This window comes from Indicator indicator, chromosome 5 (genome assembly GCF_027791375.1).
Source record: "Indicator indicator isolate 239-I01 chromosome 5, UM_Iind_1.1, whole genome shotgun sequence".
NCBI classification, from domain to species: domain Eukaryota; kingdom Metazoa; phylum Chordata; class Aves; order Piciformes; family Indicatoridae; genus Indicator; species Indicator indicator.
The window spans coordinates 24,577,359-24,649,447 of NC_072014.1; the positions used below are offsets into that span (position 1 = coordinate 24,577,359).

Genomic DNA, 72,089 nt, shown 5'->3' on the forward strand with positions numbered 1-72,089 from the left:
ATTAGAAACCACATTCATGACAAGTTCTAATATTTAAAATGAAAACTTGTGTTCACTCTGCACAGAACAGTACCTGAAACGCATACTTTCATGCAACATTCTTTTTTCAGCTTCTCCCAATACACACACATTCTTTCTTTTATATATCACAGTGATTTTTAAATGGTCTTATGTAATTTAAAGATTTCCAAAAACAGTAACCTTTTACAAGGATAAATCAGAGCATTTCCAGATGACAAAGTAATTTGCAAGGGACATACAAAGCACCTGAAAACACAGACTGAAGAAAATAATTTTAACTACAGCAACAGCACTCACTGCATAATGTTATAAAGAAAATTATGCAATTAGCTCTCTTATCAGACTTATGAAAATTCAGATTTATGCCAGTTGGGAGGGGGGAAAAAAAAATCATTGTTCACCACGTCTCCCTTGAACACTACCTAGGGGAGGAGAGTGATGACCAGACAGTGAAAATTAAGAAGAACGTGTCCCACCTTACGCCTATTCTGCCAATCTGTCGTGGTTGTTCTTCTAGCTCCATAGGTTTACATGATTTTTTTCCTAATTTTTTTTTTTTTTGCTGACAAGTAATACAAGACAGATTCTTGCCTTCTTAGGATCTTGCAATCTAGTTTAGACATAGCACGTCAAGTGGTGATGAAAGAAGGTTAGGGTGGGTTTGAAAAGATGAGGATTCCAACAGTAAACGATGCAGAGACATCAGTTTTGTAATGTACACATATTTTGCATGATTCATTGGACCAAAATGGCCAAAGGAACTTAAAAAGCTGTCAAAGGCATCTTTACCTCTGACCTACCTAGTCATCCATCTGCTTCCTCATACTGTCAATCAAAACCCTCCCATGCTTATCACTATTCTATTACACGTATTTTCCACAATCATTTCTCCTCCAGCTCTTAAAAAATATCTTAGCGAACATTTCAATCAGTCATTAAAAATCTTGTTAAAATATGCAATGTGTCATCAAATATGCATAGCGTACTTGTGCAAAATCTGCAGCACGTAAATCACAGTATTACATTTGATATAGCATTAACGTAAAACATTGTAGAAAGTATTACCAGCAAGACCTTTGAATTAGTTTCTATGGATTGGAGCTTGACTTTGTACTATATCAAATAAAGCAAAGAAAGTGCAACTGAGTAGACTATTTTGCACAATAAATAAATTAATTAAAAGCCCAGTCAGCACACCTAGAATAGAAATACACATTATGCTTCATGTAAAATTCATGCAATTAGTTGCTGGTCAAACAAATTAATATACTGGTTTTGCTTCGACTAAAACAAGCACAGGTACACCTCTGATAATAATAACCTAAAAAATTATAATAAAGTGACCTACCCACAGGAGTAGCCTTTTTTTAACTTCTGCCGCCCTTAACTCTTCAAATCTCTCGCAGAAATAATTATGGAATTATCCTGTCGAAATAGTTATGGAATAACATTAACCACTCACGCACAGGGAAGGATTTTCTCCAGACCTGTCACACATTACGTATTTATTCCAGACCCGCTGGATAATCACCATTAAATACAACCTAGCACAGTAACTTTTAACAAGCGGTCTGCCTGCAGTGACTGCCCACATGCTGAGCCGGCAGGAGCCCCCCGCGTCCCGCCGCTGCAGCGGGCTCCCCTCGGGCTCCCCGTCTGGGAACGCCGCTGTCTCGGTCAGCAACCTTAGACGTCTTGGGGGGGACAACGCGGCGGCTTTTGGGGCCGAGAGCAGGGAACAAGGGCCAAACCATTAACTTTTGCAGAGCCTTGCACCACCTGGTGCGGGAAACACCCAGGGGGGCGTCAGGACAGCCCCTCACCGTGCCGTTGAGGAGGCTCTCGGACAGCGCAGAAGGCAGTTTGGCACTGAGAGGTGGGGGGGGTCGCCTGGGGGGGTCGCGAGCGGCGCCACGGCCTCCGCTGCCCAGTGCGAGGCGACCGGGAAAGAGCGCGCGTCTCTCGCCGCACCGGCTGCCTGTCCTTCTCCAAGGGACCTTCTCCCTCCTAGCTGTCCGGGCTCCGAGGGGTACGGCCCCCCACGGCCCCTCTGTGGGCGGGCGCCCAGCGGCCGCGTAGCCCCCATCTCCGTTCTGGATACAACACGGTGAGTCCGACGGCAGGCGCGGGGCGAGCGCTGCGTCCCGCTGCCCTGCGAGTTCGCCGCCGTAGGCCTGCGGACCCTGCTCCCCCCAAGCCCCCTTTCCTCTACGGCGCGCACCCGGCGGAGGCGTTAGGGATGCAGAGGCCCCACCTGAGGTAAAGCCGCCCCGCACTTCGCCGTGATGCGAGGGGGAAGAACTGCAGTTAAGCTGCTCAAGTCCTCCCGCGTCAGTACCGTGACAGGACAGAATCCCCGTAGCAACTCCGCAGCCGCGCTTCCCCACCCCGCCTCGCCCCACCAGAGAAATCAGAATTAAACTGACCTTTTACCCCAAAGACCCTGCGCACCCTAACCCACGCAGGTGCCTGGGATGGCGCCTTTCCTAACGCCTATAGATAGCTGTTTTTCAAAGGGGGCTGCAGCCCTAGAAGGTCGGCAGAGAGGTCGTGCTGCGGGAATGGGAGTTCCGCCGCCGCTCCGTTCCCGCGGCAGCCCGCGCAGCGGGGAAGGCTGCTCCCCCGAAAGGACACCCGCCCCGGGAGGCCTGGCCAGGCACCTTGCTGAGCGCTGCCAGCGCAACTCGTGTCCCGGCCAGACGAGAGGAGGCTGCGGGCGGGCAACGCTGTGCCCCTCGCCTCTGCTCTGCGAGCAGACCCCCGCCACGGACCTTTCCTGCCTGCAAAATGCCGTCAGGGAATTTAAGTGTGAAAGACAGGGATAATTATAAAATTCTAAAACACGACAGGGTTTCATCTCCCTCTTTTTCTCTGTGCAAACCTCCAGGCTCAGCAGTACGGTGTACGCCCTCACCCCCCACAAAACGCCGAGGGCAGGCGGTAGGACTTCCGCCCGCGAGCCGAGCCCGGAGCGGGGCGAGCTCACGCCCGCCTCTTCCCCTTGGCCTCCCCTAAATTCGTACTTGCAAAACGGCAAAGTGCTTCTCAACACGCCATTAACGTTTTGCCAGGTTTATTTTACTTGGTATACACAGACGATACAAACGGGCAAAAACCGAAACATTCTCAATGGAGCATGTACTGGTATAAATTATTCAGTTCCACAGACGTAACATAACAAATATAAAAATCACAACATTCGATTTACATAAGAGTCAAAAATATACACACGTTTATGACCCTGAATTTCTATTAGGAAATTTCCCCATCGAGTGTAATCTAGACTGAATATTTAGCCTGATGCATATTTCAGTTTATGATTGGTTTCTTCCATATAAAAATGCGTTAATTGTATAGATTTGCTACTCAAAATTTGAAGACTTACTATTCTGCTTCGCCGGGGAGGAGACCTGGAGGGATATTAGTTCTCCTTCATTAATGTAAGAGGTTTACAGGAAAGATCGCTCTTTCGATGTGCATTTGATTCCCCAGGAAGTCAGATCTCAGTTAGCTACTTTATGAAAAAGTCAATTCCAAAACTAAATGCAGTAAAATATACAACTCACAATTCATCTTCACTGGACTACACTATGGTTACCAACAATTCAGTCGTCTATATCTTTTTTTTTCTTTTTTCTTTCTTTTTTTTTTTTAAGATTATTCATTACAAAGATTTACAGCAATATAAAGAAGGAGGGGAAAACTGCAAAGAAATTTGAGAATAGTTTGTCAGCATATCTGGCACCTGCAGGGACCAGTAATGGATTTGGTACTTGGGGGCGGGGGGGAGGTGTTGGGGGAAATACCATAAAAATAATACTGCTGATGTCGAGCTAGTCCGTTTAAAGAAAAATAGAGTAAGTCAATTTTGCTTTTGGAAGGCGTCATGCTACTTTAATCGACTTTCCTACAAGATGTATTTCTGTTCTTTTGAAGGGAAAGCTGAGCTTTTCCTTTGCTGTGTTAGCCTAGGGCATGGCATAATTATTTCATGCCAGGAATTGCAGAGAAAGTGAGAAACCCATTACTCGCTGCTAGAGCTATGGACCACTCTACATCTCCAGAGGCATTTATTAAGAGTGTTTACCTGGGGAGGGGCAGGGAAAATAAGGAGCGAGGGTGATGTAGGGAAGGGCATAAAGAAATTTAAACAGGATTTAAGTTTTGTGACTTAACAATTAAACAAAACCCAAAAAAAATCCAAACAAATAATAAATAAACAGAACCAAAGAAAAGTAACCGGTTACAATAAATTAAACACTATGTACAGGCATTTCACAGGCTCTTTTTCCCCCACTGTTATCCCCTAGTAACCATCCGTAATAAAAGAAAGGAAGCGCTGTACGGTTTAATAGTCTAAGCATCCTACTTATCAGTGGGTTTGGGAGCGGCCGTGCACCCCGCGACCCCGGCGCGCCCGCGGGGAGCGGAACGGGGGCCGGTGGCGGCAGCCGCGGCTCTGGCTCCCTCCCTGCCTGCCCGCCGGGCCCCACGGGGCCGGAGCCGGGGCCGGGGCCGGGGCCGGGGCTACGGATGGGGCAGCTAGGGGCGGGGGTCAGTGCGCTAACGCGGAGGAGTTATTGTGCAAAAGGACGGCAGTGCCGGACGGGCCGCGCCTAGCTGTGCGAATAGAAGCCGTAGTAGCCGATGTCCTTGGCGCAAGTCTTTTCGCAGTCCCGCTGAGTGAGCACCTCGCTCTTAAGGGGCGAGGAGCTCTCGGACACCGGGGTGTCCGAGGGAGAGATCCGCCTCCTTTTAGCCTGCTCGTAAATCCCAGAATCGGTGGAGTCGATGGACTTAATGGACGACGGCGTCTCGATCCAGCTGGAATCGGACAAATCTTTGGGCTTGGAGTCCTCGGCGCCCGGCAAGGGGGACCGCTCGGGGGCCAGGCTCTCCGCCTCCTCCCCCAGGTAGGGGTTGCCAGCGGCCATGCGCGCCGCCGCCGCGCTGTTAGGCCAGCAAGAGAGCACGGAGCCCGATTTGCTGCAGTACTGCGGAGGGCTGCGGGCCCCCCAGCCCGAGGGGTCAGCGTAGTAGCCCAGCGGCCGCCCGGCGCAGCCTGCCGCCTGCAGTGGCAACGCCTTGACGCCGGCGGCCGCGTAGGAAAGCAGCGTGGCAGCGTTGCCGGCGAAGTCGGTAGCCGTGTCGTAGGCGGAAGCGGCGAAATCGAGGCGGTTGTTGGCGGGGGCGACGAACCAGCGTTGCGGCGAGGGGGCCCCCGGGTCCTCGGCTTGCTGTGGGGAGAGCAGCCCGTTGGTGTGGGGCACGCTGCGGTCGGCGCCGGGCCCCGGGCCGGCTCCTGCCCCGGGGTGGAAGCGGGACTTGGCGTAGTTACTCACAAACTGGTCTTGAAGGAAGGAGCCGGCCATGGCGTAGCGGGCCCCGGGCACGATCTGCGAGCGGGGCGAGTCGTTGGGGGAAGGCGTCAGCCGATCCATGTCGCAACCCGTGTAGATCCTGCCCAAGAGAAGGGAAGAGAGCTGGGTGTCCGCCACTGCCCGGCGCCCTTCTTGGCGCAGAACGCGGCCGGCCGCAGCCCTCAGAGGGACGGCACCGTCGCCTCCCTACCGCTCTCCTGCCCTGCCTGCAGCCTGCGCTCCCCTCTGGGCTCGGCCTCCTCCGGCGCCAGGAGCGCCGAGGGCCTTAACCGGGAAGGCAGAGGATGGGGAGAAGCATGGAGAACAAATACGGAGCAACGGTTGGCCCTTCATTGACGGGGCAGGGATCTCTTGCTCCGGTTCGAGCCCAGCATCCCACCGGCGTCAAATCTCGCGCGGTGACACATTGACCAGTCCCGCCGTATGAGCAACAGGCAACCCCTTCATTTTGCGCTAACAGCATGAATGGCAGACTAAGGAATTATATCGGCTGTTTAACACTTATTATTGGGAGTCATAGACGAACCATCAACATTTTACCGACTGTAAATTAAGCTAATCTTTAAACACCTACTGTAGAAAATATAAAGACAGACACATCCAGCGTTCCCTGCATGGCCTATATATAATTCTCCCATGCTGGGCTGCAATTTGCGATTATAAAAACTTTAATGGATGAATAACTACTATCTGTATTTAATTCAGGCTAAAACTGTGCTTTAATTAACCCTCCACGCCTCCTGGAATTTCTTATCCAAAATAAACTTGGCCCTTAAACAAATTCAACGTGCTAGACAACATTGAAGCATCCCCCTCCCCCTGTCTCCTTTCAAGTGACGCCCTATAAAAGTTTTTTTCCTATTAAAAAGAGAAAAGCAGTTGTGGCTGGGGGCGAAGGCCACGCAACCTTTCCAAAAGCTGCTCATCTTCCTCGCAGGGCGCCCAGAAGCGCAGGCAGCCACGGCTGCCCCCCTCTCTGGCATCAAGGACTTAAGTTCACCTTCCCGCCGGTGTCTTGGCTCTTCCGCCACAGCCACCGCGACCCCAGCCCTTGAGGGAGAGCCTGTAATCGGCCCCGAACCCCTCTCACACTAGTTCAGGCCTAGGCGTCGTTTCCACCCTGGGAAACTGCTACTGGAGGATGCGGGTCCGCTGTCAGAGCTGAGGGAAGCTTAAGCAGACGCTGAAGACACGTGCGGGCTTAGGCGCTCCGCGCTCCACAAGGTAGGCCGCTCCCCGACGCAGTTTAGAGTGAAAAAATGAGGTTTCACCTCTTAAAGTCGGAGTCACGTACCGCAGACCCATGGCTTGCAGCGGGAAAGGTGAACTCCAAAGCCGCCCACCCTTCAGACGTGTGGGCCGCCTTGTGCTCGCCACCCGGGCTGGCCCGGCCTGGGCCGGGCAGAGGGGTCATCGCTTGCTGGGATGTCCCTGTTCCGCTCCCGAGTGCCGAGAAAAGCGGTGGCACCGGCGGCAGCTCCCGCGGGGGCACGGCCTGATGAATCAAACGGCCATGCCTAGGAACGGGCCGAAGCAGACGGGCAGAGGGGACAAACCGCGGTTCAACTTGGGAGGCTTTATCTCCATCCAGAAGGTAGAGGGTAAAAAAAAAAAAAAAAAAAAAAAAATCCATGCCCGTAGAAGAACAAAACGAGGCAAAGAAACCACTCTCTGAACACCGGCTGTCTGGACCTCGGGACTGTGCAAACCCGGCGGGTCGTGCGGGTGCGTCTGCCGGCGCCCATGCGCGGAAACTTGGAACGGGGCGCACAGAAGCGTGCCCGGAAACCCGCCGCGAGTGCTGGAGCAAGGTGCGGGCTCAGGCGTGGGTAGCGCGGCCCCGGGCGCGGAAGTGGCCGCGGGCTACGCAGGGCTGCGCTGAGTCCAGCCGCAAGGTCGGCCGTTCCGACGCCTCACCGGGAGAGCTTATGCGTACCTCCCTCCCGGAGGGCTCTGGAAAAGCCTGACGTGACACATTTCAATGTGAAATGAAGCCAACTCGCATCCTAAAGCGTCCCTCTTTGACATGTATGTGCAGCCGGCAGAAGGGTAGTAAAAACCGCTTTACTTACGTGTCATAATTGTCGCGGAAGCCTTTTGCGAAAGGGTTGTGATCTATTTTCAGCTGTGTGATCTAGAGAAGGAGAGGAGCAGAGCGCACGTTGTGAAAGCCTGAAAAATATATCCTGCTGAGCCAACACATTTAAAAAAGAATCAAGCTTTACTCGGTCAAATTGCCTTCAAAACATGAAAAATAAAGATTTGGCGTGTGTATAGATAACACAGTCTAATTTTAAGATTTAGTTCATTGTAAAAAGTACGATAAAATTTAGTGTTTGGCCCCTGTTTTGAGACCCATATTGCTACTGCATAGGTATTAATATATTAAAATCCAGAAATTCGACAAAACGTACCGCAGAACAGTAGCTGAGAGTTTACATTTGCATCGAGCAAAATAATGAAAGCAAGGATGTGGACTGAACATATGTCATTTGAAAAGGGGGCACCAGGCTATAGTAAAGCCAGACCACTCCTAAACGTAGCCAAGCATTAACGAGCTTTTAATTTGAGGAAGTTGCTCCGTCACCCCCGGCGCAATCAATGAGGTTGTTAACTGATCTTTACAGATTTGCAGCTCAAGATGACAGTTTAACAGCTAACTGAGCTGCTTGCGAATGAAAGACAAACGCGTTTCCTGAACGCCCAGCTCCAGGCGTAGCGGCACCGCCACCGGCACGATTGCTGCGTGACCGGGTCCGGCGCTCTGGGGCAAACGCAGGGTGGCGCGGGTGGCTCTATGCGCGATCGGGGTTCGTCAGGCTCGGCCAGAACAGAAGGGCATGGAGCGGGAGATAGGGAGCCTTATCGCCCGGGGGTGGGGGAGTGCAGCATCCGGGCCGCACCGGCCTTTGTGGGGGGCACTGCGGAGAACGCGAGGGACCGTAAGCGCAATAGACCAGGGAGCTCTTTACATCAGTGTTTTGGTAGGCGGTGACTGCTATGAACTGGGTCTCGGGAAAGGTGAAGGTCTGCACTCTGCCCGGCTGGTTGGTATCCTCTGTGCCGTCTTCGTTCACCTCCACCACATGCAAGCGGGGCTGGTACTTGTGGAGGGACTGCAAAACCACCATCTGTCAAGCAGAGGAAGAAGAGGAAGGGGGCCGCGGAAAAAGGAGGAAATTAGAGCGACAAGAACTGGGAGAGCGATGCCTGCGGGCGGCAGGACCCCGGCCTCCTCTCCGGGACTGTCGCGGGCTTCCGCGGCCACGTTGGGCAGAGATGTCAGTCTAGGCAACGCGCTTTGGGTCGAGGAGGCCCATCACAAACGGGAGGGCTTTCCTCCACCACCACTACTAACCTTTTTTTTTTTTTCACCTAACGCGACGATTAAAAAAGAAAAAAATAACAGCAACCAAAAAAATCACACGTCCTTTCGGAAGCGGCAGGATTTTGCCTGAAGCAATTAAAATTAAGTCCGGCAGAGTGTCTGCATTTCCCCCACTGACCTGCCCGTTGTTGTTCGATGCTCCTTTATTGTTTGTAAGTTTTAGTTTCCCAAAGGAGATTTCCTGGCGCATCCAATGGGCTCCCGTGTTGGGAGAGTCGGGGTGCATGTACACCCGGTTTCCTAAGCAAAACGACAAAAGCCACAATCACATCACGGTTCCCACGTATACCCCGGTTCTGCCTCTGTGCAGCAGCACACGAGACAGAAGGACCCCGTTCAAGTTAGCAGTATTTTACTGCCGAAATTGCTTCATTTTAGTCGAAAAGGATTAAAACAATGTTTTCTGAATACGTCTTACTTTCTCCTCCACCCTCCTTTTTTTTTTTAAAAAAGCATCATTGGACCATTCTCCTTTAAAAAGTTGCCAGAGCCAGTCCACAAAGGCTTTAATTAATCATTCTCACCTACATATGTGTCGGGAAAAGTGTTAATTGCAGGAACTTGCCTTGTACATTGGTGTCCGCCTTGCCGCAAGGAACCCATTTGCCTCCCTGAAATCTCCAGTGGTTGGGATCCGCCAAAATTACATCCACAAAAATATTGTAGTGAGCCGTGGGGTCGAGACCAGAAATATTAAAACTTAGGAAAGGGAACATGCGCCTATAAAAAAGGAAAGGGAAAAAAAAAAAAGAAAAAAAAGAGAAAAAGGAAGGCAAGCCACCGGCAGCGACAGGCAGACGCTGAGAAACCATCCCGTTGTGCTTTATCCTTACGGCTCCCGGTAGCGACCGGGAAATAAAAATCAAAAGAAACTCCCTCCCCGAAACGTCGAGCTTTCCGCAGGGACGGGATGAGGGCAGCAGGCACAGGGACCTGTGGGGAGGCAGGGAGGGCTGCCCCGGTAGGGACTGGCACTGACGCTCCCGGCGCCCAGCGCAGGGGCCCCGGCAGCGGACGGCTCCCCCGGGGCGGCGGAGGCTCCAGGCGGCTCCTCCGGCGGTGCCCGGCGGCTCAGCCCCAACACCCGGCGAGGGTTCGCGCTTTGGCTTACCTCCCCTGCTTCGTGATGATCATCTCCGTCTGGTGCCGGTGAAATTTCAGCCAGAGTGGCCTGTTGCACAGGTAGACCTGAGCCTTGCCGGGAACTAGCCCCGGCTGGGTGGAGGAGAACTGGTAGAAAGGTGCCCCTTGGTAGGAATGGCCATACTGCTGGGGGTAAGGGTAGCCCGCCGCGGGGTAGCCTTGTGGAGAAGAGTTGGACAGAAGGCTGTTATAAGCTCCGTTGGTGATCACAGGATGGTGAGCCATGTAGCGGCTGGGGCTGGCGATGGAGAAAGCTGGGTGAGCAGGTCCATGCTGGCTGGGGTAAGGGAACATGGTACTAGGAGCAGAGGCAGCAGACTGGGGCTGGCTGGACTGAGAGAGCAGATAGCGATCTGCAGCAGATCCATCGAAACTGTGACGAAGCTCAGAGACCCCGTCCAAGACGGGAGAGAGTTTATTTCTCTGGACGTCCCCTGGTGTGTCCTTGGAGTCAGGAAAATTGTCTGTATCTGACTGATTCGTCATCCCCCTGGTAATTTTTTTCAAAGGTGAACTTCTCTCCAGGTTGTCAGTGGTCGAGATAATGGGATGATCATGCAAGGCAAGCTCAGATCCGCCTGCATGTGGGTAACTGCTGCTCACATTGAGAAATTTCTTGGAGAGCATGATAGAGGGAGAAAGACAATGCTCCAGCTGCATAGCTCTAGCACCACAGTAATAACCCTTCAGTCCCTGGATCTGAAAGGGCTCCTTAGTATCAGAAGCTAGACATTCTGGGACCCTCACTAGACAGAAAGCACTTCATCCGCCAAATGCTTCCCAAACGTTTGGTTTACTTTTTTTTTTTTTTTTTTTTTTTTTTTTTTTTTTTTCCTTGGGAGAAGAGATTGGCCAATTGACACTATGCAGCAATCAGGAAAGACTCACTTTTGATCTTGCTGCTTGTGGAGAGGATGAAACGGCTGCTGCCATTGGTTAACCGCTGACAGTAATTTAATTAGATAGACATTAATTAGGATAATCACCTGGCTTCTGGTCGCGACGATCATGGCAAATTGAAGGAGATGATTTTATTGTGAGATAGAAGGAAGGGGAAGGGGGAAGGGAAGAATGTGTTTGCTATAAGAACTCATTATTATGTGACCTTTCTAGCATTTTTTTTTCTTTTACTACGGATGGAAAAAAATAAATCAAAACCCCCTGCGCTTCCCCAAATATTGTACGCGTGTACCCCGCCTTTGTGTGTCAGCGAGGAGACCGGCTGCTGGGGCCTTCGAGGGCCGGCTGGGAGGGGAACGCTGGGCTGGGCGGCCGCTGCCCTCGGCTCGCCCCCACGATTTGCCTTCTTTCGGGGCGCACAGCCCCTCTCTCCCCAGCAGCTCCTGCGAGCGACCCCCTACACACTGCCCCCCGCACAACGCCCCCACCCCTTCCCACCCGTGCCTGCTTCGCGGGGGAGAATACACCCTCCGTCTCTCCTGACAGCGGCCGCGTATCATCTCTTTTAAGTTCTGAAATAATCATAAGCTCCGCAAGCCGAAGTGCCCTAATGTGTTTGCTGCGATGTTTACGAGTTCTTTAGTAAATAAATATTTCATCTGGGAGCCGTAATGTCGGAGATTATCAGCAAACCAGCGTGGAAGGCATCCATCCATCCATCCCTCCGGCTCCAGATTTCTTTCCCCTCGATGCCTGCCATCCCTCCGTGCCTCGGTCCCACCGACAGCGCTAGGAGTGGAGAGAGGTTTTTTTACAAGGTTGGTCAGGAGCAGCTGCCTCTCTTGGCGGCGGCGCGGCCCGAACGATAGGCTCAGGAGCGGAGAGCAACTCCGAGGGCGGCTCCGCAACGTCCGCGGGCCTGGACAACCTATAGCCCCGATCCCGGGCGGAGAGCGGCGGCCGCGGAGTGCCCACCCGCGGGGGCTGAGTGCGGCCAGGCGAGGGCGAAGCCCGCGCACCTTCGGGAAAGTGGCTGCGGCCACCCGCCGAGATACCCTGTTAACAGGAGGGATTGGCCGGCAGATCCCCCAGTGTGTCCCCCTTTGAGCCTTGGGCTAACTGAAAACAGGATGCTCCAAGACGAGAAGATGCGCCTGAATAGTTCAGGGCACTCTCCTACCATCCAGCCTCTGCCAAGCATCAATCTCCTTTCTTAAACAAGCTTCTAAGGTCTTAAAAGCACCGTTTTGTTGTTGTTGGGGGTTTTGTTTGTTTATTTGGTTTCTGCCCACGGAGGACCTCACTCTTCCATTAGCAGTTTGGACTTCAGGTATTTTACAGACTATATCCCTTCCTAGGTGACAGCACCAGCTGGCTTAAAATTGGCATAATAAACCCAAGACCATCAAATAATGAGCTGAAGCCAGGCTGAAACTTTGCAAACTCATAGCCAGAGAAGACTGGAACGATGATGTTTTGTCAGAACATGTATTTCAATGCTCTCAAATCCTAGGGCCATTGATTTTTCTGTTGCTTAACTGAGCTAGTTCAGTTATTTGGAATTTCATAGAAGCCAACATTCTCTGCAAGGAAATTATTCTAATAAAATAACTTCTGAGCAAAAAAGCAACCAGTTTATGGTTTTACTCACAGTTGGGTAGTATATCACCTGCAACTTTCCATACTCCACTTTCTCTTTTCCATACTAAGAAAATAGTTTTATGAGTACCAGTTCTAACTTTCTGACAAGTTTCACCAGTGTGCTCAGCCCCTTCCCTTTCACTGCCTGAAACCAACGGAAAGGTAATAGACTTCACAGGCAGGAGATGGGTCAAAATGCAGATAAGCCCTGCGAAACGTTGCCCTGAATTACAGAGCTACACCCATATAGATGCAGAGCTGCAATGAATTCCGTGGTATACTGCCAATCACATGGAAGTGCTAATATATGCCAAAAACCTTCAGTGCACCACTCCTAAACTGGTATAATAGGGGGATATGAAATGGCAGGTGGTGTTACAGAATCGTCATAGAAAGAAAGAGAGGTTTGCTAATACAATATGTCTATCCTTCATGGTGACAAGTGACGAGGGGTCAAGCTGCTAATGAAGGTCTGCTCCATTGTGGCTGGAGGCTCAGAAGGTGGCAGCTTCAAAACCTCTTTCTTCCTCCAAGATGGTATATGGACTGCTGCTTTTCAGGTTACTGCATGCACACATTCTTCCAAATCCTCTGTGTAACTCCTAAAGCACTAGACAAAAATGAGGCAAGATGCCCCAAAAACCAGCCATTTGTTTATTCATGAAACATCTTAGTAAAAGGAAAATTGTGCCTCCAAGTCACACTAAGTGGATAGAACACAGGGTACCACAGCACAAGTTCATGCTACAGGAGATCTGCATCTCTAGCTGATTCCCTTCAGCTACCCTCTGCAAGATGTACATTTGTCAAAATTAATTTAGAATATGCAAAACTTGCTGGTTTACCTCCCTGCTTACACCGGCCTTTCACACATGTATACACTGCAGCACTGCGATAGCTCCTCTCCTGTTCTGCAGTGCCATGTTACCCACGACCTGCCAAACTATGTCTCCCTCGTGGCATTACACGTGCGTGTGGGAGTAGGTAGCGGCAGGGATGTAGAGCCCGGTTGGAAGATGAGCACCAGGGCAGGTGCCCCAATCAGCTCCTGCCCCATCTCACCCTGGGGCAAGGCCCAAAATACAGCCTTTCTTGATGACATGCAGGTTTTTAGTGCGAATCAACAGAAAGCACTTCCACCTAACTATATGCAGGCAAATGTGGTTTGGTACATCTCCATTTTTCCTGTCTGATATTCTACTGCCTACTGTGGGGGCAGAGGGAGGGCCATAAGGAGGGCAGCTGCAAAAATCTGCATGTTTCCCTCTGAAGTAAGTGCATGCTAAATATATTTTGAGAGAGAGTTATTTTAAAATAGTAAATTAAAAGGCCTAAATAAATTCCAAACAAAAGAAAAACCTTCAAATGGCAATGAATAAGTAAACAGAAAATTACTGGGCACAAAGTGGAATTTCAGACAATTTTATGGGCTATTTCTTTCCTACACAAGTAAGATATCATATATTTTAAAAATAATCTTCAACACAAAAGAATATATCTAGTTTTAAAATACTTGCCTGGCACAATTTTATTCTTAAAAAAAAAAAATCCAGTAAACAAAATATTGTGAATGACACAGAAAGAAATCATTTCTGTCCAGATAAAAAGAATCAAATCAGCCTCAGTGTCATCCAATACTTAAAAACCTCAACCAGCCCTCTGCCCCAAACCCAAAGTGTCAATCAGCAAACCCAGTTATTTGACTTTGCTTAAAACCAAGCAGACAAACCACCTGTGTTCCTGCAAGTTTTCCTCCCTAGCCATTGGAAATGGTTTTTAAGTGTCATAATCCAGGTGAGACTCCTTCCATATATTTATATGCATGGATGTCTTAAGTACCTTCTCCTTCACAGGAGGGAGGGTTCATATAACCTAGAACAGCCTCTATCACTTTAGTGTTTATTCTCAGAATACTGCTATTTATGACACCACTTGTGAGAGTTGTATGATTCAGTTACCAGCATAAATGAATTAATTTTCTTAAGGTCAGCTGTTTCTGTGGATATTGGGATTTCAGTAATTCTGAAAGGGAGCTAGCAGGAGAATTTTCAGCATTTTCATTTATGTATGTCCTCAGAATTCAGCACTACCACAATTAGTTGCTTTTTTTTAATCTTACTGAAACTATCTGGTGATCAGTGAGAGCCAAATTTTTGCTGTCCTCGCAATCAGTATCTCAGTAGTTTTACAGTGGGTAGAAGTAAACCTTTACCAACACTTACCTACACTGTTGATTCCCACCATCCTTTTTCAAAAAAGGCCTTCCAGAAATGAAGACAGGTTTGTAAATGTATTTATTATGTTGCAACAATCAATATATATATGTACTACTGATTCCCCCACCCCCAATATTAAATGAAAATGTAATACATTTTTGCCCCACATTGTGTTCTTGAATGATTTGGAATCTGTAAAGACTCTGACATAGAAACTGAAGTAACTCACAATTAAGAGACTGAAAGGTGTTTTAGTGCTGCACTTACACCGTGAATTAAGTCAGATGTCTCAGTTTAATCAAATACAGCCTCAACAGTCCCTGGTTTGTGAGTATAAAAAAAAATAAACAAATATACATAGCATCACAAACAGTAAAATGGGTTATTTAAATACAACTGTATCCAACATAGCAGCTAAACACTGGACAATATTTGAGGTCATCAGCACATCCACATGCTCTTCTAAATGACGTTTGGGGTCCTGAAATACAAAGGATGCCATGAGAGAAAGGACTGAAACATCTCTGAATGATTTCATTTTCTTCAGGTCTATTTAAGATGATTGTGAGTTAAGGAACATAGGTCAGTTATGTTCCTAAACTTTCCACTCTACCAAGACCTAGTAAGTGACTGAATTTCCATGGGTATGATTTTATTAGCCCATACTATCACTCAAGTAAGTTGAGGATAGATTTAGGAAGTAAATTTCCTCCCAGCATCTGAAAAAGAACCATGACAGTTGCGAGTTTTGAAAGACATCACACAACGTGTATGGAATTTACTATACATCTCACTAAGGCAAATATTTTAATCTTAGTTCTGGTACACTGCAGTTTGTTTTCAGACCTTTGTACAAATGTGTGTTCTAATCCTTTAGAGATTCAAGCATGATCTAACACAGTCTTTGAATGGTTGTGTTGACTGCAAGAAAATTAGTGTATTTTTTACCCATTGAAAAAATAGAAAAATGCACAATGCTATGTTCAAACGTTCTGAAAAATGGAACATTAGGCTAAGCCTAAGTAGTATTTTGAAAATACACATCCCCACACACTCTTACTCAATCAATGTAGGCATTTTTGTGGGCATCTGAATAGAACAGTAAGATTATGTCTGTTTGAAAACTATACTCACGTACTTCTTCGGTTTCAGAATTAAGTAATTCACCTCCAAATAGTACAAAATTACCAGGCACATTTAAAAAACATCTCTAAACTTCACTGTAGTATTATTGTAGCATTTTTGTGTGTAAAGGAATCGAAATATGGAAGACAATAGTGTGGGAATTTTAGCTTTTTTTAAAAAATGGATTACTGTCAAAATCTAGTGAACCCATCTAAATTTAAATAAAAGTATACCAGACAATCTGTGTGAGATGTCCTTCTTAACTCATTTTCAGAGATCATACAGTTCTCCAATATTCTCTCTGTTCCTAGCAAATTGTGAAACCTAATAAAATAATATCCCTATTGTGTGCAGCTTGTTGTTTACAAAGCTTTTCATAAAAATTGCATTAAAAAAACAACACATGGAAATTACTTAACTGAACCATTTTGTAATTTAAAGAAAACAATAGTTTTATCAGGAAAAAATATTTTCTTTTTAAAGAACTGTATCAAAATATTTCTTTTTTCTGTATGCATAACGATTTAAACAACTAGTGAAGCTCAGGTTCTCTTTGAGATGACATCATAGCTCTTAAAATACAGCCCTTCTTACATGCTTTATTTTGTATATATATTTATCTATGTGTAGGTGTGCACAAACACCATTGTTCTAAATGCCTCAGAAATACACGAGTGACTGAAGAACACTGCAGATGTGTTATGACACAGCTGCTAGCTGACATGTAAGAGCAATCCAGAATCCTTTAAATTCTTCTATTACTACCAGCAATACAACAAATACTGGTTCTTTAAGGACATACTGGATATTTTTAAAGCTATTTCTTGTTTCCATTGCCCCTTGTGAATTTGAACAGAACTTCATACAAACTTGTTTTGCTCTCCTCTCCCTCACCAAGGCACATTTCCTCAACCTTTATGTTGAAATCAACTGTAGAAATAGTTTTCTGTTGTCTTCTGTAACATTCTACCTTGATATTGCCAAGTGATGGAATTAATTGATGGGTGTTTTCAGTTTCAGCTATGGTTCTAAACTGTTCTCCTTCACAAGAAATAGGAAGCAAAGCAGCTTACCTGCATACATACATATTTAAGCTCAGCACTGACAGTGCTCATGAACTGAGGGCAGGGGTGAGCTCATTAGCCATAATAATATATAAACAACACTCCCACTATTTTTCAGTTATTACTATTTTTTAAAAGTCTCCACAATTTTGGCCTCTCTGACACAGACTTGGGTATTTTTATACCTCTTCTTGGAAAGAAGTTTACAGAAAAAAAGAAAAAAGAAAAGAACCTACCAAATCTCAGCACTGCTCCTCTGCATGGAACAGAAATGCATATAGAACACAACTTGCAGATATTCTGCTGATTACTCTAGTCACAAGCTGTGATCCTTACACAACAATCTTCAACAAAACTAAATTCATTGCTTGGGAGTGTGGAGAATATCTTGCATGTAGAACTAAAGTCACCTATGCACATGTAAAAAAATTAATATTTAGAATGAACGAAGCATATCATTCCACCTCACTCTAATTCATCACACCTCACCTGCTTGCCAACATTTTTTATTGCCAGCTGTTCAGGTGTCATCTTATCTTCTTCTTCAACAGCCTGTGAAAGAAACACAGAAAAGGTCACCGTTTCAGATTTCATTTACTTTTTCCCCAAGCCACAAGATCCTCAAAATATAATTTGCTTTATTAAAAAAAAAAAAAAAGGTGTGGGGTGGGTGGTAAAAAAAGCAAATAGCCATGGTTCTAATTGCTAAGTGTTAGTGCAAAAGATCAAGGCAAATACTCATGAGTGGTATCAATAGTTAAAGATAGCTGGAGATAGTTAAACTACTAAAGCAGAACAAAAAATAATGTTACTTATATAAAACTTACTTTCAACTGCTGAAGGTTTGATCTCAATAAATTTTTTACAGTTTATAGTCACATATTTTCATACATTTGTATAATATTCTGTTGCCTCCAAACTGTAGCTGTATAAAGTAAATCCACTAACTTAACTAGTGAATGTAATAGTGAATTTTGGTTTTAAGGACTTCTAAGCAGTTAAAAGAATAGCCCTCATCAGGAATGACTGACATGCTTACTACTCAGAGTGCTTGTTGAGATCTAGTATTTATAAAACATATTTCTAAGTGTAAGTGGCAGTATTAAAACAGCACAAATAACTGTGATTCCTCTTTCTTACACCACTAATTTTTTTTAAATCTAAAAAGAACATTGAATTGGGCTTTAGACCACGTTCTAAATACTTACCATATATCTACTGGAATGATACAAATAAATAATTTTTATTCTGCTCTAGTGGTCAAGTAGTCCTTGACTGAAGGCATGAAGAACACAATCAACTGCTTATTTTGTCTACAGGAATCTTATATTCTCTTCACTAAGCAAGAATACAAAATTGATGTCATTACTCACATTTCAAAGCAAAATTTGAAATGCTTTGCTAGTTTAGGGGAAAAAGTCAGGCGGCAAAGCCTGAAGAGCTAATAGGCAACTGCCTGTAGAAACGACACATAGATGGTTAGTAAGAAATATTCTCCACAAGGCTATTAAAAACACATTTGTGCCTAAATTATCAAATCCTACAAGACTCTTTGCCAAAAACAGATTATAGAAATCAAGTAACCACCAAGATCCAAGAGTTCCTGCAATATTTGCTTTGTTCTTATAGCTTAGTCCTTTACAAGTCTTTCTGAATAAAACCTGTGATATTCAACTTATGTCTGAAATTAAGCAATTAATTTCTTCACTTCATAAACACAGCCACAGTTATACTATCATATGATATGAATACCTTGTTATAATTCTTAGCTAATTCTAACATCTCCTTCACCACTGTTTCATTGAGTTTACAATGTTCGCTGTAGTCCTGAAGTGTCAAGCCTTCCATCCAACTCTTCTTATGCAAATTCAGCAACATCTGCAAAACAAAACCTCTTTAGAGCATTCATTGTAAAATAAATCCACAATACTATGAAGATCTCTTTGACAGAAAATCATCTTATAATACTAAGAATGTAATAAAAATTTGGTGATCTTACAACGTTTAAATCCAGGAAATATAATAATCAACTATTCTGCTACAGCAGACGACAGATTTTGCATAAGCTTTTGAAGATCAAACATCTTGAACCTTAAATATGAAAAGCAGGCATGGAAATCAGGGTCAGATTTAATTGGACAGGAATACTTAGCTTTTGTTTTTGTAATTTTTAATTTGTTCCTGTAGACTGAGACCATACAACTGCATTGTAGAAAAGCTAACAGAAAGGTGAATATTTTAGCTGCCAAATAAGGAATGGTTCAAGCTTCTGGCCTCAGAAGTTGAAAAATATTTTAATGCTTGGATTAAATACATTAAGTAGTTATTTGGGCTTCACTTATTATCCTGAACTTTATGCAAGCCATTCCACAGTTGCAAAGAAGTGAACCTCTAAAACAACCAAAGCATGACTTGTGTGTGTTTGTCCTCCTACAAGGAGCCCTAAAAACAACTTGATAAAGTCATGCAGAGCTTTGATGAGAGTAAGTGTAGTAACTATTAGAAATACCTGTTATGTTTAATTTGACACTCTAATATAATTCTTGAAAGAGTGAAGGAATAGCTACAAAGACAATTTCCTGATTTTGATGACTATTGAAAGCATATCTTATGGATCTTCTGCACACTTAAGGTCTGTAGGGAGGACCCTTTCAGCAAACAGTTTTCAGCTTGCCTTCAATTTGCAAACAGTGCATCTTTGAGAACCCACAAGTCCTGTAATTGCTACAACTTGAATAAAAAGTGCCTGTTTCATCCTGTGTACAGCTTCAAAGGAAATCTAGCTTTGGAACATACAGAGTTGAAGCCTTGTGTCCTAATTTGTATGACCAAGGCCTTCGTTACTGACAGAAGGAGGTACTCCGCATATGGATAGTTGAAAAAGGCTATCCGGAATGTAAAAGTATGGTTTGGTGTGACGGGCTCCTCATCTAATACATGAAGCATGTATTCTTGCATATACTCTTCTTACTACAGATGGACATAACACCATGGGGGGAACTTGAAATACATATGAACCTGTGTTATGAACAATGTGTGGAGATAGAGTTACTCTATGAAGCAGCAGCTAACTCGCTCAAGAGTAGGCTCCTACTAGTAAAGGTACCTAGTATGTAATGCCATTAAAGAAAATAGACAATTTGAACTTCAGAAAAGACTGTATTGGCCACTGTTGCGTTTTAGTGGAAACAGTGACCTCTCAAAGTTTCATTAACATTACCTGAGAGAGCTGGTTTTGTTGGATCAGTTACTTTTCAGTAACAATGAGGTCCTGAAAGTAATACCAGCCTAAAAAGGGATTATGCATTTCACAAATCCTTTTAAGAATGCATAGTCTTCCATTATTAAAAATTGGTGGGGTTTTTATTACTTCAAGTCCTCTAAAAGTCAAATTGAGTGAGAAAAATATTCTGACCAGTTAATTGTAAACTCCCAACTCCTTGAGATCAATTTATAACCCCAACAAAGCAATGAACATACAGAGGTATAACTCAGGAAAGAACCTGGATTTTCAAGAATTAACTTCTACAGATGATAAATAAGCTATTTTATTCTTTCTGCTGTTTTTCCTGATTGAGGCTGTCAACCTAGATCTTATTTGTAACTGAGTTGATACAGAAGTAACTCAGAACATTTGTAAATGAACACTAAATGAACAGTATTTTTTTGTGTAAATGCAGGACATCGCTACTTCCTTGTATTCAGTGAAACCTCAGCAGCTTCATACCAACTGGAAGCACTTTCTATTAAAGTGATTACAGTAAAAACCTAAGACAACTTGGCTATACAATTCTATTTTGGAAAATATGGTCTTCTAGCTTTAGGAATTCTAGCCTGTGAAAACCTAAGGCAGCTAGCATGTCTTTCAGTTTCATCACTGAAAATTTATGTTTTGTGTGAAGTTTCAAGTTAGAAAATAGCATGAGGACATTCCATAAAAGAATTGGACAAAAATGTTGTCAAAGTATTTATATGAATATTAGAATGTGGTTTTGGAAGGTTTCATCATCACGACTACACATCTAAGTGCTTTCTGAAAGGGAAGCCATCTACCCCAGGAGAGTTAAAACAAGTGCTGAAAGTATCAGCAGTCAAAATCTGAGTATTTCCACAAACCTTAAATAGTTTGTACAGAGTTCTTTGTCTTCTGAATAAAAACTAAACCAATTACCTTCTGTTCTAGTTCATTCTTCCTGTAGTTGATGGTGATGGAATAGTAATGTCTGTTTAGTCCATGAATTAGTGCCTGTAAAATTCAGGGGAAAGTTTGCATAAAAATTGCCCAGCATTGAAATGAAGAAATATTAGAAGGGAAGTATCCATTTAAATATGGCCATCTTCAAGCAGCACTTAAACAAAAGAAAAAACACCAAGAAACATACAGAGAGACCTTAAACAGGTATCAATATACCTGTTCCCATTTCTCTCTTTCAGTGAGTTTTTTCTCTTTAACTGACAGTTACACTTTATTTCTAAACCAGATTTTTTCACACAGTAACAACTACTATAGGAGAAAGTGGTAACTGCCTGCAAACATTTGACCGATACATATGCACAAACATATTTCTCTCAAATTTTTCCTCTCTCAATAAATTTGGTAATCACTTCTATTAAAATATGTCTGTTTCTCTTACGAATTGGGCTATTTTGGCTATCTAATAATTTATAAACACTGCCAGCATTTCCAAATTTGTCCTCTAAGGTACAATACAAAGAAACAGTAGCTGAAGCGATGATTAAACATGTCTGATATGGGCATCAAATTAACCTTCAATATTAAAGCTCATTTTCTTTTTTTTTTTTTTAAACTTTAAAAGAAAAGTACCCTTGTTCATTATTATTATGCACCTTGCAATTTATCCTTAAACTTGTATGTCACAATCTGATTGATGGAGATTAAGTTAAGTAACAGATATACATATATCTTCTGTTTTGCTCATGTGCATAACCTTTTCTTTCTTTTTTTCTCCCCCTTTTTTCCTTTTTTTACCTTTATGATTTAAATGTGAGTTGGATTAATATTTTGAGAGGAGTTTAAAAAATTCTACGACAAATCTTCATCACAACTAAATTACTAATTTTTTCAAATAAAATTTTACATACGTATTTAAATTATCAGTTTGAAAGCTGAAAATGTTCTCCTCCACACATTTTAAACAGATTCCTTCTGCAAACATATATACAAAGACACAAAACTACTGGAAAGGCTACATGTACAAGAACCAGCAGTTACAGATAACCACTATTCGTGCCACTTACTATAATTAAAATTGTAAAATACAGGTTTTGTCATCAATGAAGTAATTTATGCTTGAAACTATTAGCAATAAATCATTTCACAGAATCAGAATACCAGGTTGGAAGGGTCCCCAAGGTGACAGTGTAGTTTAAATGAGATGGCCCAGCACCTTGTCAAGCTGAGTCTTAAAACTGACCAATGCAGGGGAATCCACTAGTTCTCTTGGGAGATTACTCCAATGTCTAACTGTGCTCATTGTGAACAGCCATGATTTCCAGGGCCATTTTCTTATCTCACTCAACATGATTGCATATGAGGTTTTGGGGTTTGCGTTGAAACTCACTTGTAGATATTTAGGGTGTTTTCTAAACCTCCTAAAACTTGACAAACATCTTTGCTTTTCCCCATTATTCTCTCTTTCCTTTCCTCTTCCAAAATCACTCTTTGAAAGAGCAGACAAATGTAAAAGAAACAACTGTTCTACTTCAAACTTGAACAGTACTTTCATTTAGCCACTGCAAACAGTTAAATCAAAACCCATAAAACACTTTAAAACAAAGCTTGTCTTCCTGTGTTCTGTCTCAAATGGAAGTCATCATTTCAACAAGGATTACAAATTAGATGCACAAAGAGAAAGTAAAAGCTGTAATAGAACACAGGAAAAAAACACCAAAAAAGGAATGAAATGAGGCCATACACTATTACTATTGCTAAGATTTTAAGGATGTCTTAAAATCCCTGCTTCTAGCCCAGCAGAAATCAATATTGATTGCTGCTGACCTCAAATAGGTCAGAATTTTATTCACAACTGTAGAATAAAAGCACAAAAAACTGCAGGGGCTCTTGCAGTTTTGAAGAACAGGGTATAATTTTAAACTATGATTTTTATCTTAAGGGTGATATTTACAACAGCTCACTGCCAACTTGCAAAAAATAACATTAAAAACAAACCCCACTAACAACAGAAACCTGAAACTCCCATGGCCAAATAAGCCATGATGTAGTGACAGTGATCTTAAAATAATGAACTTGAACAATACTGCAGGGGTTTACAAGGGAGGTTCATTACACATGGTCCAGGAAAGCCCTGCTAGAAGAGCCCTGAAAGATGCACGCACAGGCTTGCCTATATCTAATCAAGAGTATTAGCTGCTTATTTCATACTCATTACAGTTCACAGATTTTACCAATTCAAAAATCAAAAGTAAATCACAACAACCTCCTAAAGCAGATGCTCTTTAATGGTCTGTGGGGTTTGTTGGCTGGCATTTTTCGTAAACAGTAAATGGTTTCAATACGTTAGTGATAAAAACTCTGATCTTTTGAAAGATAAGGGTGTGGTGACAGAGCAACTCCCAAAGGGCAGTTCTTGTACAGCAGTTTAGCCCTTATTTCCATTCTGCTATGAATAATGAATGGTCTTTTTCTTGGATTTTTAGCTAGAAAGTATTCTTTTTATTAAGTAACAGATTAAAAGAGCAGGAATTTGGCTTCATGGCTGCAAGCACCCAAGCCTTTCAAAATGCATACTAAAGGGAAAAAAAGTTTTCTGGAAGGCAAAAAAAGGAAAAAAAAAATTAAGGCAGAAGGATGACATACAAAAAAGTATTAATCACTCCAGGGGATACTTGTTTCAGTACATAAGCTATTTCTCAAAATAAAGGTTTGCTTCGTTGAAGTCCAACACTTTTGTCTTATTAGTAAAAGTCAACTTCAGAAATAAAACTCCTAATAGTTAAGTTTCACAAATGTTTGCAAAGAAATACAGAACAACCTACTCCAAATAAACACTACAACTGAAGCTGATCAAACATCTTGCATTACTGCATTGTATAAAAATCAATTATTTAAGACAAATCTAGATTTCGTATTCAGTAACACCCTGTATAAGCATACTGTAGAAAGAGGAGATTATTAATGAAGAAGGAACTTTTTCTATGATTTACTTCAGAATAATTTACCTTTAGAAAACTGAGATGTTAATAAGCAGTAGTTTTCAACTTGTAGCACTGAAAATAGTTACTACCAAGCATCACACAGTATGATAGCAACTTGCATTTCCATAAATCTGTACTTTAACCTTTGCAGTAGATACTTACACATGCATTCATGCTCAGGTAGCTAATTTAGGGCTCAATTTTAAACCCTTCATATATTAACTCCACTGACAAATCAAATCAGTTATAAACACATGCCAAAAAATGCTATAGAGATAAGAAGAAACAATTTATAGCTTACTGGTTTTAGGTACATTTTGCCAAAAGTGCTGAATAAATCTTCCAATTTACGTGACTATCAGCACTGTATTTACCTGGATAGATGGCTTGTTTAAGTGACCCAGATTTGAAGTTGTTTGTCTTGGTTCATGTCCTAAGACCATCATATTAGCATTGATCAATCTGAAGGCATCAATAACAACCTGTAAAAACAAGATGTCAAGTCAATTCTTTTTAGAAAATGCAACTAATAGTGCCAAGCAACAGTGGACAAGGCACAATCAACTCTCATCTGTTTTTGGCCTTTATCCAGAAAATCATTTAATTATAATATTAATAAAAAAGAGCCTCCTGCTGACTATGCTATCAGCACACTACACTAACTTGTATCGTAAGGTGACACCAGTTATTACCTTTTCAATGGAGCTCTAAGTTTTATATCCATGATATCACCATATAACATTGAATTTTTATGTACACTTACTCTAAGCTTCAAAGGTATGCATATGTTTGTCACCTAAATCTTATCCAATCAAAGTGAATGACAGAGAGAGACTAAAACTGAAAGTGAGCACAAGCTAAGGGACCAAGTCTAAAGCCCAGTCCTGTCACATCAATTATACTACCACAATACTTGAAATGACAACAAAATTATAGCCAGCAAGGAACTTGCCCCATGTATTCCCTTCTAGTCAGATGCTTTTTGCTTCTTGTGACTATGAAAGGGTCTATAAACTGTCTGATGGATTAAAAAGTCCTTGTCAGTGTCATGCTCAGGAGTAAAAAAATAGAGTAAAAGAAAACCAAGGTCATTTATGATTTAAAGGTACACGGTAGGTAATATTCAGTGCCGTTTCCTTGCAAATAAAGTAAAACCTTCACTGACTTTTATTCAGTCCTGAGCTGAATTTGTCTATGAAAAGCTTGAGATAGGATTTCCTAGCCCCATACAATAAAATCCACATCCCTATCCAATGCCTATGTGAAGTGAAACAGAACAGAAAATAACAATCCATTCAAACCCACCCTTACTGGGTACTCGCCACCACAGACTTGTAATTGCAGGACCAGACTTCTCTCTTAGACACCAGTCTTTTAACGGGGCCAGTGGAGGTACAGCCTTGTACATCCACAGAAACACAGCCAGGCAAAACTTGCAGCTATCTTGCCTGCATGTGCTTGAAGGTTTATTCTGGTTCACTAAACTAGATAGTTCAAATCTTCTTTTAACAGCTTCTCTGTAACTTTTTATTTTCTTGCTCTCCATACTACAGCAAACAAACCCATTTATGTGGCTGCTTTGATATTTTTAGAAATTAGACCTGAGCCACATCTTTTATGAAATCAACCACTGCTACTGAAAGTTTGCAGAGAAAGCAATACTGAGCCTCCCACCTTGTTCTAGAATTTTCCTATCCGTTTACACAAATATTAATAAATAAATACTTACCAATTTATTAGGAGTACAATATAGAAAGTGAGGTTATTCATATGGAAATAAAATTAACTGTCAAGTAATTGTAACAAAAAAGCAAAAAAACCAAAAATGTAAACTGAAAAGTCTAATTAGTTATTACCTGTTGTGTTTACTTTTGAGAGCCAACTATATCAGTCATGTTGAGTGACTCAGTGCCATTAATAGTTATTGCCTAGACTCCCAGATGACTGGCCAGATTCATCTGCATGTCAAGACTTCAAATTACATGCAGAAAACATACCAAAAAATCTTCCTTATTAAAAATGCTAGCTTGTGACAATTTTTTTTTCTGAACAATAATAAACCCATAACACAATTCAGATTGAATATGCAGCAGACATCTGACACTAATGCTACCAAACAAAAAAAAAAATCTCAAAGATAATCTGGAAGAGTTTCAGTGTATCTATACATTCTTGTAGTAACATACAAAGTAATTCTACTTTGCTTTGATTATCACCATCAGACTTTATCTCAAGCTTTTGTATATATCTCTCTGTGTTCCATTTTAACAAGATGCTCTAATTACAAACATCTGGAAATGCCCAACCATAACAAACAGGCAGTAAAATAGTCAAGCAAAACAGAACAAAAAAAATTCCACTCCACAAGTCCTCCAGAGACTAGCTAGGTAAGGGAAGAAAAAAACTTGTGAGCAAAAATTTGCTCTACAAAGCAAGAAAGAGGATCTTGGCAATATACTATAATCATAAGGAGCTGCTTTATAATGGCCATGATCCTAGATTTGAGTTTAACTGAGACGTTCACTAGACAATGTTGAGTTTATCCAAGAACAAATAGCACTGTTTGGCATGGAGTCATGTAAAATTAAAAGAAAATGCAAACCAAAATCTGATTAAACTTGGTTTCAATAATAAATTCAACATTTTAGTTGGTGTTCTCAAGGTTAGGAGTGGATAAATTTCATCTTAAAATATGAGAACTAGCTGCTAAAATATTTCTGAGTGATATTGAATTATTCTAGCATCTTAATGCTGACCAGAAGTAATTTTTCTAATGTTTCAAATACTACCTGTGTGGGAAAGTCTGCTCTCTTTACCTGTCCTCCTGAAGCAATTAAATAAAAGTATCTCCTAAGTAGGACAAATATCAACCTAACAGAAAGTGGTATGAAATCATAAAATCACAATATTAAGCTTTGAAAAGGGATAAAAATACAATTTCTACAATCCCAGAGGGGTACAAAAAGTACACGTGTGAATATTTCTCATCTCAGTTACACTGTGACGACCAATGGTAACTAAATACTTTAACTACACTAAGATTAAAGGAATTTGCTGCTATCGCTATAGCAACCATCTTAAAGAAACTAACATGCTCAACAACCTGGAGGCTAAATTTAGACCTAATATGCAATAGAAACATAAATACAACAATAAATCTTAAATTTTTATTTCTCTGAAATGCAATTGTTGTTTTGTTTTGGTTTTGTTTTTTTCCACAGTGAGCAGAAACCAGTCCCTCCTTTAAAGGATTATATAAAAATAAATAGACTCATTAATGTCCAATGTATTAATGAGCAGAGGGTGAAGTAGGTGTTAATTATGCCACAGTAAGAATCAAGAAAAAAGCCATGGTAAGCACTTGGAGGTGTGTACATGCTGAAGCCTCCTCTATGTTTGTGTATTTTGAAGTACAGTATGATGCAATCAGATGACAGCAACATGGTCAACTCCATAGTCTACAACAAAAACTAGAGACTTTGAACAAAGAACTTCTAAGGATTAATTAAAAGCTGCATAAAACCCTATTCAGTTACTTAGTGATTTTTTGTTGTAAGAAGCCTGTACTTCTCACACAAAAATTGTAAGCTCCCACTGTATTTGAATTACCTAATGCAGCCTGCAGAGTTTTTAGTAAAAACTACTGCTTCCAAGCTTCATGCTAAATTCCCTTTCTGTAAAGTTAAACAGAAGTCTATGCCATTGGGTTATTTTCCAGAAATACGAAGGTAGATTTTTTTTTTTCTAATGCACTTTCATAGTTTGACTCTTTCACCACTCTGACCATTTAATTTCTCCTAGAGTAAGTGTCTTCAGACTTTTCAGAGGTCATTTCAACAGCAGACAGCTTATAACAAAACCATTAGCAGTTTGGCTAGCTTAAGGAAACCTCTTACTTTCCTTTTTTGTTTATTATCACTGCATGAATCTGCAGCATATGAGAGTTTATAATTTCTCAGGCTTGTTAAATTCATGTTAAAGGTCTGTTTTCTTGTTGAATAAATTTTGTTCATATAATGCTGCCTATTTCATATACTGAGTCTTTAATAGCACCTTTGGTCTATGCGCAACTCACAGATCAAAACAGAGGACTAAAATAGGGGTTGATGATGCTATTTACATGTGTGATTCCTGCTGTCTTCTTGTTAGTAGCTTTAATATAATAGAAGACCTTGTCTGTTTTGTAATTAACACATCTTTACTGGAGAGATATTTGGAAGTGATTGCTGTGAATATACTGGTTAGTAAAATAAACACAATCACACACCACTTTCTGTTATCAGACAAATTTGTGAATTGTACACATTATACTCCAGATCAACAAACTGTGATATAACAGCCAAGTAGAAGACACATTTATATAACCCTTTATTTTTCTGAAAATATGTATTCAATCTGACCTTGCAAATATAATTAGCTTGTGGGATGTGTGGATTTCAGTACCATGGATGCTTTACTAATTGCAGCTCTTGGAAATAGATACTAAATATTTGGAAGCTGCCAATACAAAATAAAAACTGCATATTTTTGTACATCTGTCTTAGCTTCAAAAAGCGTAATAATCTAAAAAAACAATAACTATACAGCATTTTTTTAACATTTCCCGGGGGTCAACATCCCCCAGTAGAGCCCACATAAAGTATTTTTAGAAATAAAATTCACAATTATCTTCAGCATACTTAATAAATTTGAGGATAGCTATAAATAATATGACTCACAGCTATTCACAATCTACAAGAAGTGCTGGACTCCTCATTTGCTAACTAGATAAAAATCTGGCCTTTTATATTCTGTGCATATTGAAAATAATAGCTAGATTAAAATTTAGGATGCTTAGTAGCCAGACCTATTTTAGCTTCTTATGACAGTGTGAGTGTCATACATATATATTACCCCTTTTTCTAAAACAGTCTTCATAACTTTCTGAGGTATTAAAAAAAAAAAAAAAAAGACATTTCAAGAGTACTCCACATACTTAATTGTTAAATCCCTCCAATTAAAAAAAAATCTATCAAAAATACCAAAAGAAACAGTTCTGTTTTGCCACACCCACTATAATTTAATGGTAGACTTCAGTTAGAAATAATTCATCCTCTTTTGTTTAAGTTAAAATAATATCTGAGACCAATATTATTTTCCAGTGAGGCATCTACAACATATGGTGACTATCTAAAAATGTATTGTGCCCTTAGAATTAAAAAATGTTTAAGAACAAACACACCAGTGCTTAAAGACAACTCTGCAAAGGATATAATGTGGTTATGCCAGGTGTGGAAAAAGAAGTAATGTCCCATCTAAAATCTCTTTTATCACCTGCAACTGACCTGTTATCAACTGCTTAGTTTATTTCTAGATTCTTTAAAAATGAAATGAAACATGTGACCTGAGAAGTGCAGCTTGGGTTTATGACCATTTCGTTATTTATGCTGCCATGCACTGTTAGACAACTACAAGTGAAGAACATCTTCTGTCCCCTGTAAGCCCACAACATAAAAAATTCAAAGAAATCTTACTTTTTATGCCATTTCCAATGGAAAGCACTAAGAACTGAAACTGACTCATGCCAAATGCATATCACTGAACTGCTGTGATTGTGAGTTTGAAGTTTGCAACATGGAAATTATTTATAAAATGTCAATTTTAGCTCTGGAAAATATATTCCTAGGAGTATGTGCATTTTCCTTCTCTATCCTTAGAGAATTGTTTACTTGTGGTCAAATCTACAGTACAACTTGAATATCCATACTGGGGGGGAGAGAACTACAGTATAACACATTTATCTTGACAAGTGAGGGCATGCATCCATAACTCCCAAGCAGCAATGCCACAAGTTTTAAAGCTATATGCTTTAATGAAGATAAATGGACTATTCTACATTCACCATGTCAGAAGAAAATTAAACATTTAATACTTTAAAAAAAAAAAAAAGTCTTCTTGGAACTTCTTTTTTTGTCTTAAGGAAGTGCATGAACTGAAGTAACCTGCAAATGGTTTAGTAGGTAAACATACACTGCTTAATTGAATCACAGCAAGTCCAAAGTTGCATAAAAATTTTTAAAACGTCACATTGATAGGAACAGTTTTGGTATCTCATCAAAAAAAAAGAAAGGAAATTAAATATACAAAATGTTATTCTGAATATGTGCAATTACTAAAAAGAATGTTTGCTTTCAAACAAAACTATTAGAAAACAGTGGTATACTGGTAGTAATAAACCAGTTCAACACTTTGTGGCTTATGCTTCTGTTTAGTGAAACACATCCTGAACAGAGAACATTGAGTGGCCTGCACTGTAGCACAGATGTCATTCACCTCTTACAAATGTGATCTTTCAGGGAAAAAGAGCATCAGTCTTTATTGAATTGATAACAATCAGACCCAGCACGAATTTATCTACTTCCTTATTCTCTAAATCAGGCTCCTACTGAAGCTCTATTCTTGCCTACATCAAATTAGGATGCTTTCATCTCTGATATGCAAGTTACTGCACCAAATACTCTGTTCAGACAAAAACCACACTGCTGTACAAGTATCCAAATGTTCTAGACATTGTACAAAATACACAGAAATGTACATTTGACATTTCAGAAGTTACATATTGTAAAGTTATCTTCTCTATTTTAGATTTTTCCCCTTAGAGTAGAAAAGTGCTAGCAAGTTCAGTTCTAATAATGAAATTTTTTCCAGGTATAAAAGATTGACATAAAATTACAGATATCGCATGGTTTTAAAATATATTTTCTTGGAAAATATTATCTCCATAACAATTCACAATAAAAAGACATGTCTGCAAAGCAGTAATGACAATATAGTTAATTTACAGGTTTGTTTAGTTGTTTTTAATGAATACTTTCAAGCTGTACCCTAATGACTGTTGAATTCACATGTGTCTAGGGAAGGATTTAAGGTAAAGATTATTAAGACAAATGCATGAAGTGGGAAGGGAAATTTTGGTGTATACAGAAAATCTTGTTAAGTGATTGTTAAGAACTCCAAAGCTCTCAGAAACTTAATTTTTAATGTACTATTTTAAATTTCAAATTCCAGGCATTCCACTAGTGTCTCCTCTACGCATCTCATTTTAAGAATTGAGTTCTTTCTGCCTTCTGCCTTGTTCTGCAATCTCCTCCAGTCCTGTGCTTAACTCAAACAAACAAGAGAAAAGGACAGGTTCAAGGGAATAACAGCATTCTGATAAGAGCATGGAGGTCTGAAGGCATGCAATCTTCAGAAAACTATCGTAGACATGTTCAGATGAAGAAAATTTTTGAGGCTAGATAGATTTGGTAGTACCAGTGGGCAAAAAATAGGAATGGGAATGTTTTGTAGAAGAGGTTGCCAGAGCAGGTCATCCTGCAAACAGAAAACAAAGCTCTGTTCAACCATGTGATCTATGGGTTCTGTGGTAGCACTTTATCCCATGCCTACAAGAAATTCTGTCCATTTTGAAAAATGGATACAATCTCATTGGCACAGTAAGAACTGAAAACATGCTGGAATACTACAAAATTTCAAAGCATAGTATTTGAGCCATCACACTTTTCTGATAGATTCAGAATTCTTTATCATTCTAAACAGAAATCTGAATATTTAAAGATACTATTTTTCTTTGTTAATAGCTCAAAAGGACTTTGAGACCTTCACCTTGCTCAAGATGACCTTGGCTATGGATCTCCAGCAGCAACTCAGCTAAGCTCTGTTCTCAGTTCATTTGTACAAGCAGGGTAGAACCAGTATCTTTTTTCTCTCTCTCTCCAGATAATAACTATTCTAGGACTAATAATACTTAAAACCCAAAACCCGATACACTACACAATAAGCAAACCCATACAGTATAACTGTCCCTCTTTGGGACTTCTAGAAGCATAGTAAGAATATTTTTTTTTACACTTTAAAAACTAATAAAAGAACAAACGGTAAAGTTCATCGGATTTGTTGCTCCTTTTAGAATAAATTAAAAAAAACAAACCAAAACAAACAAACCACTGAAAAGAAGTTCTTTGAACAAAATGGTTTTAGACTACAGTCCACGTTCTGACTACACTTCCAGAAGAGGTTACCTGGATCACAGAACAAGGTTCTTCAATGATGTAGGTGAGAGGTAACAGTAGTAATAAACAGAAATGAGGAGTTGCTCACTGTACACAGTGAAAACCAAACCAAACCAAACCCAAACCAAAACCCAAACCAAACCAAACAACTACAAGAACAATAACGAATTTGAACAGGTATTCTCATAAAGCTATCGCATTTTAAGACTCAAGTGAATAAAAGCCTAAGTGAGCTGGTCTGAACTAAATGTTGAAACTGCTCTGCACAAAGTTGGATCGGGTATCTCCTGAGATATTTGCAACTGCAATTATTTCGATTTACCTGGCTACCCAAATCACAGAATGTTAGGGGTTGGAACAGACCTTGAAATCATCTATTCCAATCCCCTGCCAGCACAGGATCACCTAGAGTAAGTCACACAGGAACGCTTCCAAGCAGCTTTCGAATGTCTCTAGAGGAGACTCCACAACCTCTCTGGGCACTTTGTTCCAGTGTTCTGTCACCCTAAATGTACATGTCTTTTTCTTCTTGTACCCTCTAAATGAGATGAAGATAATCATAAAATGCCATAGCAAAAATCTCTTTTATGAAAGTGTCAAGTACACAATTAAGTACACAATTAAGTGTCAAGTACACAATGGTTTAAGTACACAATTAAGATGCATACCATATTTCTTTTTATCTGTCAGGAAGTGATGAACATGCAAAGTAGAAATTATAAAATGTTGTTGCAAAGACAGGTCTTTTCCTCAGCAAACAATTAAAAATAAAACAGGAAAGATTTTTGCCATAAGCCAAGAGATCTTAGAATGGCTTAGGCTGGAAAGGACCTTAGAGATCACCTATTCCAACCTTTCTGCCATGGGCAGGGATTCTTCTCAGCTAGACTTGGGCACCTCTCCACTAGACTCAAATACTCAAATACGGTGCATTGCTAGGAAAACTCTGGTGTAACAGACATGAAATTTTGCTGTATGAATAGGAGATTTTTGCTACACATCCCATTATACACCACATGCACCAACCAGCTTCTCAGATGTACAAAACAGAATTCTGACAATTTTGGATATTTTACCCATCGTCAGCAATTATTCATCAAGGGAAACCAATTAACTGCCTCAGAAAAACCAAACCATTTTAAATGGTGATTTTTTTTTAATAGTAAAGATTTAAAATTTAGAACAGCTTAGAAAACACTTTTTTTTAATTTTAACATCTATGAGCACAATACAGTTAAGTTAATACTTGTAGAGTTAAAGATACTATATTATAGCAGGTTTAGTATAGTTATTTTTCTTTAAGAGGTGAGGAACAGCTCCTAAGTTAAGGCCCCAAAAAAATTTATTTTTAACATTTGGCAAAGGTATGTAGTTTTCTGTAGAGACTTTTCAAAATATATGTAGGAAGTAAATATGAAGCATCAATATTTAGCTTCATTGCAGATCATTAATAAAATTGCTGCTTCTGTGGAATATTCTAAATATGTATTACAACTTCCATTGCACAGACTGGAAAACTGGAGGGGGTAAAAAAAAAAAAAAAGGTTTATTATTAAGCACAAGAAGAAGCAATAGCTAGCAAGATTGCCCCACTGGCCATATTTCAGCATGTTTACTTTGACTTCATTCATAGAAATCAATTAAAAAAAAAAAAAAAAAAGCTTTTTCGTTCTGGTAACATTGCCCTTCAGTTACAATTCACTGACCTGTTATAAGTTTATTTTACAGACAGTTAGAACGTTATTAGCCTAAAAAATGCTCAATATATGCTTCACAGAGTCATGAAAAATCATGCTGTGTATGCAAGAATGTGTATGTAAAGTACTAAGATCAGGATTTAGAATTAGATGCCCTTCATGTTTCCTATCATAGTTGTACAGTAAGATACCAGTTCTAAAATGGTCATTAAAGCAGTTGGCATTTGACCCACAGATCTGTATGAGGGTTTCTATATATGAGGATTCTTTCTATATAAGGATTTTACATGACTTTTAAATTTTGCTCATTGGCTTCAGGAACACATAAAACAACTATTTTTCTTTTAAACCAACAAGATTTATATATGTGTTCTTCTAGTTAAGTTGCAATAATGTACCTCCTCCTACCAGGTTTTTGGAACACATGTATCCAGATGAGGACAGCTAAGAAGTTAACAAGTTTTCACTTTCTACCAGTGACAGGGCAAACTGCTTTTTTATTGCTTTAGCTAGTCAGGGTGAACCTGAGGCTCCCCATCAGAATTCATTTCAAGTTCCTGACACCTGAAAATAACCCTTGCCCCAGTTATTCCTCACTAGCACAACTATGACTACTTCACTGACTATAGGCCACAGCAACTTACGTGGGCAAGGACCTGCCCTGAGGCGGGTGTAAAATTAGCTACCTTGTTATTTTGGACTTTGTTTTGAAATACATCTAATCTCAGCCAAAACACATCGTATTAAAATCTTCAATGCCACATGTTCACTATAGTTTTTTGCCAGATAGTTAGGCTAGTAAAAGGTACAATGAATAATGATCCATGGACTACATGAGCAAAAAGCCCACCAGTATAGTGGCTACTACACCAGCAAAACCACCTCTGCAAGCAGTTCTTCTTTTGCTGGCACTGAGAAAAAGCAGGTACTTCCCTGAAATACGTTTAACTCAAGTTTGCTAACACATGAAGAGGCACTGGACACCATACTAAGGCAGCTATGCACATGAAGCAGTTAAACCTGACCTAAGAAATCAAGTTCTAATGTATCTTCTTATCTCAGTTCATCTAAAAACCAAAATACATTTCAATAAAAGTGATCTTGCCAGCTAGGTTCATAAAAGTCACACATATTCCATAGTCCAATCTCACACCCAAAATCAATAGATTAATTAAAAGGGGGATTCTTTCTGTTTCTAAGCTTTTAAGGATACACTTGCCAGACGCATGACAGATGTAAAGTTTTTTAATGTGAAACCTGAAAATGTAATTTTGTCCAATGGTAGCAGCTAGACATGTACAAAAAACAAACATTACAAGACTATTAGTGATCTCAAGTACTGGCAGCAATGACAGAAGAAGAGCTGTAATTGAGAAATGTTTAGATGGACAAAGCCTTATTCACATTCAAAATAAATATGCCAAAGATTATTTTCCTGAAGAGAACAAAGACCCTCAAAGATGACATCTGTGTCAAACAACAGTGGCAAAAAAATATTTAAAAAACCACAACACCCCAGCACTTAGCAAGCAAGTGTGGTATAACAGTAGTGTGACTTAATGGCAGGCTTTTCTTCGTAATGAATTTAATAGCTAGTAAATCTAAATTAATTATTAGCATAATCCCAAAAATTGTATGTTCATAAAATAAAAAGAATCCACTTTCAACAGTTCCACTGGAGTGAGAAAATTAAGAAAAAGCAAAAGGAAAAACTTTTATTAAAAACAGGTCAGGAGTAATTCAATATTCTATGCTATCTTCCCCTCTCCCTCAAATAAAACCTACCCAAATTTTCTTCTACTCTTAAAATAATTTAAAAGGCAGAAAAATTAATTCAGATGTCCAAGAGGTTCCAAATAAACATCAGAAGCTACTGATTTTTCAATTGCCTATTACACAAACAAATTTGCTATGGAAATCAGAATTAAAAAGAACCCAAACAACTGAAATTGCAACTGTAGCTTTAGAGTGTTGCATTACGAAATTAAGGAAACCCTTACTGGAATTGTTTGGTAGCTTTAATACGCCCTGCCTCACAGGAAATACAATACTACAGCTTTACAGAATATGAACACCTACTTTTTAAAATATTTAAAAATTTACATTAATATCATCCATATATACCACAAGGCATTTCAATAATTATTCTACAATACAATGGGAGTGCATGCTCAAACAAAACACCTCAGCAGTATTTTAAAGCAGTAAACCACCTAGCCAATTTCTGTACGTTCTGTAGTTTTTCTAATCCACTCTCCCTGTGGTTGAGCAAAATCGAATTGCCTCTCACATTTGCAGACAGCTCTGTGAAGGTGATAATAGAGCTGCTCCCTGCTGTCATGAGGCAGGAAATAGGAAAATGGCATATGGGGCTAGAAAGAAATAAAAAGAGAACTAAACAAGAACAAAAGAGATTTCAACAAAGGACAACTATAACCCAATATGCTTCCCAAGTTAATCTCTCTTCATAATAGTTTAACATACTTAATCACTTATCTGCACAAATCTCAAAAGCTCAAGTGCTTTAATAGCAAGTCTTCTGTAAAGTTTTATTGCTCAAAACATTTGCAATAGAAATGATACTAAAAGCCATCACATGCAACGCCTATAAATCAATGCTGCCTTAGTACCCAAGTTAAGGAGCTGAACATATTACAATCTGTTAGTAATTGATCTTGATTTTGTGGCTAAAATGTAGTATCTGAAACAATGTATACTTGGACCTTTAGTTGCAATGCAAACATGTTGAGTAACATCTGAATAGCTGAAGATGAAGGGATGATTATGATTGGCTATGTGTACTGACAGTATCAAAACACTTCCAGTCTGTTTAAGGACTACTGACGTAAGACGCAGAAAAAATTATATTAACAGTGACAATTTATTTTTATTTTTAAGCACAGAATGAGCCTCCAAAACCACACCTTTACAGTGTTTCAGTACAAAAATCTTATTGAAGTACCTTAAAAGAAAAGGAAGCCTACTATACCTTTCCTTTTACACTCTGAATGGGATCCACCACCACAGCAACAGCTCTTTCTGATAAGGCTTCAAAGCTCTGCTGAGTATTGATATCTACACCAGACAACCAGCAGCCAAAGCCAGGGTGACTATGATACCAACCAACTACCATCTCAGGTCTGAAACAAAGAGGATGTTGAGATTCTTAAAAATAAAAACATGTAATACAAGAATAAATACTAATGCACCAGGGCATAAATTAGGATGAGCTGTGGGGAAAAAAAACAACAACAACAAAATAAACAAAAAACACCCTATATAAAAAATATTTAAATTACTCATTATACTATGGTGAAAACATACATGAATAAATGCAACAAAAGAGAGCTATCATTAAGGGATGAACATTAGCAGTGGTAGATCGTGCTTTCAGTTTTTCACCCTGCTACCACACCTACCCTGAACCAGTTTTTACCCTTTCAGCACTCAAGTAAATATCTGCTCTTTAACTCCTTGGCGTCAAGGGTTGAATTTGCACGGCAAAAAGTCCATTTCAGACACGGACAACGGGAACCAACAGTGGGAAAGGATTAAATATCAATTAAACCAGCAGTAGAAGTAGGAACTCAGTCAAAAAGCAATTTGCACTGTTCTGTTCAGCTGCTGAGCCTTTTGCTAACATTAATTTTGAAGTTTTTCCCACAGTAAAAGAATTTGAGCAAGGAGACGACAACTGTTGAGAGGAAGGAGTGAAAAAAAATGTGTTTAAATATTAGGATCTTTTACAAAATTACTTCCCCTTTCTTTAAAGCTGCTCATAAACAAGATGCAACTTTCTAATTTTTTTAATCTTAATTAAAAGACAACTTTTTAAAAAAATCAGTCTTTTAAGCAGGTGCTGTGTAGTAACTACCTATACTGAACTGAGAAGCTTTCTAATCTTCATGTACAATAATCAAAGCTGTAGGTTTAACATGACAACTGTCAATCTCCTAACAACTGAACCTACTTACACGTTACACTACTCACCTGATTTCTGGGTCAATTATTTATTTTTAAACATTATTAATAGCCCCTAGATCACTAGTTTTGCAGGGAGCATGCAGAGAGTACTTCTTACTGTCAGCCCTTTTTAGGGTGACTTACCTTCCTGTTTGTTTCAGCATATCCAACATTTTTGCTTGAAATACAGGATCAACAGCCTCCACACTGACACCCTGGTGTAGAAGATACACAGAAATCATAGCAGTTGTACACAAAGCAGTATTATCTTTTAATTTGTTACTTTCAACAAACAAAAATGTAAAGCCCGTTCATAAGCATCTGATTAAAAGGACAACCTCACTACTTTAGAACTACTTGAAAGAACACCTTCAAACATAAACCATAATTTTTATAAATGTATTTCAATGTTATTTTTACAATATTGTAAGAAGATTTTGAACTGCTATTTAAGTCATCTCTACTATGAGTAAACATGATTAATTAGACATAGGAATTGATTCTTTTTTTGTTCTGCAAACTCTCGCCTGTTGCCTCTCACAGGTTCGGTTCTACAGGTTTTATTCAATATAAATATTACATACTGGCTTTTTGCACATCCTGCTTACACCATACACATCCATTGAGTAAACTCAGGACGAGAGAACTGGAAAATTTCATTTATGTGCAGCTCTGAGGTACAAAGGAATCTGTGCTGCTTTTAAGAACAAATTTTTCATTCAATTTACACCAAGGAAAAAAGTGTCATAAATTACAGTTATTCCCACTAGCTCATCATCTCTTTAAACTACCTCTTCATAATGTGAATATTTTTACTCAAAATGAAAATACATCTGTTTTTCACACCACACAAATATCACTTAAGAGATATGCCACTGTAAGATCTGTCAAATAGAGCAAGTTTGAAGTGTATCCGTAGCACCATCACAATTAAGGGCACAATACCCTTCTAGCCAAACCTTTTATATTTTGGATCCCTCTAGTTTCAATTATTTTTTGAACTAAAACCCTTAAATCTATTAGATATGTACAATTACACCCTGTAGGTTATACCTTAAGATTGCATAAATGAAGCAAAGCAAGAAAAGCTATTTAAAAAAAAATTACCACCAGGAAAAAAAATCCAAACAAGTAAACAAAATTAGGAAGGTCGAACTGCAAAGAACTCACCGTTCCTGACTGTGGCATTGCAAAAACATCAATCACTCTCACGGTGTAATCATCAACAAACTCCCCAAGCATCAGACCCATAACTTCCATAGGGACGCCAGCACGACCATGCTTCAACATCTGGAATTAAGACCAAATGACACTGTATGTTTAACAGGAGGCTCAAGTTTGACTTGGGATACTTCTTTCAGCCTTTACAGATCCATAGGTAACTTGCAACTTGTAGCACTTTTGGAAACTGTAAGGAAATTTAAGCTAGTAACACCAAAGCCAACAATAAGAGAAATCATTAAAATAAGTTTCTAACTCTCAGCGTTCCAAACGATATTAATTTATTTTTAAAATCAGTCTGGCCAGCACATAAGGAGCACAAATCCATAAGCATTGGATAGGTGCCAAGTGCTCTATCTCCAGCACTATACATAGCTCAGTACACACACAGAACACTTACTTTCAGCAGTGCAAGGGAAGAGATATAAACCTGTTCCGCTGTATCGACCGCAGGAGCATCTGTTGGTGGTCCCTATAAAAAGAATAAATAATTATTTTCTCAAATCATTGTTATTCTGCTGTTTCTAAACATTTTCTTTTGTTCTCTATATTATGAACCTTACAGAAAAACGCATGCATAATTGCGACTTTGTGTCAGGTGCAATTCCTAAAATTAACAAAAAAAAAAAAAAAAAAAAAAAAAAGGCACACCCAAACCCTGAACACTTCTTTACAGCACCTTCCCTTACTAATGTATTTCATATTACGAGTCACCTAGCTAACATCCTCTGTCTGCTCTCATCCCAAAATAATACCAGTCTAAAGAGCAATCTTATCAGAATCAGTCGAATAAAAACCTGGCAAGCATTGCACTGGGTACAAACCTGTTATAAGACATACAGCCTAAGAGTCAGCTAAGTTTCCATTAGTCAGCCCTGCTGCAATGCTAACCTTCATCAACTGTAAAATATGGCCAGTTCTCCAATTAACTATGTGTTTCTTACAGTGGTGTGAATGTAAATGCTGCTGGGCTTGCATGATTAACTGGCACCAACACAAACAGCAATTTCCCTTTGCTTCATCAGCTTTCAGATAAAGCGGACTTGCAGCTAAAGGCTAAGGGAGTACTTTGCAGATACAGTGGTACAGTGAGAGAAAAAACGGACCTCCGATCCCTAAGTGGAAAAGCTGTGAACAAAATACTTTGCTCTTTGCCTTATGAGTAGTTATTCAAAAATTAGCACAACTGTCCCAGGTGTGAATGATTGGTTGAAACAGGTTCTGTGTACTGTTGAAAATGAAAAACACAGGAGGCAGCAGTTTAAATGTCCCTTCCTCGAGGAACAAGAGACATATTGCTCTTCTATACAGAACTCCGTATCACTGTACCTCATTACAGCCAATTAACAGTACATTCATTACTTTATTACCTAATTGCGTACAACAAATTTCCACTAAAAAGACAAAAGGTTACCCCTGCACTAAGTGATGTAAACCTAGAAGGGCAAGAAAGCAACTATGGAGTATGGTAACAAAACCAAACACTCCACAGTAAGCTAAATTTTAAAAAATTATGCCTGTACACAAATACATTGTAGATTTAGAATTTTAATTTCACATTTATAACCAAAATTGGGGAAAAAGAAATATTTGAGCAAATTCTTCATTTTTCACTTAAAGTGGAAAAATTCAGTACAACATGCCTCTCTATATGGCATCAAACAGAAGACAGTTACCAACAAAAGCCATCACCTCTTGCAGATCATACCAGGAACTTAAATAATTAGCATATTAAATTTGTGCAGTAATTGCCCTTTCTGCATACTTTTACACACTCAGAAAAATATCATCTAGTCTTCAGAACACTTTAAAGAAAAAAGTTTTCAGATTTCTTTCCTCAAAGTCAATGAACTCCTTCTCTATTAAATGTAGATCTAGTAATTGTATTTCGAATCTAATCTGTATTTTAAAACTTGCATACATACATGGATCTGTGTCACTGACACCTGCTTTCTAACATCCTCAAACTTTATTTCCAACTTTGATACTGCTATCACCTCTTGATACTGGCTCTCTCTCACTTCTTAATACTCATTGCTAATTCTTCTGTCACATTGGCCTTCCTATCAGCAATCTTCCAGCAGGTTTAACTGTTCACCTTCTACAATGTTCTCACCAAAAGCCCATTTTTAACCAATTTCACCTCTTCATCAGGTATTTCCCTGTCTAGCCGTAGTCCAATAGTGAGATGCTCCAGTGGAGAGGTGTTCCTTTAACACGTATGATGAAAAACTCTATGAACAGCTCTTCAGAACATTTCACAGAACCAAAGGCACAGGTAACCTGAATCATGTAATTTACTACAACTAAATTTTTTAACTGATGAAGTTTCAAATATACAATTTTCTGATACTGTTACTATATTCTTTTCTTTATTAACACGTAAGTTTACTTTCTTATCTCTCCTTATTAAGTCTATTCTAAATTACCTTTTCACTTAGATGTCTTAATACTTTGGAAAGCACATAGACACATATTTCCACTTAACCATTGCCAAGAATAAAGCATAAATGAGTTGGGTTTTAATTAAAAAACCAAAATTAGTTTGATAACATGACATAAAGCTCTCCTCCAATTCTTTACCAGTTCTAGATCAGAGAGGATCTGAAAACAGGGCAAAAAGTACAAACACAGTAATCTTCTGCTTTAAGACAGTAACATCCATATTGTGATCACCATACATATGGAATATTTGTCCCAGATTTTGATTAACAATTCACTGTAAGCAAGTGTCCCATAAAACCATTCAGTACTTTTAAAAAGAAAGAATAACATTAAAAAAAAAAAAAGTCTTCCTCAAACTCACATATGTAGTTCCGAGATTTTTGGAAGGCTAATGTTCATGTTTGATTGAGCCTAGGTTCTCAAAAATCAGGAGCCTGAACTGACTCTGTAATTAAAGTTCTTGAAGAGGCTTTTCTATATGGAATCTCTTATGTCTGTTAAGATGGCAGATCACGCTGACACCCTTCCTGCAGCTGAGGCATTAATCACGTCTGTCCCCTATGCAGACACCTATGTTCATGTTCACAACTTACGAGTTTAATTATTCTTCATAATTTTTCCCATTTTAAAACAGTGAGTAGATTCAAGACATACAGGGAGGAAATAAAGACAAGTATTTTTACATTTTGTTTATGTGAAAAGGCAACTAAATTACCCTTAGTTTAAGCAAAGATAGGAACTAAATCAGGGTAATGCTTTCATCTTTCCTTCTTAATTTTTTTTATTAACTTCTTGGTAGTTTTCAAATGCTTGTTTACCTTGGTGATGGTCTAAAGGAGGGTATAGTTCATATTATACATTATCAATCCCATAGGCACTCTATGAGATGAAGTAGTTGCCATTTTCAAAACTGATGTTAAAGTTCTCATGCCAGCAGGCAGCAATTCTTTTTTGGCACAAGAAACATTGCTAATTCATGAAAGAATGTTTCATTAATGGAAATCAACTTGCTTAGTAATTTTTTTAAAGCCACAGTATTCACTGTGAGGGATTTTGCACACTAAATACGAGTTCAGATATCTATATATATCTATCTATCTATCTATATAGATATAGATAGATAGATAGATATAGAGATATATACACACACACACATACATTCTTCATACTAGTATTTTTCAGTCTGCTACACTTCCCTTAAAATTATTAGCTAAATTATGTGAAAAGGAAGGAACCCATTGCACTATAAACAATTATGTGTTATCATGTTAATATTCCTTTATTTTGAATATAGATTAGAATGAACTGCTCAAGAGTTCTGTAATGATTCCAATGTACCAGTTCAAGAATTCTGAGAAGGAAAGAATCCGTAAGTCAAGAATCTACCTTCAAAACAGATTTAGTTTCGTAGAATTTTTCCATCAAATTGGTAGACAGAACAATATACCTTACCTTTTTACAGAAAATTATAAATACAAAGCTCAAATGCTTAACCTAAAACTTTTAAATATTTAACTGGAAACTAACAGAATACCTCTTGGGTCTTTCAGGTAGTTTACTTAGCTGCAGACAATGCCATTTGAAAGAACAGACATTTGAAAACTGAAAGCCACTCACTTTCATCTCTCACTACTTCCTTCTCCACAAATGGCTGATAATCTAACAGTCTGAGGGTGATTTCTATCTGAACACTAGTTACAGAATCTGTGGAAGCTAAGCACAGGTGCTACATCTTGACATTTCTTTGGCCTGTTTGTGTAAGTCTTCCACAAAAAGTTACACCTTTCATAAAGCAAAGAGAAAGAAAAACTTTATTAGTTAATATTTTACATAGAGGCAAAGACCCTCCACAGCATGTGCTATTGTCACTGTTCATAAACTTCACTTTAAGAAAGGAGCATCATCCTTAAAAAGCAGAGTACCAAATTAATTAACTGGTATCAAAAAGTAAACAATGGACTTGATTCTGGGTATTTTTTATTGCACACTGGTATTCAGAGAAGGTCAGACAGTTCACCCGCTACACAGAGTTTTGTAAGACTATCTCCTTTCAAATCAGTGTGCTTTCATTCTGCATCCCCACAGCTTTATTGGGTAATTTCTTGGGGAACTGGAGAAAAATGGGACTTGGAACATGCATTGAATATCAAACATTCCGTTTTCCAAGAATTCCTGCATAAGTTAAATACAGTAATTATTAAAATAGAAGAACTATTTAAAAAAAAACCACAACTGTTATTGTGCTACTTATTGGAAACTAATGTTTCTTCTGAATGAACTATAAATGCCATCAGTCAGTAAATTGAGCTGCCTGACAGCCAGCCGTCTCTTAAAACCCAACCAAACTCTGGTTTTGTTTTTGTTTACAATGGCAGAATTCCAATTTTAATAATTGAAACGAATAAACTTATCACTATTAAAATAGGTTGGTTGGGGATTTTTTGCTTTATTTTCTTCAGTAAGACTTATAAGGGAAAAAGAAATCACATCCAAGTTATGAATAGAAGATTATATTGCAATATTAAATTATGTATGGTACTATTTTTGCTTCAAATAAAGAGATGATCCAATATTAAAACCAGCCCTTTATTTGGGCAGCCCTTGTTGATGAAGTGTTAAAGGCATCTGCCATTCTAACAGGATAAAAAACTAACGCCTTGAAGTGATACCTACTCAGGCCTTTTAGCAAATTTGTTAACGCTTTTAGGTATATTACTCCACCTTTCTCTTAGTGTGAACTGGTATCAATTATTTAGCCAATTTTATTATGTTATTAAAATACCTGCTGATTAAATGTGAACTTAAGTGTCATTTTAGAGCATTGCTCTTTATTTGTACTATTTTACATTTATTCAAATAGGTATAGAAAGTGGACTGGAGTAATTACATTGTCATGTCAGAAATATTCCACAACTGGAGGCACTTTCTATCATTTAAATGGATCTTAAACACTGCTCCAGTGTCACAATAATAGCACAAAAGATGACTGTAAAATATATAACTGTTTCAAAGAAAACTCACTTTTGCAGGGGCAACTATAATAAAAACAAAACAAAACAAAACAAAACCCCATGAGCTAAGTGCTGTAGAGCAAATTTTAGCTTTATTGCACCAAACAACATACTGTATAAAACATAAGAGCTGTTATAATCATTCCTATTTTTTTTATTTTTGCAACTGGAATAATTTAAATGTGAACAAAGGACCACAAGCAAACACTGACCGCTATAGTGTTTCTTCTTTCCCAGTAAGGTAAGACAGAACCTTTTAATAGTTTAATTTTGTGAGTATTAAACAACTAGTGTGAAAAACAAGCTGCATGTAAACTATTTCTACTGCCTCTGCTTCAATGACTAGCACAGGCAACCTGTTATAGGAGGTGTTAATTGGCAATAGGAGTACAAGTCAGAAGCATGTTCCCCATCGTCCTAACCCAGCAAGGCTAGGTCATTAAAGTGGAAATGAATTCTTTCATGCTGGCTTAACCCTTTCAGTACATATTTTCAGCTGTTACATCTAAATACAACTGAAGAAGATAACAAAAAAAACCCTCCTAGAAAACAAAATCACCAAGACAGAAATACTTAAACTATACTTTTAAATTTAAAAAAAAAAAAAGCATTCACCCATCCCATGTTTTCTTCACTTCCCTTCTCTATCTCCTCCAAAACACGTGTTTCAGAAAATCATGACATTTATTATGCAGAAAGAGAGAGAGAAGGGCACTAGGGTATAAATGCAATGACAATCATTGTAAAATAATTTATCACATCAAAGGATGCACAAAAAGATCAGGCAGTTAAAGTGAACTTAAAACTACCGTTTTGTGGAGGTAAATCCAGTGGTCAGCATATAGCTCAGTAAGAGGGGGGAAAAAATATTACAGAATATTACCTGCAGAGGGGACACAAACATGAGCAAGCTTGCAGGGCAGGCAGAGATATTGGTGATAATGAAAAGACCTTAAGAGTTCACCAGAGTACCACTGCTCTTCTCTACCTACCCTTTGCCAGTAAGTGGTATAACCTGATGATATACTGACATAAAGAATAGAAGATTTTTAGATCAGCGTAGTGCTTTTTACAAATTGCTAAGCCTGAAAGTCTAAACAAAACTGTGATTGTGGAACAATTTTTCATTTACTGAGACAATACGCTTACTGAAAATGCCAGCTCATATTCCTTTAATAGAAGTGGAAGTGGTAAAGTGAGCAAGCCATATTTCCAGATTTCAATGGTTCTAGCAACACTGTCATGACAAACACCAGAAGCCATGTATTGCATTTTCTGCAGCTAACCTTATCAGTCATGACTGAGAAAATGATCCAGTTCACAAAAAAAATGAAAATCACAGTTCATAAAAAGGGAAAAATAGATTACTTTGCATTGTGAATCGCCACACTAATTAGTAGCATTTTGAAATTTCATTGCAACTTTCAAGCTAGTACACACAGGATTTTTCAGTTAGTTCCACATCAACAGAATTATATTTTGAAGCTAGCATTATGTCTAAACACTTTTTATGTTTACGCCCATTTTTATACCAATTATAATCAAGCATACATAACAGACCACAAAATACCATAAGTCTTAAACAGCCTAGATTTCTGAAAGGACCACATTGTCTTGTTACACCATATGTCAGCATAAAAATTGTAGTAACATGCTTAGTCTCAGAGAGTCTCACAGACTCCAAAATGGAGTAGGGGGTACTATGGAAATATTATGACATTAATCTCATTAAAAATACCTGCAAAAAAACCTTAATGGGCTATATTTAAAAAATTCTCTCCTGAAGTTTATCCAGGTTCACATTTACAAACTGAACTCCATAAAGAGCAATACAGATAAACTTGAAATATGTAACATTTCGTCTCTTCAAAAATCAAAATTAAACAACACAGTATTTTGTAGGCTTTGAACAGTTGGTTTAATGGGTTGGGACAGCCAGTTTGCAAGCATGTCTTCAGCACAGAACCCAAACATTACTACTTACCCTTTCTGTTTGTTAGAGGGGTTTGTTTCTGTTTCGTTTATTTTTTTTTAATTAAAAAAAGAAAGGAAGGCACTAAAGTTTAGCTTATCCTACCCATCTATCACTAATCTCTCTTCCACTACCAGCAGTTTCATGAAAGAGGTACAGTAATCCACAACCACACACAGGACTTCCCATATATTCCCTCTAGAACATAATGCGTTTTGCTCATCTGGTTGTCCCAAATTGTTAGAAATTTAAAGGGTCTTTTACACTCCTGTTTTTTAATACTACCATTGAAAATATTGAAAATCCTCAAAGATTGAGGATTAAAGCTTGCTAAAAAAAATTTTACATAAAAAAAAAAAACCTACCAAATTTTGTCATAAAATTATGCTAGTTGAATTGACAGGTAATCTTAATTTTACTCTAGTGTACTTTGTAATCATTCTATTTAATTTTTATTAGAAATAAGTTACTTATTTTACAATCTTAACATGTGTCTATGATTACATATATTGCTTTAATATAATTTTCAATAGACTTTCTGCAATGTTCCCAACACTACTGTTGCATGAAACAGTTGCTTACGTGTAATTTTTCCTTATTCTAGCATTTTCTTCCTCTTTACCCCATACAATCTACAAGTTCAATGATACATAAAAAAGCTAAGGAAGGTTTGCTGCATCACTGCAGTTAATATTCCTTATCAAGCATAAGCACGATTTTGACTAGATGATCTTCAAAATGTCTCTTCCAACCCAAGCCATTCTGTAAATAACAACATGGTTAGCAAAAAACTGTAAGATGAAAGACACAAACCAAATCATAAGCGGCACTGCACATGTTTCTGAAAACAGCTACTATTTTTCACAATCTCAAGCTACTAGGAAAATAGAAATTCCAGAAAATAAAGAAGTCAGTTTCACTCCAGAATAAAACCAGGACTCTAGTGCCATTACAGAAGGTATCAGGATTTAGAAATGAGAGCCTGAAGGCAGATAATGGGTCAGCATTTGTAGATTGCCTGCCTCCAGCAGTTTTGCTCTAATGCAGATTTTTAATTAACTTATTCTAGACATAGTTCTGCCAAGAAGCCAAGGTAGCCTTCAGCAAGTGCTCTCTAGGCACAAGGTGAACTGGGAGAGTCAGTGACAGTATGTATGTAAGAGGGTTATTTGTTTTGTTTTGAAAAACAACTTTTGCTTACAAACAACCCCACACCACTACTAATATACTTCAAACTTCCAGGAAAAACCTGAAGATGAATCTTCTACACCACAAGAAGAAAACAGAACTCCTTCTTCAAAGGTGCTGCATAGCAGCATCACAACTTCATAGTCAAGAGCATAGGATTTCAAAAGGAAGAAAATTAAAACAATCACTGTAAGGGGGTTGCTTCCTGCCTACAGTATGGAACTTTACAAGTGAACAGATGTAATGCAAAAGGCACAAAGATGGCTGCTCTTGTTTAGTCTTTTCCCCCTCCCTGTTCTTTCTCATTATGGCAACACTAATTTCCTTGTCCAAGCCCCTTTGTCTCATCTGAGGAAAGTCGACTGGACTACACCGGCAATTAAATTGAAGAGAGAGAGAAGCTAATTGCCTAATTATTAGAAATAAGGAAGTTTAAGATCTGAGGCCAAGAGGATACAGCTAAAAACGGTTTCCAGAGTTTGTAGGAAAATAACACATCAGAGGAAACTAAAAATGTACTAGCTTTGCTAGTTTTAGTTATATGTTTGTTTGTGATTAATATCTAAGGTATCACTGCAGTGTACTTTAAGGCAGCTTTTATAATAAAATTCACAGTGTTGAAAAAGTACAATCATATGACTGTTCCTAAAACAATTCTAGCATGTTTCTCCCTCTCCCATTAGCATTTTGAGATATAAATCACTTTACAAATACTCAACTGTGTTTTGAATGTAGAAAAACTATACCCAGCCTTTTGCAGTCCCCAATAACTTTCAAATAAACACACACTCCCAATCATCTCCAGTGTAAGCAAACCCAGGCTACACCAGTACCTTAAATTTGATAAGAAGCTTTCAGTTGAACAGCTCTGTATTAAAGTACTAACTGATACAGTAAAATACTTGTCTCATTCAATTAAACAGCACAATTCAATACCTAATGTATCACAGTATCACAGTAATATTAGACGTTGGAAGGGACCTCAAGAGATCATTGTGGGGTTTTGAAAGACTCCAGAGAAGGAGACATTTTTTTCCCTCTTAAAACAAAACAAACAAACAAAAAAAAAAAACCACATATTTTGGATATTAAAAACTGATGCTGATACTTTCTACAGGAAATAAAATAATCGCTTAAGACTTACGAACTTTTTATCAAGAGTTGATATCAGGTGTTTAACGGATGAAAAAGGTAACTGAGAAAGTTCTAGTCTTTAAATAGCTTGATGGCTTCTGGGGAAGAAAAAAGTAGAACTGGAATAACTGGAATAAATTATATGCCATCTCATCTACTGGGAGTTATATTGGAATTCTAGAAATACTACATTTCTTAGTGCCTGAGAACTTTGCTGGAAAATATCTCAGAAGAATAGCACAGAAACGATGCGTGATTTTTAAGAGCTATAATTTAGATTTATTCCCCTGGCAGAGTATTCTCAAAAGAAGTATCTGAAGCTTCAAATATATGTGAGAAGCAGACAATAGCATATCACAATTCAAACCACATAAAGAATATACATCCAGGAGACACAGGAAAGAAAAGTCATGCAGGTGCAACAGACACTGAGCACCTGAACACCAAAGGAAAAAGCACTTCATTACCTTAAAGAGAACACATTTGCACCCATTGAACTAAGCAGCAACCTGTTTAAAGAATCAATTAACAGAAATAATTTTCAATAAGACGAAGTGTTGAGTTTCCTGGTTAAGGTTTGAGTTTGTTTTGGTTTTGAGCTTTTTCATTGTTAAAAGTTTTGTTTGTGCCTTTTCTGTTGCTGTTGTTGTTTTGCCGTGGATTTTTTCACACAGGGAGTCTTAGGATGCAGATAGTTAGCTAGAATATAACATTTATTTCAAGAGACACATCTTAATGAAGTAAATCAAGGAAATTTGCATTTAATTGTTAATTGGAAATGACCTACACTAAGCCTGACCCTCACCTCTGCCAGCCAGATCACCAACTCTTATTCTGAAGCCCTGCAGAATACTGTGCTCTTTTCTAATAATCATCCTGGCTAGATCAGCAGATGAAACAGAACTTTAGATCAGTGGCAGGTCTCCCAAGTTCCCACGATGCCATAGATTTACTAAATGGGATCAGCATGTTCTAAAAAAACATGATAATACGAGGCAAAAAGGTTCCACAGCATCAAGCAGTGCAATGCTTTAAATCTCATAATCAAAGTGACAGTTTTCAAGTGCCATTTACAATGCCCTAATCTGGAAACATCCCAGCTAACCCATCTGATCAACTATTTCACAGATGGAAGCACTTGATGGCTAATTGGCAAGTCCATTATTCAAATAAAATAGCTCTCTACACTTCTATTTTCTATACTCCAAGTCAAGGTGTAAACATTCCTTACAAGACACAGGTCACTTGTTTCTCCTTCCCTTCCCATTTGGATTTTTTCCCTTCCACTCTGCCATCAAGTATGTTAATTTAGAAACAGAGAAACAGTTTTATTTTCTATTTATTGCACTAGAACAGTTGTCTGCATCAACAGAGCAATGAAAATTGATACTCTCAAAAATCCATCAAGTAATAAATTATTTCAACAGCATTTTTAAAAGTGCCATTATTTCACTGCTTTCTATCACATCTGGATTCAGAAAAATAGACTAGACACATCAGCATGAACAAGAACTTGTATAGCCTGGATTACTGTTCTAGAAGTGTTGGGGAGAGAGAGTTCTGCTAAAAATGCACTTAATTTTCTCACACTCTCAAATGGTATCCAGCAGGACTGCCTAATAGAGGCATATGTGGAACTGATTTCCCTAGGAAACAATAGTTCAGCATTCAAAATGAAGGGAGTGTTGATCTAAATTCCTGCCTGCTGCATAAGTAAAATGCTTTTACTTACTCCACAAAGGCTGTTAATTTGCCTACAGCAAATGTACAATGCAAAGTGAAGTATTAAATCGCTAATGAAATTTTGGGGTAGGCAGTATTCCAGGGGAATGGAAACAGAAGATGGGAAAGAATGAACCAGGAAAATCACTTAAAAAACCCACAACAAGGGACAGGAGGAAAAAAAGAGAATACCTTACATGAGAAGGAAATTGTCAAAATCTGAACTCCCATGAACTACAAAAGGATACTTAAGAACTAAGCATTTTGTCTGGGACATCACATTTTCAAACTTTAACAGTTCCCCTACTTTTTTTTTTAATAAGCTTGCATCACTCATTCCTAGCTGAGTATCATGAGAACAGAATTTCAAATGCCTACAATGTGAGCCATGCAAGACAATTTCTGCATGAAGTACTGTTGCAAAGGTGGCCTTATCTATTGTAGCAAGTTCAAAGCTAATCACAGGTACCTTCTCATGCAAAGAAGACAAAGTTAACGATCCAAGTTCACTCTCAGGAAAATAGTGTAGATGACTTGTACAATGCCAAGAACTTTCAGATCCTCATTCTTCCTCTCTTGTCCACTTGCTGCCCCATGAAGACAATCCCTTATACATCTAAGACTACAAGAAGGGAAATGGCTCAAAATTTCTAAGGCATAAGTCATGCGAGGGAAAATCTGCTGTTGAAATATCACTTTCAGATTGCCTCCTTAAAGACTTGTTTTATTAGTCATACAAAGACAAGCTTAAGATCAATGGAATTTAGCACCAAGTACTTCTGGCCAATTCAACACTGAAGGCCAATCACTCACTCAACAGCATGCTGAAGGAAAAAATATTAAGAGAAGAACAAGAATTCACCAAAAGTAGTTTTCAAGTTGTGAAAAATATCCAAAGAATACTTAGGACAACATATTTGAGTTTGAAAATTAAGAGAAAAAGCAAAACCAAAAAATCCACCAAGATACAATCAAAAGAGGTGGATTTACCAAGGTGAAAGAGCCAAGTAACTGCACTTGAAGAAGCGAAGTCAAATCAATGAGAAATAATTCCTTGGCAGAGATCAAATAGAAACTGTGCTGACCAAGCATTTGCTGTTACTTGAACATGTTGTAAATCAAACATGCTGTTAGCAGAAATCATATGATGCAGTCCCCTAAGAAAACCCCTAACTCAAAAACAACCCAAAACAAAGCAATCTTCCAATTTTTGTAACTACTTTGTAACTACATTTTCAAAGTAGTTTTTTCTACAAGACTACACACACAGATGATCCTTATGTTGTTAGCAAGAATGATTCACTCAGATGTTTTTGCTACGTTCAACCTTAAAAGTGAAACCTCTAAAAAAAAAAAAAAAACAAACCAACAAAAACTGTCACACAACAGCAAGAAAACCTCAAAGCTTTGTACAGTTGTTTAAAACACTCTAGTGCAAATGAATTGTAATAAACTTGTTTACTTCCTAGCAGGAGAAAGTATGTCCATGAAATACTTGACCTCACTTCCACCTAAAACCCATTTGATTCACTTTGGATTATCTCTTAATCTCTATTATCAATCAATCAATATTCAGAACAGAAGTAACCTTTGAAGGTCCACTGAAACACTGTATTTTAAGGACATAAAATTATTTCTGAAGAGCCTTCCTGATGATTCAATACACAAGAAGGCTACAAAAGTACTCAAGATAAGCACTACAAGCAGAAACATGCATAAAGAGCAAATCGGCTTTCTGCCTTTTTCTTTTTTTTAATCCAACACATATTCATCAATTCATTTAAGACACAATTCCATATTTAAACAAACACAGAGCAGCTTTGCAGGATAAAGCTGCCAGAGGAGTTAAGTGAGCCTCTTCTCAATGTTCTGTTCTATTGTCTGCCACAATTTTCCAGCAAGCTTTAAGTTAAAGCTGAGAAATTCAGAAAGCAGCAGAGTTAACTGTTAGTTTGAAAAACAGCTTTGATATGCATCAAGTTCATAGAGGACTAAGAAGTGAAAGCTTGAGTGATTAGACTGCGCAGATGTTAAAAAAATGAAGAGTCATGAAGCAGGCTGGCAGCTCAGAAGAATAAGAGAAGTAACTGTTTAAGAAAGTGAAACTAAAAATAACTGAGGGCTGTTTGAAGATTAACTAAGAGAGCGTGAATAGAATTTTAGCTATAAAAAGGAAAAAATATGCACCAAAAGTTATGGCTTATTTGGCAAAACACCTAGAAGCTGCAAATCAGCCTAGAATATTTCATCAAATGCTCCAGTATTAAACCACTCCTTTCCTAGTTATACTGGATACAAAGACACTGTACACAACCAAAAGAAGCTGTGGGCTTAGCAACTGTAGTCATCCCAGAAGCAAACTCACGCACACACACATCATGACATCTAACACAAAGAGAACTGCTATCTCCAGAGTAGGAGTCTGGATTCTCATTTCAGAACAGAGCCCCAGAGGCAGATGAGGAAAGCCAAGAAAGACCACATACTGTGGCCAGCCAAGACTATAAAGGAAACTACATGGGATCGCTTTACTTAAGGAAGTAAGTCTTCCTACAAGACTCAGATGAAGAAGTTCCCAACTACTTATCTCACCCCATATCTGCAGTAGTCACCATGATGTAATAAAATGAAGCTGGTTTTATTTTTGAAGACTGCTGGCCACACCACTTGGCTGAGGATAAAAGCACTAGGACTTGCTCTATATGTAGAAGCCATACAATGTGTGCATATCTCCCAGAGGAACAGGACAGCTGCCAGGGAGGCTCTTTTGCTGTGACTAGAGTCATAGAAATGACGACAAAAGTGAACAAAACAAGACACAATAAAACACATATATGTGGCTACAACTACCTGCAAGTGCTAAATTTAACTGAAATTACATCTCAAAATTTACATATACTTCAGTATCTTATAACACCCATCACAATGTGATCCAAGGACTAGGATATATAGTTTATGAAGTAGCAAGTGTTTAAGCTTAGCCAATCTTCATGTTCTGAAAAATCCATGTTATTTGCAATTAATTTTTTTATTAATCTCTTAATTCTGTTTCCAATGATTTTCAGTCCAAACTTTAAAACATTCAAACACAAAATTAAAGGTTTATGAACATTCTGTAAACTCCATGCCAACACAGAGTTCACGCTGACAAAAAAAAAAAACAAAAAAACAACAAACCACCAAAACCAACCAACCAACCAAAAAAAATCCAGTCAGGCTGCAACAATGATTTGATTTGCATACACTTACAAAGCATCTCTAGAGTAAAGAGATTATTACTATGAATTCTGTTGATAGTGGTTTTAAATAAAAGGAGTATTTCAGAATTGATTATTATTAAAGAGATGTTATTGGCAAGCTACATACTAACCTGTCCCAGCCCAGGCACACCTCCTCCAAGTCGCAGAAGTCTATCCATATTTCTAGAAAAACAGAAACAAAGGAAAAATGTTCCCAAGCTCTGAAGTGTTTACTAAATTGCTATCTATGTAATTCACCTTTAGTCACTCAGTATGTCAAAAATATTGGTGGTAATTACAACACAACATCAGACTTCCTGTTAATTAACACCACATATTAATTCAAGAAGCTGTCTTCCATGCTAATTAACAGACCTTGTTTTATTGCTTTGGTTTTGGGTTATCCCCACTTCTGAAGACGAGCACTCTTGTCAAACTTTTCCAAACTTTTCCATCATCCAATTAATTGCGGCATTTTGTTGCTCAAGAACATCACCTACATCCAGGAAATGCCTAAAACTTACTAGTTATACAATCAAGTTTACTCCAATTTGTTCAGAAAGCATCAATAAAAAATGTGAAAGTACGGATTTTAGCATCCTCATTAGTAAGTTCTGCGCTAATTAACTTACAGCTTGTCAGTTATCATCAAAACTACACGTGAAAGACACTGAGCAGATTACAGATCTCTGAATTAGCATCAAAAGCTTTTTTTAATGAACTCATTATACTAAAAGAAATACTGTAAAGTAAACATTTATTGTGTATATAGTTAGAAGACTAGTGACAATACAGTCGTTTAATACATTTCCCATGTTGCATGCACCATTGCTTTAGCACAATGCCAATCAATGGAACTAACTTTTTTCATGTAACTAATTTATTCCAATCAATGCAACTAGCTCAGAAATAAGCAGCTGCAAGGTGCCTAACTAAAAAAAAAAATACACTGATATTTCTCTGGGTTTAATCACTTTCTATTGTTGAAAAGCAATATCCTATTAAACTGTAGATAACTAAGGGTTGTGTCTAGCTGTACCTTTACATTGCTTACTTGTTTTTTTCAACTTCTTAGCTTTATAGAAAAAAAATGGTGATAAAATAAGCAAATGCTACTTTTTAGACAGCTGCTTTCAGTGAATCAAGCCATTTCTAAAGCTTATAGAAATTATTACACTTTACTGGATTATTTTACTTGTGAGATAGAAGATACAAAGAAAAGCGTCAGAAACTACAATCTTAACTGCTTAAGCTTTAATGCAACACAATAAAGGCTGTTCACATATAAAAGTAATTGAGAAGAGCAACTTCCAGACCACATTCATCCTTCAAATGGATGTGACATTACACATAAGGAAATTATACAAACTAATTCAGACTTCACTAACAGCACTAATTCAAGAAACTTCTTTTTAAATTAATTATGCAAAACATCTTTGAACTTATTATGGAAAATTAATGTGATTCATAGATTAAAGTATGTTGATGGTGAATGTCATCTCATTTTTTATGAAATTTGGTATTTTTACTAGATACATAAAAACATGTTTAACTTCAGCTTAAAGCAAATATTTTAATCTTCTTGTTACCATAAAAAGAAGTAGCATTTGAACATACCACTAGACAAAATTATCTAAGTCCTATTTAATCATGTAAGGAATTTCACCCATTTCAAACAACAATATCTAAGACACATGGACCAATAACATTTGCCCTATTTGCCAACTTCACTTTCTTAGTTTAATGCACTAGCAAGCTATTAGTTTCATTTGATTCACTCCCTCAATGTTGTAGGACATGCAAACCTAATAACTGCAGCCTCAACTAACAATAGGTACTTTCTTAAAGCTACTCTGGCACCGTATGAATGAAAAAGGAGTTTATTAAAGGGTCAATGGTTATGCTTTTCTTTTCAGACAGTCACTGAAACCAAGCTTCTTTATTAACAAACAAAAGCTGCACATTAAGTGTATATACTTTTCAGTCATGAACTACAATAAATTCCAAATCAAGTTGTAGGCTTTCCATGGAAAGGTCAAGTTGCTGTTTAAAGCGATTATGTAAGCACATGGTAAATGGCTTCAACACAACAGTCAGGAGTACAAATTAACACCAGTAACATTTCGTTTTACCCCTCTATGGTAGATACTCCTCCATTTAAACCCACAGTGATTCATCTTTCATGACACTAATGAGGGCTGAAAAGTAGCTGAGAAGTAGGTTTAAACTACTAAAATTATTTTAAGCAATCATGGTTGCACATTTAAGAAACGCTTTGTCTCTACAGCTGGTAACACTAAAACTGGCCTTTCCTACAACTAATGCAACTTCTGTAAGTCTGTGAAGTGCATTACCTATGTACATTTAAGAAACAATACTGAGTTAAAAAAAATCTTATACCTATTTACATTTCACTTTAGTATGTGAAAAGCAATAGTTGTTCCTAGCTCACGAATATTTTCTTTACATAATTTATTCCGTACATCATTTATGGAAACATATTTTGTTGTATATTAATGCTGGATTAGACTACAGTCACACAAACTCATTTATCAGCACAAATTCCAAGGTTTTGAAATAACAAAATCTCATTTTCTTACAGAACTGGAGGGATGTAACATTTTCCACCTAATAATCACAGACTAGCCACTAAACTGAAGATGTTCAGAATCTTGGTATTCGAGCACAGAGAAAATCTCCACAAAGCAGTTCTAGATGTACTGCAAATTATTTCACTAGTTCTGCATCTTGACTAGTGCTTTACTTTCTACTTCATAAATGAAGCTGTTTTAGTAGGTTATAATATATTGAGACCAAATCATATTTTTGTTTATATAAACATCTGAAGAATTCAGGTTAGTCACATAAATTAAAATCCACTTTAGATTTTTTAAATTCATGGTGCTCAAATATTACTTCAGCTATAAATTCCATTTATGAAATAATGTTTTTGTAAACTTTAAATTAGCTTTAGAAAAAAAAATTGACCTTAATTAAGCTAACTCTAGAATTTACAAACAAATATACATTTCTAACCTGGTGCTCTGGAAGAGGTGATCACAGCACAAATTCAGCCGCAGCTCCTGTTTTTTGACTATGAAGATGACACTTGCAGGTCTGTTTCCTATAGAATGAAATATAAAGAAGGGAAGGGTAGAAAACGAGTAAAATCTAGAAACAGTAGCACATATTAAAAGAACTGTTACATTGAAGAATAACCCAAAGAAAGCCTTTATTTTTTTGCTTGTACCATATAACACTTGGAAGTGGAACGTGCTGTGCCTTGCCCCAGTATTCATAATACTGAATGAGACTTCTCAAAATTACATGGAAAAGTATTTAATAACCCAAGTAAGCAATTTAAAGCTAATCAATAATTTGAAAGGCTGCTAGAAATTGAAACTATGGTCCTTTATTACTATTTTAGATTTTTCTGTTGCCAAGATCTAAGTACCAAGGGGAAGAGCAGCCTGCAGGTATGGTCAATTTTCCTTTTTATTTTTTGCAAGAGCAATTAGTCTGACCAGAAAAGTCACAGAGGCCTTTAGGTTTCTCTGAATTTAAGTTTAAAGGCTGCTCAACGTTCAGTTTAGGAGTTGAAAGTCATGTTATTCTCCTCCCTGAGTACACTGCCCAATAACTGCATCCAGTCAATCACTTGTACTGCAGTGTTTCAAAACATATCTGTGAAATGATCTGTGGCCATGATTTGACAGACTTTTTTTTCAATGTCAATGTTAACATAAGGAGCAGTGGAGAAGCTGCTGTTGCTTACCAACTTGATGCTGCTCTCTCAGTACTGCCAGGATAGCCACTTGTGCAGCCTTACAGTACACTGATAGCCTAACAAAAGCTCTCATTTTAACCCTGTTCACTTCTATGAGACGATTCACACTGTATCCCAGAAAGTTGTCTTGGCAGAAAAGAAAAAGAGGTCTTGGAAGAACTGATTGCTTCTAAGGCTAATCCAGACTCTAGAAGACAATTATGTCAAATCACTCTTTAAGCTAATGCTGCCCAATTTTTTTAGTAACAAGGTAATTTAACAGAGACTGTTGCCAACTTTATCTCAAAGAAAATACAAGCAAAGGAAGAGACATTAATCTTCCTGGAAAGTTAAAGAGGAAAGAACAAGCTGGAGTTTCTTGGCTGACAGGCTGGGGTGGAATTCCACTAACAACTCAGAAGAAAAACTGCTATTGCTTCCAGCTTTGCAGAAGGAAAAGATCCAGGAAAGATGAGCTAAGACCACAACACCTGGCAATTATATTAGCACAGGTTTCAACAGAACTTCAACCAGTTCATAAGCAGGCTTCAGAGTTGCAACCGAATTCACTTTCAGCCAGCTGTTCACCCAGGGTTCCCACATTCCCTTCCCCACAAGAATATTAAAGAAACGGATCTCTGTGAGCTTGGTTGAATCACTGGGGAAAGCACACAACATGGTGATCTGTAGTTCAGTATTTTTCCCTCTCTCCACTGCTAAGTGCAAAAAATCAGCTTTAATTACACACTCATCTGTTGGTTTTCCCTACACACACATCATATTTACTTAGAGACACATATAAAAACCACAAGAAATGGAAAACAGTTCATAGTAAATCTTGCCTTCACTCCTTCCAAAGTCAGCAAAAGGTATTTTGGTAATACTTCCTTCTGTTGGCAAGGAAGAGTTAACAATCTCTGTTTAAAGTGAAACTTTGAAGAAGTGAGTGAGTGAGTAGACATATCAAATAGTTCCATACCTGAAAATTGCAGAAGGATATTCATAATAAGTTATATTCATAATAAACCTGCATTATGGTGTACTGCTGGATTTGTACAACACACACTCATTGAAATCAGTGTGGTTACTGATGGCATTAAAAAAAAAAATCCAAAACACCAAACAAGCTTAAGCAGCTCTGCCACTTCTGTATGTGTGATGGAAACACCTCAGTTAAAAAATCTTTCATCATATGGCGATATACAAAACCCCAAAACCTCCATTATTATAGTTTTCTTTTAACTGTTCTGGCTTCAAAAAGGAAAAGTCTGTGGTTATTAATAACGCAGTAGCAGTATACACAGAGCGTGTCAAAACTGTTATGAAACTTCTTTAAAACTCATGTTTCATATTTGTTCATAATACTGCTATTAGATAGCCATAATAATTACCAAGTGTTATCCATTAGGATAGCTTTGTTTCACTATTCAAATATTGGTTACTACTTTCAAGTTACTTAAATGTTGGCTTTAAATGCTGACTTAAATGCTTTTAATAATGAAAACAGAAGAATGGGTAACAGAAGAATGAAATTATGTACATGCATTAAGCACAAATATATAGGTATTAATCAAAAGCTATTGTCTTTATACTTGGCATGTTTCAGCGTGTATTTTGAAACCAACTTGAAACACAATCTTAAATTACTGTGTCTCTTTGCACGAGACACAAATTTCACACTACAGTGTGCTATTTTTATCTAGCATTAACACTCCATGACGCAATCCCTCAACAGAGGGTTCTCCTGGATTTACAACTTGTGTTAGTTAAAAAACAAACAAACAAACAAAAACAAAACACACCCACCACAAATAAAACCCCAACAAAATTATCTTCAACACACATGGAAGAGACAACTGCCCTATTAGAGGAGAGACTATCAGGCTAGACTCTGGTGACATTAATTTACTCCACTATCTACACCCAGGAACTTCATGCAAATCGATTAATCTTTTATAATTCAGTCTCTCCACCTGAGACTACAAACTAAGCTTTGTGTAAGCACTTCCAGATCTCCTGTTGAGAAGATCCACACAGCAGATGGATCAGTAATTTTATTATCATCAAATAAAAAAGTGGTTTAAGCTGTAACTATGACAATTTCAACTTCACTAGGGATAATAAACAGCTCCAAAAGTAAATTAGTTGAGGAACTGGATCTTGCTGAGAAGTAGAATTTCAACAGGAAAAGAACACCAAACACTGAATGAAATAAAACTGAACCAGAACAGAGACTTCACATGCGACAAAACAGGAAGTAAGGGTGGGGTGTGCATGTAAGTCTGTCAGTTTGTCTTCCTATACATTTTGTATGAAACAAGGGGGAAAAAACCTACCATCAGTTCTCAGTGACCTGGTCATTAAAGCTAAGGATTAACCATGCCACTAATGAATGTGGTCTCAATAGAGCAAAACCAGAGCTACATGACAATTTTGTTTCCATAACGTGTTCAGGTATGCAAACCTGAACCCAATTTCAATAGATCTGGGCTGGACTGGGTGTGCAGGTTAGTTTTTCAGACTCTGCTTTCTGATTTCCAGAAACACAGAAAACCTAATTTTACTACATTAAATGCTGAGCTGGAGCTACTGAAGTAAACCAGACCTAAGCAGACTACTCTAAAGCTACTTAAGTATATCCAAACCAAACATACAGATGAGGGAAGGTTCATTGAGAAATTATATCAGTACAGAAACCCACAAGATACGTTTTAATTTTATGCTGTATATAAAGCTTTTCTGGAGTCTGCAGAAGTGGGGGTGGTATAGACACAACTGTTGTGGAACTGCCCCCTGCCACCAACTCTATCACACCAGTTTTCTCTTATTCAAGGTATCCTAGCTACCTGTCCTTTCCCATCACACTAGATGTTAGGAAATAATTGTAGCTACTATTAGTACACCCTCCATAACACTGGTCAAGATTGAATAATTTCCAAAAATGTTTATAAAATAATTTAAAATTTGGTATTATTTAGTGTTAATTTTGAAGTTTGCTTAATGACAGATATCAAATCAATATCTTTAATGTGGCCTGTTATGCTGACGAAATACAAATTTCTCATTAAGCTATAAGCAAGACTTAGTTCCTCAAAATCACACTAAAGTGATTCAGAAGCAATTAATCTGCAAGTCCATTTCTGGATTTATTCACAGATCTCCTCCTCATTTCTGTAACACAAGCTCCAAACAACACTTTTCTCAGCAGACTCTTCTTCCAAGTACACTCCCTATATCTGAGGTACACAGTTAGTGCAACCTGGACTCACAAAGCGTGAAAGCTTTAAGATTTATATGAATCTGTCAGCTTTCCTAGCACCTCTTCAGATATATACATCTTTCAAATACACTTCCGTATTTAAGTCCATTTCAATCCTTATTGGTTTTCTGTTTCCAGTGTACTGGAAACAAGTACAACTTTTAAGAGATGACATCAGCACACATTCAGATTTGCCAACTGTTTCCAAGTATCTAATTGTATCACATAAATTTGTTCTGAAAACGGTACTTAAGTCTTCTGTATACATAGAAACAGCGCCGTTAATTTAAATTTTTGTTCCTTTAATTCTGTTTCATCTTTCCTGACATGGATTAAAGATTTCTTCTTCCCACATCCCTGCCAGTGCTTTGTCCTGTCTTCCCCCCTCCCTCCGTAACTCGAACTGAACTCTCGGTAGTGTTTCCCTCCAGAAGCAGTAGCGTTTCAAATCAAGTCCCTCTGAGGGATTCACTCTGCTGCTGCACACAGAGTAAAGTGGAAAAACAGACTGCAGTATTTGATGTCCCGAGACACCGTCCAGACGCTGCAGCCCTGGCGCTGCCGAAGCGAAACGCGACGCTGAAGTCGACCGGGAAGAGTCTTGCCCGATCACGGGCCCATGAAAGGCCCGAAGCTCAGACGGCCCGCTCCGCGACTCTCCCTGCGCCGCTCCCCAGGGCTCGGCCTCCTCGCTCCGCCTGTTTACAGCCACGATGCCGGTGCAAGCAGCACAAATACAAGCAAGCACTGCCGACTCCACGGGGCCCAGCATTCTCCTTGTCCTGGACTGTGCCCCACGAGGAGAAAAACTTGCTTCTAGGCCTACGAGACCTGCTTCGTCTTCCTTCCCGGTGAAGGGACGGCGCCGCTCCCGTCCCCCCGAGCCGCCTCCCTTCCCGAGGATCGGGCACGATCCCTACGGGCCCCCCTCCCGCAACTGCCGCCACGCAGAGGCCGCCCCACGCCGCAGCGAGGCCCCATGGGCCGCAGTGAGGCCCCCATGGGCCGCGCCAAGCCCCCAGGGATCCCTGTGACATGACAGCCCGTCACGCTGGGCCCTCACCTAAGCGCAGATCCCCTCCCTGGTCACGCCGCCTAGGCCCGGGCCGCCGTGAATCAGCCGGATTTCATTCAAACCGAGTCCGCCCAGGCCTTCGCAAAGACTTCCTAGTTCACAGGGCACGCGGGGAAGCTTCCGGTCCCGCAGCCTGGGAGGGAGGGGGCTGGGAGCCATGGCAACGCGGCCGCCTGCCAACGCCCGGGCCGTTTAAACGGGTGTCTATGCCCGCGGCGGGTCGTTGTTACAGTCGTCGGCTTTCCTCTGGGAGGCAGAGCAAGGAATGAGGCTTCTCTCGGGCGTCGTGGGACGCCTAGGCCGCAGCTAGCGAGGCCCCGTAAAGTCTAGAGGACGGGTTGTCGCCGGCCTGGGCCTGAGGCTACCGAGAGCCTGGCGGCAGTAGTGAAAAGGAGCTTGAGAACCCCGTGAGGCAGTGGTTTGAGATGGTTGCACCCGCGTTTTCCATTGTGCTTGGTGGCCTTGTGCAGTAACAAATTCATAACTGTCTCAGTTACTTGGAGCTTTTGGGAGCAGAGGCCTGCAGAAGAAGTCAGTCTCTTAAGTCACTGAGTGGAAAGTGGCACATGCTGAACTGAAGCACTTACACTGCTTTACTGTGAAGAGCTGCGGGTTAACTTTGTCTATAGCTCTGAATCACATTGCAGCTGACTGGCACCTGTGCTCAAACAATTACACAACGAGATGGCAGAAGAACCAAGGAATGTGTCATGAAATCAACAAAAGAATGGTTACTGTAATACAAACGGTACCGCATGCACTCTTCTCAAAATCAGTATTACAGAAAATAGGAGGATTTAGAGAAGAGATATAAGAATGGTCATATGTGTAAAAAATCCTAAACAGAAATGGGAAAGAGTGAGATTTTCTGCCATACAAACAAGACTACTATGAGAGAATACCATAAAAGCATCCATGCTGGTGAATGATGCAGAGAAGCAAATGGAAGTTTCTATTACCTTAATACAGGACCAAAGATCTTTTTTAAGTTAAATGAGGAAAATGCAACCATCACCAGGTTAGAGCTGGGCCAACCAATAAATAAAGGACAGATGGTCTGTATTAACCCCTTTCCAAAAGTGAAGAGCAAGGAAGTAAGGGAAAGAAACTTAATGATTGGAAAACTAAAACTGCTTTAACAAAAAAAAAAAAAAAAAAAACCAACAACAAAGAGAGATACATACATATATATACAAAACCAATATCAAACCAAACAGCCCTGATGGCAATTATATCACTATCGCCACTGATGTTGTGGGCAGGCACTGGGGAAGTCCCAAACTGGAGTCAGCAGCAGGCAAGAACCCTCAGGATCTGGATTCTGGAACTGGATTCAGGAACAGACAAAGTCCTCCTTGAATGCCAGCCATTGATGAAGAGAGCTTGACCCTTGTGATTCCTCAGCCTTATACTGAATATGACACACATGCAATGAAATATTTAGTCGGTCAGTTTAGTGTCACCTGAATTCCTCATCACAGGTACGGCCTTTTATACTCTGCACCCTCCAGCATAGCATGCAAGATTTAGCAGTGACCTTGCTTTACATACCAATCTTTGGTACTAGCTAGAATCATTAAATGCAATCTAGAAGCAGACACTGTCTGCAAAAACATGCCATTAATCTCAGAAAGTGCAGTTACTTACAGGAGGTTTAGCTAAAAAATAGAATCACTGAACAGAATTAGCTCTGCTGTAATTCAAACCAGGACAGCAAGGCTGATAAATACTTTTCCAGAAAATATGGGAACATAGACTGACAGAATGGTTGGGGTTGGAGAGAACCTTAAAGACCATCTAGTTCAAACCCTCCCTGCCATGGGCAGGGACACCTGCTAGACCATGTTGCTCAAAGTCCCATCCAACCTGGCTTTGAACACTTTCAGGGTTGGAGCCTCCACAACTTCTCTGGACAACCTGTTCAGTACCTCACCACCCTCATGGTGAAGAATTTTTTTAATATCTAAATCTAGCTTCTTGCAATTTGAAGCCATTACCCCTCATCCTATAACTGCATACCTTTGTAAACAGTCCTCTACCTATCCTGTAGGCTCCCTTCAACCACTGTAAGGCCTTATAGCAATAAGGTTTCCCCAGAGCCTTCTCCAGGCTGAACAACCCTAACTTTTTCAGCCTGTCCTCATAGGAGAGTTGCTCCAGCTCTTTGATCATTTTTGTGGACTACCTCTGGACCCACTCTAACAGTTCCATGTCCTTCTTGTGCTGGGGGCTCCATGGAACAAAATTACTCAGGAACAAATGCAAAAATAACGGCCAAACAACTTTTTTTTTTTTTTTTTTAATTTATATCTAATTACTGAAATATTACAAAAGTTTTTAAAAGTATTGGACAGATTTAAGAACCTATAAAAGCAATTTATTAGTATTGCATAAAAAGTTTCCATCATGAGTGATCAAGTGGTTTGGTTTTGAAAGCTTTTTTAAGGATTTAAGGATCAAGAATATAATGTTAGAAGATGGTCATCATTTTCTACTCATAGGCAACTACATGAAGGCAGGTGAAAAGGTACTATGTTATAGTACCTTTATTTTATTATTTATGTATTTATTTATTATATTATTATACTAAAATAACCTCAGCAGATATAGTCATCCATTCCATGACTCTTCTGCGGACTCCAAAATCTGTGGTTTTTATACCATGATGTGTAAAATTAATCAAAAGAAAAATTTAATTACCATTATACCTGCTTGCTCTGCTTTTTAAGAGGCAATCTTATTGAAAAACACTATTCCTATAATTGTCTCTTCCATCTCTTTTCAAATTTATTGGGCTATCACAAGAGTTCAAGTTTCCAGAAGATTCTTAAAAAAGCTAAAACTTAAAATGTAGTTAATATTGTGGGCCAGTCATTTCTTTTTCATGTTACTAATGCAAAACATATTAGTGCAGTTTATTGCTGCACCCACAGCCAAACTGTTCAGGAAAAGGCATAAAGATGTGTGTCTCTGTGTGTGTTTGTCTCATACAAAAGAAAACTTGCACCCTGCTTCAAACAGGCAATGTTCTTTCTTGATTTGACCTGTCAAAGCTTAGCTCCTACAGTCTTGAGACTCTATTTTGAGGTTTTTGCATGTTTGATGTTCTCAAAAGTCATTCAAATAATTATGTGGAAGAAGGATTGTTCTTTTTCCCCCTTTATGTAGTGAATTGAAATGCATTACAGATTTTCCTGATTTGTACCATATTTTCCAGAGCAATACTTTTATTCCTCCATGTTCACCAGAATTCTGGCACCTTAGTGAGAAATACTCATTATATTTTGATTCTTACTCATCAGTTATATGTCTATAATAAAAAGTGATTAATTTGGATTAATATGTATAATAAGGAAAAGCAACATAGATCTTTGTAATTTACCTGTACCTGCTTTGTCATTTCAAACTGTGAAGATTTGGCCCTTCTCCTTTGAAATAGAAAGTGAAACAGATTTTCATTGTTATTCCTAGTTACATTTTAAATCATAGTATTGACTTTTTAAAATACATACATTTATTGAAATGTTATAAATAAATATAGTTACAGAAGAAAAAAAGGAGAAAATATGAGAAATATTTACATTAGAAAATATAGTGAATTAATTGGATATATAAAGCAGTATCGTAGCTGGTACTTATGACAGATGGTATTTTATATTTTGATATAAAAAAGATATATTCTTAATCGTATATGTCAAAGAAAAGAGACCATATGTTGTTAAACACTTCCAAATTGTCATTTAATCTAAGGGGCACTCTCTTGCACGCTACTGGATTCCTCATTGTTGTGGTGTAACCAGTGCTAATCCATAGATTTTTATTTATTGTTTTGCTCTAATACAGTACTGAATGAAAACATTCAAGATTTGTTCCTTTTTTATTACTTGGATAGCTGTCATAAGTGATAAAAGTTTCTTTTGATTTGACTTACATTCTTTCAGTTTGTCCCATACTAACCTGCCCTTGCTTGTAGAAAATTATCAATGGGGATCAGATTTGATATGAGATCACACCTTTTTTTCCTAACTCAAGATGGTTTATCTGGTATATGATTTTCCACCAAGTCTGTGTTTGGATTAAAGCAGCAATATTCCTGAAGCTCTGTAATTAATGAGTTTAATTTTACAGAGCTGAGTGATGAAACGAAAGAGATTTATGTGGACCACAAGGAATAGACTGAGAGATTGGCCATTTTTCTCACAAATCATATATGTGAATGAACATGATGTCTGTATTTAGATAGGAGGAAATATCCATGCCTTTGTTACCATATAAAAAAAAAAAACCACCAAACCTAAAAATCAAACACACACACAAAAAAAAACCCCAAACCAAACCGAACAAACAAAAAAACCAGACCACAAAAAGAAAACTCAACAGAAGATACAAATTTAGAAAACCCAGGATTAGAATACACAATGCACTGTGGATTGGACAAAACATTAGAGTTGTGGACAATTATATCTTCTGTGTTAGAGCGTGTAGAGCATAGGGATTGAATATACATGGGGAATATAAGAGCTGCAGTCATCCATGTGAGGGGTTAATAGAGTCTGAAGCAGCACACTTGATTTTTATATTTTATTTGAATTATGGTAGTCAAACACTGAAAAAATGGTAAAAGAACAGCAATTTCTAAAAGTGAAGTCTTTTGCCCTGGGAATGGACTGGAGCTCTCTGTCTTGGCAAACCTGTATATGGAAAAATGGTTTCTTCTGTTATACTTGGCAAGCACTCAAAACAGTTAGAAGTGCTTATAATGACCTCTGTGACATCCCCAACAGCTTGTAAAATGCCTGATCAACTCTTTGCTGCATGCAGACTAATAGCAGGTCTTGTCACAGACTGAATAAAATTTTTAAAGATTAGTTAAAGATAGTTTGTGAGCCTGAGATTACTTTTTTTAGTTTTCTCAACAATTCTACAATCAGCTTCAGTAAGCTGTTAGAGGTTTTAAAGAGGCTTCATTAATCGTGAAGCATATGATTAGTGAAAACCTGCAAACAGAACTATTTTCATCTCTTCTAGAAGATAGACCTGCCCATTAAAGTATGACATGTATAAACTCAGATTAATTTGGGTGAAAAGAATGATAACAATATATTTGGATATAATCTCATTCCAGTCTAGAAGGGAGAGAGTATTAAGAAAGTAAACGTTTCCTCCCTACACTGAGTTGTAGTACCCACACACACAATAGGAGCCAAAAGATCTTGTTTATATTGAAAATTTCAGTATTTCCTAACTGATACAAGTTTCATATACAGTCCTAAAGGAAACTGGACTTCTGTCTTTCTGTTTATTTAAAGTGATGACTGAGCTGTGAGAATTATCTAAAACCATCTGGAGAAGAAAAGGCCAAGAAAAAAAAAATCAGTCTTGCTGGAAATGCTTGTGTTGAGAGTGTCTGTGGAAAAATTTTATGAGGAAACAGAGAAGTGGGTTTGTGTCCCTGGCAATTGCAAAGGTGCTACTCTGTGAGAGACAGATTATTTAAATAACTGTGCAGAAGGCTGTAAATTGAAGACTGTAAATTAAGAGAATGGTGGTATGTAAAGTGGACATACTGTGGTTTTTTTCTGTATTGCTGTGGGATGGAATGAAGTTCTACTTCATTGTTGTTTAGTTTATTGGGTTTTTTTTCTTTATTCAGTGGGAGTTTTTCCCCTTATTTGTGACACAGTAAAAATAAATATTACTCTTCTTTTAGTGCTTCAGATATTTATATTGTTGGACTGAAACATTCCTTTACAAAAGTGCTGTGTAACTGGTATAATGCTTTTCACCAATGTCAGGTAGTGAGAACCAAGAAATAATAACAATTTCAATGCTTCTGTGGCTACGTCTGTGTTAGGAAGTAGTGCAAACTACTACTACTGGGAATTCATCTGTAGGACTAAACAGGCAACCACACTATATTTCTTTCATCTTTCTTAAACTTCAGTTATCTCTAACTGAGACTTGTAGAGGCCCTCCCATTTGCACCTAAAGTGTATTAAGCGTGTTCCTGGTCTGCAGTTTTTCATAATAAAGAATCCACTTCCAATGCTCGTAGGCATCTTCACAGAGCAAACCAAAACAGCATTTTGCTTTAAAGACGCTCTTTGGATCCAGACTGAAATATTCATGTAGATACAAGATATGTGTGATTTTTTTGTTTGGTTGGTTTTGGGTTATCTTTGGTTGGTTGTTTTGTTGTTGTTGTTGGTTTTGGTTTTGGTGGGGTTTTTTGAGTGGCAAGAATTAACCCAGAGTATGGAAAGAAAACATGGCAGAAAGCTGGAGAAGAGTGAAAGAAGGTGAAGTCTTCCACATTGCTACACATGGCATGCCCAAAGCGCTGGGTATATACAATATGTTCTATGGAGAGCCTGAGGGACCTGTAAACTGCTAGATAAAACCCATTCAGTGAATGTTTTGATCCTCACAAGAATGTCACTTGGGAAAGGCACGTTTTTTACAAGAAACCAGCTGCCAGATGAGACCATTGACCATTGTTAAGATCTTTAAAATAAAGCCAAGTAATGTGAATTGGAGCAGTTAACAGATGGATGAATTACTTGTGATATAAGTGATAACCGAGTCAAAGCAAGGTGAGAAAAGGACTTGACATTGCAAAGAACAGCGGATATTTGCAGGGCTAGTAAAGACTGCTTCCCAAATAAAAGTGTTAGCTAGTGGTGAAAGAACTGGAGTGTATCTAATTAAACATGCATACCAAAGCATAAAGAGAGAATACAAGAGTAAACAAATGGCAGAGACCAGACTTGTTTTCAATAGATGTAAAATCAATCACAACATGGTGAAGGGATCCTACACAAGAGGTTCAGTGTCCTGTATACAATGAAAGCAGCCATTTTGCAGAAAATACATCGCTTTCAACTCACCATGAAGATATGCTAAAGAAAAGCTATCCACAACTGTACTGCTGATGACATCAGTGAAAGTAATTATAATGATTTATTAAAGGGATGGTAGGAATGATATTATTCTATAAAAACAGATTTTCTGCTCAGCCAGAATTCTTTTCCTTTGAAATTGCCTTACAAATAGGGACACAATTTGTAGATTTTGGAAACTCTCTGATGACACAAAGCTAATGAAGAATTGCTGCATAGCTTCATTCCACAGTGCTCTGCATAACTGAGTTAAAGCTGTAGAGATTACATTACTCTAATAATCACAATGATATAGGAGATAACAAGACACTTGGAGTCTTGGTGTGTCTACAGAGCAAGGCTCTGTTCATCAGTTCTGATTTACACTGTTACTTAGGAGGTGAAGGAGCCTGGGCTATCTATTTAAATAGAAACTGCAACTAAATACAAAATACTGTATCTAACATAGACATGGAATTTGTAACATGAACATAGTTTTCAGAGTTATGTAAACTATTGATCAGATCATGTTGACCCTAGGATGGTTTCAGTTCTTGCAGTCCACAAGATAAACCTCATGGTATTTTTCCCTCTTGTTGACCTGACTCCTTCTTCCATGTCCTCCTTAGTAGAATTTTATGCTATGCTTGTAAACATTAAAACATGATGCATCCTTATTGTGTCTGGAAATTTTCTGAAATAATACAGATTATAAACAGCTGGCAAGCAAAATTAGATATTTCTCTGTTCATTTAGAAAACAGCTCTTTTATTATTGATTAAACATATATATCATACTTCAGTCAGTTCAGCTTTTTGTAATATGAGGCAATGTTAGAAAGAAACAGAAAATAAATACAGCATCATTGTTTCTTGACTATGTACAATTTGTACACTTGTGATCTTGTCTTCTTCTCTGTGTTGATCACTGTAAAAATACTACAAGCAAGTAGAAAGGTTTGTTCCATTCTTGAAGTACCTGAATTGTCAGAAATATGATTTTTCAGGGTAGTTTTTTCCTACTGAATAGGCAAGTTCCCTATAAGCATTGACAGAAACGCAATTGGGGCAAGCAGGGTACTTGCAATTGGCAATGAGCTATTCAGGTAAGGCAAGATCCTTATTTTAGTTATATTGGCTCTGTGCCATAAGCAAATACAGCAGTAATTTATCTCATCCCACTAGCTATCTTGATTCAGTTGATTAAAGGCTATAAACTGACTTTAATTATATGTTGTAACAGTTGGTATTTGAAGACCTAAATATTTAGGACCATGTGGTAGCAGTTTGAATCTCCATTGTAGAAACGATCTGAAGAAACTCGTAATAGTGCCCAGATGTCTAGTTTCAGCCAGTTTCAGCCATTTTTTTTTTCTTTTCAAATTCATATGCCTTTTTTTTTTTTTTGTTCCCTCCTTCGTTTAAGGAGTCTTGATTCTTTTAGCTTGAACTACTAAGCATTTGTTTATCTCTCTTATTACAGATCCAGAGGTCAGTCCATGTGTCAGCTGAACCTAAGCCTTTTCTCTGCAAAGGTAGAATGTGGAAAATGTTATCCATTTGTGATATTTTTTTGCAAAGATAATCAAACAGTAAGACTTTTTTTCCCTTGGAGAGAAAGTAGATGCAAATATTACACTTGCACATACTATTTTTTTATTAAAAGGTCTGCATATTTGTGTTTTGAGTTACTGAGATTTGATGTGGCAGGTCTCAGTATCAGGTACACATTGATCTGTTCTGTGAAGAGCCTGTGTTAATTTTAAATTAATTTTAGTTACATTTAAACTTTATCATATTATTTTATTTCAGATTTAGTTGCTCTTGCAGAAAGAGTAAATAGGATTCCCTTGTTTGTTCTTGTTATTAAAGCTGGTCATCACACTATTGTCTAAGTGATGGTGTTTTGTTTCAGTGATAAAAATGAGTCTAAATCCAGAGTATCACACAGACAAGCAGAATGTTTGAGGCAAAAGTAAATACAGAAGCTGGTTGTAATTAGATATAAATATTGAAACCAGGTAATGAAATATGATTATTCATTAAGTTTTTTAAATTCTTGTATTGCTGCATCTAAGTTGCTGGATTGTTAAAATGGATTTACAGTGCACAGTCTATAATTGTGGTTTGGAGCCTTTTTAAGAATTCGAGTTAATGCAGTAGGGAAACATCTTAACTTGTCCTGAGACCACAGATTTTTCTGTCTACCTGATTAAATAAGTGTAACTGATTTAACAGCCCAGAGAACATAATGCATAGATGTAAATAGTCAACTATTGAAGTCCAGGAAAAGACTTCAATATCTGTTCCCTAGTTTTGTAAATAGCATTTAACTTGTGAAGTCATAAGATATTTCAGTGGATTCCTTTAGATTGTGTCATACATGCTGATTATACTGTCATATGTAAACTTCATACTCTTCAATGCTTTGCACAGACTGCTTTGGAAGAGATTGAGGACTAAGGATTATTTCACAAACTCTTTCCATAGTCCACAGATCACAGAGTTAACAGTGCTTTCAAAATGCTTTGGAGTTTTTGAGTAGTTTTAATATATCTGTCCTGAAATTGCAATGTTTAAAATACTTGAAATATAGTATGATGAATCATATGGCACATACATTAGGGAATTTTTAGTGTAATAAACGCAATTGTTAATCTCAAGAATCTTTGTCTTGCAGTAATTATACTCTCTAGAATTTAGAGAGGCTCAGTGGATTTTAGAAGCTTGGGGTTTTTAACCAGTGTTTGTATACTTAGAATTCCCACTGCATTGGCTTTTCTGTAGTATTCTCCTCAGCATTTGTCCAAAAACCTCATACAATTTTTGCTTCTCTCATCTTAGTTTTATGCTCCCTATTGGGAAGAAGCTTCCCTTCTCCACAAAACTTGGATATAGAAATCAATTAAATGACTTATTTCCAAGTTATTTTAAAAATTAATTCAAGAAAGAGCAAAAATCTTGTCTAGCTAACAGTTACCTTTTGTATTCAACATCCTTTACTTGATGTTTACAGCAGCTGTGGAGAGCCTCTAAAAAAATCGTCAGTGCTTTCTTGCCTATTTCTTTGTGAGCACAGATGCTTAAAACTTTGAGTGACTGTAAATAACATAATTTTTAATTATAAATGTGCTGATTTAGAACTGCCTGCTCATCTTAGCTCCATCTTTCAGGTAACTAGAGCTGCTAATTACTTTAAAAAACCCAGGTCAAATGGTCACTATCTGAATTCAGCAAAATATGTTTCTCTCTCTAAAAAGGAGGAGAACTTCACAAATATTTTGTGCTCTACTTTACTCATTGACTTTGTTCTTGGTAATAGATCTAGGGGTTTGTAATAGTGGTAATATGGTAATATATTAATAGTTAATATTCTGTAAATGAGTGGTAGGTAAACTACCTATGTGTTCTTTT

At 38.4% G+C, this 72,089-nt stretch overlaps 2 protein-coding genes across 2 annotated transcripts; both read right to left on the minus strand.

Moving 5' to 3' along the window:
• Nucleotides 1-4,637: 4,637 nt before the first annotated feature.
• TBR1 (T-box brain transcription factor 1) lies at nt 4,638-10,593 on the minus strand. The gene is made up of 6 exons (XM_054381300.1): nt 9,902-10,593; nt 9,356-9,510; nt 8,909-9,030; nt 8,375-8,533; nt 7,475-7,536; nt 4,638-5,481 (listed from the first exon to the last, which is right to left on the minus strand). Exons 1-6 carry the CDS (start codon nt 10,591-10,593, stop codon nt 4,638-4,640), a joined length of 2,034 nt encoding a protein of 677 aa, XP_054237275.1.
• A 4,167-nt stretch (nt 10,594-14,760) lies between these two features.
• On the minus strand, nt 14,761-56,753 carry PSMD14 (proteasome 26S subunit, non-ATPase 14). Its single transcript, XM_054381022.1, has 11 exons — nt 56,735-56,753; nt 53,830-53,881; nt 39,388-39,459; nt 38,937-39,056; nt 37,911-37,981; nt 36,793-36,943; nt 24,430-24,537; nt 21,051-21,125; nt 18,632-18,757; nt 17,369-17,431; nt 14,761-15,171 (listed from the first exon to the last, which is right to left on the minus strand). The coding sequence occupies exons 2-11, from the start codon at nt 53,875-53,877 to the stop codon at nt 15,073-15,075; spliced, it is 933 nt and encodes a 310-aa protein (XP_054236997.1). The 5' UTR covers nt 53,878-53,881; nt 56,735-56,753; the 3' UTR covers nt 14,761-15,072.
• Between the last annotated feature and the right edge of the window lie 15,336 nt (nt 56,754-72,089).

Excerpts from the sequence above, each read along its gene's own strand:
- TBR1 (XM_054381300.1), bottom strand. The coding sequence starts at position 10,593 with ATGCAGCTGGAGCATTGTCTTTCTCCCTCTATCATGCTCTCCAAGAAA. Across the intron at positions 9,511-9,901 it reads ATCATCACGAAGCAGGGGAG|GCGCATGTTCCCTTTCCTAA; the intron begins GTAAGCCAAAGC and ends CCTTTTTTATAG. Across the intron at positions 9,031-9,355 it reads GGCGGACACCAATGTACAAG|GAAACCGGGTGTACATGCAC; the intron begins GCAAGTTCCTGC and ends CGTTTTGCTTAG.
- PSMD14 (XM_054381022.1), bottom strand. The coding sequence starts at position 53,877 with ATGGATAGACTTCTGCGACTTGGAGGAGGTGTGCCTGGGCTGGGACAG. Across the intron at positions 39,057-39,387 it reads CTTCCCTTGCACTGCTGAAA|ATGTTGAAGCATGGTCGTGC; the intron begins GTAAGTGTTCTG and ends TCTTAATTCCAG. Across the intron at positions 37,982-38,936 it reads CAATGCCACAGTCAGGAACG|GGTGTCAGTGTGGAGGCTGT; the intron begins GTGAGTTCTTTG and ends CTTCTACACCAG.